This window comes from Rhodamnia argentea, chromosome 3 (genome assembly GCF_020921035.1).
Source record: "Rhodamnia argentea isolate NSW1041297 chromosome 3, ASM2092103v1, whole genome shotgun sequence".
NCBI lineage: Eukaryota > Viridiplantae > Streptophyta > Magnoliopsida > Myrtales > Myrtaceae > Rhodamnia > Rhodamnia argentea.
The window spans coordinates 6331794-6392741 of record NC_063152.1 but is presented as its reverse complement, the minus strand read 5'-3'; the positions used below and the strand labels follow the sequence as shown (position 1 = coordinate 6392741).

General features: G+C 40.7%; 3 protein-coding genes and 1 pseudogene across 4 annotated transcripts; 3 read left to right on the top strand and 1 right to left on the bottom strand.

Moving 5' to 3' along the window:
• Positions 1-690: 690 nt before the first annotated feature.
• On the top strand, positions 691-12993 carry LOC115727424 (annotated as a pseudogene).
• A 13791-nt stretch (positions 12994-26784) lies between these two features.
• Positions 26785-30079, top strand: LOC115727425 (G-type lectin S-receptor-like serine/threonine-protein kinase At1g61370). 2 transcript variants are annotated; one of them, XM_048276088.1, is made up of 7 exons: positions 26785-28217; positions 28294-28401; positions 28491-28702; positions 28774-28981; positions 29073-29310; positions 29413-29563; positions 29637-30079. In XM_048276088.1, exons 1-7 carry the CDS (start codon positions 26924-26926, stop codon positions 29937-29939), a joined length of 2514 nt encoding a protein of 837 aa, XP_048132045.1. In that variant the 5' UTR covers positions 26785-26923; the 3' UTR covers positions 29940-30079. The 2 variants fall into 2 exon arrangements, with proteins under 2 accessions (XP_048132045.1, XP_048132046.1); XM_048276089.1 differs by having other exon boundaries at positions 29413-29566; positions 29640-30079.
• A 10961-nt stretch (positions 30080-41040) lies between these two features.
• On the bottom strand, positions 41041-48183 carry LOC115727426 (G-type lectin S-receptor-like serine/threonine-protein kinase At1g61370). The gene is made up of 9 exons (XM_048276274.1): positions 46777-48183; positions 46596-46703; positions 46335-46498; positions 46041-46251; positions 45697-45934; positions 45459-45609; positions 45084-45374; positions 41459-41621; positions 41041-41324 (listed from the first exon to the last, which is right to left on the bottom strand). The coding sequence occupies exons 1-9, from the start codon at positions 48068-48070 to the stop codon at positions 41041-41043; spliced, it is 2904 nt and encodes a 967-aa protein (XP_048132231.1). The 5' UTR covers positions 48071-48183.
• Positions 48184-48689: 506 nt separating this feature from the next.
• On the top strand, positions 48690-49547 carry LOC115727427 (G-type lectin S-receptor-like serine/threonine-protein kinase SD1-13). The gene is made up of 3 exons (XM_030657646.1): positions 48690-48778; positions 48881-49031; positions 49105-49547. Exons 1-3 carry the CDS (start codon positions 48690-48692, stop codon positions 49405-49407), a joined length of 543 nt encoding a protein of 180 aa, XP_030513506.1. The 3' UTR covers positions 49408-49547.
• The last annotated feature ends 11401 nt before the right edge of the window (positions 49548-60948 follow it).

Sequence of the window (60948 nt, the reverse complement as noted above, 5' to 3'; positions counted from 1 at the left end):
TTCGAGATCTATAGTGACGCGTCTCTCAGAGGTCTAGGTTGCGTGCTAATGTAACATGGAAGGGTAGTAGCGTATGTGTCTCGCCGGTTGAGACCCCACGAGTTGAACTATCTAATGCACAACCTAGAGTTGGCTGCGGTCGTGTTTGCCCCGAAGATTTGGAGGCATTATCCGATCGGAGAAAGTTTTCAGGTGTATACCGATCATCAGAGCCTAAAGTATCTGTTTTCTCAGAAAGAGTTGAATATGAGGCAGCGTCGATGGATGGAGCTACTCAAGGATTATGATTGCGAGATATTGTATCATCCGGGTAAGGCAAATAAGGTTGCAAATGCCCCGAGTAGAAAATCAGCGATTACTCAATCATGTGTGAGTGAATGGCGTTTGCTTGAGCAGGTGAGAGACTCAGACTTTAAGTTAAAGATAAGTCGTCTGTCGAGTCTAGTGGCTACATTGAGAATTGAGCCAGAAGTGCGGACCAGAATTAAGACCCTGCAGTTGACGGATCCCACTGTTCAGAAGATTCTTCAAGAAGACTCGGCTAAACGAAGGGTCGACTTTCAAGTGGCTGAGGATGGGATACTGAAGTTTAGAGGACGTCTAGTTGTGCTAGTCGATGAAAGTCTAAGGGAGGATATCTTATCGGAGGCACATCGTAGCAGTTATAGTATCCATCCGGGTAGTACGACAATGTATCAGAATTTGAAGCAACACTACTGGTGGAACGGCATGAAAGCGGATATAGCCAAGCATGTGGCTAAGTGTTTCATCTGTCGGCGGGTCAAGGCACAACACTGTAAACTTGGAGGACTGTTGCAGCCTTTGGAGATCCCGGAATGTAAATGGGAGCATATCACGATGGACTTCGTGATGGGATTGCCAAGAAGTCAGAGAGGACATGATTCGATAGGGGTTGGAGTCGACAGATTGACGGAGTCGGCGCACTTCATTCCCGTAAGAAAAGACTTCACCTTGGACAGATATGCGGAACCGTATGTGAGGCACATCGTGAGATCGCATGGAGTACCGGTGACGATCACCTCGGGTTGTGATCCCAAGTTTACTGCCACATTTTGGAAGAGTCTGCGGACCGCTTTAGGAACGAAGCTACGATTTAGTACGGCCTATCATCCGCAGACAGATGGTGAGTCGGAAAGGACGATACAGCATGTGGAGGATATGTTGAGAACATGTATCTTGGATTTCAAAGGCAATTGGGAAGAGCATTTGCATCTAGTTGAGTTCGCCTACAATAACGGTTTTCAGCAGAGTATCAAGATGGCGCCATTTGAAGCGTTGTATTGTAGAGCGTGCCGTACGCCGGTTTGTTGGGACGAAGTAGGCGAAAGGAAAATAACCGGTCCCGAGTTAGTACAACAATCTATGGAAGCTGTCAAGGTCATCAGAGACGGACCGAGGACTGCTCGTAGTCGCCGGAAGAGCTATGCAGATAGGAGGCGTAGACCTCTGGAATTCCAAGTGGGCGATCATGTTTTTCCGAAAGTGTCGCCTATGAGAGGGACATCTCGTTTTGGCAAGAGAGGAAAGTTGAGCCCTAGATATGTTGGCCCTTTCAAGATTTTGGAGCGGATTGGAAATCTGGCATATCGTCTTGCACCGCCGCCGAGACCGGCTCAAGTACATAATGTATTCCACATGTCGATGTTAAGAAAGTATGAACCGGACCCCGCTCATGTGCTGAGTTATGAAGAAATCGAGCTAGATGAGCGAGCTGCGTACGTGGAACGTCCGGTCAGAATCATGGATAGGAAAGAGAAAGTACTCCGGAGTAAGACGATTCAGTTAGTCAAGGTGGTTTGGCAACACCATGGGACTAAAGGTGCTACATGGGAGAACGAGGAAGTTATGAAGAGTAGCTATCCGTATCTTTTTGAAGAATCGTGATCGTATTGTAATTTCGGAGACGAAATTTCATAAGGTGGGGAGAGTTGTGATGCCCGGGAAATTTGGATTGCCCAAATTCAATAAAAAGGAGAAAAATTGAATTTTAGTCAGTACAAATTTTGGATCTCAAGGATGAAAGTGACGGATTTTGGACGATTCCCGAAAAATCGTTCGATTTCGATTGGGTCTCGAAATCGTAGTCGCCGTGACTTAGGATTTTTAATCCTCGCGGCTAAACTTTTCCGAACCTAGCCCCGTGAAAATCCAAATTTTATTCACAATCGGTTGAGCCAAAAATCCGTTCGGTCCTGATTTGTCGGATTACCATTTTGCCCCACCAATAATGCATGTGAGACAAATGTTTTAATGGTGAGTGGACTGGTGGGCCCCACCTCGGTCAAATCTGCCACCCACCGACCAACTCAGCCATCTCTCTCTCTCTCTCTCTCTCTGGTCTTCTTCTTCCCTGTTCTTGCGCGAAGACCACCCCATCGAAGCTCCCTCTCCATCGTTGGCTTGTGATTCCACCGCCGAACGCCTCCGCCCCGCAGCCAGCCATCATCCGACACCACCACCACTCCACCGCTATTGCACCTTCGCCATCTGCAGTCCGACGAGCTCGAGGAAGCTCGACGTCCCGTGCTCCGTTCTGCTCACCCTCGAACTGCGCCTACTCTACTTTTACTCGGGCCGCCGCGCGACGTCACCACCCGAACCGAGACCCTCGCCATGCTACGTCGCCTTCAGAGCCATTGACCACCGTCGTGTCCCTTCGGACCGCCGCGAGCAAGCCTCACGGGTCGTTGTGCCCCGTTCTATAGCCGATCCCCTGTTGCGGAGTCTTGAAGCTGCTTTGCCGTCTCCGCCGCCCCTCCCCCGCTCGCCGACCGCCCCAACAACCACCCACACCCCTCTCTTATCCCTCAAGGCTAGTGCAAACCACTCGTCGCCGGTAGAGGCTGCGAACCACCTCGGAACAACCTGCCCCGTTCTGTCCCCGAGTCCCCTGTTTCATGCCCGATTCTGCAAGCTGCTGCTCCGCCGCCTTACGCCGCCTCCGGCCACCACTAGCACCACCTCCGGCCACCTTGCGAGCCCCCCAACCCAGGACGAACCTTTCCCCTAGCATTTGGACGCCCGAGACCACCCAAAACAGCCCCCAAAGTCACTGTTCTACTTGTTTTGCCTCTCGCCGACATCGTTCATTGCCGGCCGGCGCCCTCGAGCCTCGTACCACTCTCCCGGAGTGTCGCCGAGTCTTCGGGCCAACTTTGACCGAATTGGAAGCCTGGAGCTTAAGTGGATCGGGCCGTGAGTCGTCGTCGTCGTTGGGCCGAGCCGAGTTCATGTCGCCACCGCTCGAGTTGAGACCGCCCGAGCTAATTTTATTGTGAGTTAGCCTCTAACTTTTGGTTAGGCCACTAATTACGTTCGGAATAGATTAATTAGCTAATTAGGGTGTTTATGTAGTTTAATTACAGTTGGATTAGATAGAAACGTGGTTTAGGCTAAATGACCGTAATTAGTTAAGATTAGTCAATTAGCTAGGTTGTCCGTGGCTAATTGCTTAGTAGAATTGATTGATTTGATCGATTGAATTGACTGATCGCGAGTGAGCGATAGGTCAGAGATGAGTGCGCAATTGGAATTGAAATTGAGATTAATAATCGATCGGCTACAATTGACTAATGGGATTATTGAATTGTTGGTTGTGAGTGCCGGTTTGGCTATTGAATGTCGTGGGGGTCCGATTAGAGGTTAATCACCCCAAATTGCTTGGTTTGTCAGTCAATATAAATTACGCATTCATGTGATCACGTATAAGATAAAATTGCATGTTTTTGCACGAAAACGGCCTTAGGCGAAGTATTTGAACATGCAAGTATGAACATTCGACCTAAATCCAAGGAAAGAACTGGCTGGTTGTCGAAGTGCACGAGTGGTCATATAATGGGATAATTCTGACGATCATTGTCTTACGGTCGATCGGTCCCGACAATCATTGTCTTCCGGTTGCTGGATGCACGTCGGTCATTGTCTTACGGCTGTACGTTTGCCGGTCGCAGCTTGTGATGGGCTGAAACCTTTTTAGGATTCCTATTAGCTCCGTGCTGTGTCGACAATCATTGTCTTCCGGTTGATCGAGCGGAGTCACATGGACTATCAGACGCCGTCGCCCGAAGTAAAGGACGATGCCCGATCGCGCGGAAGAGCACCAACCGACTAGTGTGCGGGACCTACGGGTCGGATCCGGTAATAAATGGACTACGTGTGATGTCCTGTGCATGCAAGTGCTGTGATGCTTTGTAGTGGGTTGAATTGATTTGGTTGATTGACTATTGAGTCGAGTCCGCATTGCATTACGTGTGGTCCGGAGGGTAAGCTTGCATGTGGTTGAAATATCTGTTACGTTCTGATGTGATTGCTTTTTAGGGTGTTCGAGCGAATCAACGTCCTAATCGGGCTTAGGCGTTGGCTTACCGAGATTAATTTCTCACCTCGTCGTGGTTAACAATTTTCAGGCAATAATGGAGGTCGTGGACGTTGAACCAAGAAGATTGTGGTAGGATTTTTGGGAATAGACGAGGGATTAACCTTACCCGACCTCGTGTCTTTTGGAGGTCTTAGTGAGCCACCCCGAAGAATGGGGTTGTATATATTGACTGTCGCTCGAGAGGTTAAGATTCGTCTGTTTTGGCTTTTGAATGAAGTTATGTTTTGTGAATTGATTGTGTTAATTTTCCTGCTATACTATCCCGCTGTTTTGATTGTCCGGGAGATTTGCACGTTCCGCATGCGTCGAAATTTTCGTAGGTCAATAGCCTACCTGGGACGCTATCATTCATGACCCGAGGCGAGTAAGGTAGGGATGTCGCGAGCTCGAGAGTCGGGGCGTGACATGCTTGGCATATTCTTATGTTGGCACGATAGGGTGCTTGGACTGGGCTAAAGATCTGATCGATATGTAGGAGTTTTCAACAGCTGGGAAAGATGTATACATTCGGGTCGCACATGACAATACAGGTATAAGAGGTTTCACCACAACAAGTGCCATTTGAACAGTATAACATATCTCACAATTCTTTTGTCATGTCAGGCAAGTCGATACAAACAAAACTTATCATCAGCGTAACTACTGGGGTTGGCATCGTGTTCGTAGGAGCTGCTATTTTCAGTCTCTGCAAGTGGAGAGCTTGCAAAAGAGGTATGAATAATTCTCATCTAATGCTTAGCTTCACATCAAAATTACTCTAGAAACATTACCAAAATCCCTAAGGCTCTTGACTCACCGTATATATGTCACATGGAAATGCATGGAAAGATCAGCTGAAGCGAGGCCATGCATCCGAATTGACAATGTTCAGTTTAAGTAACTTCTGGCGACAAACAACTTTGATGCAATAAACAAACTTGGCCAAGGCGGGTTTGGCCCCGTTTATATGGTAAAAGCCTTCTCTAAAATGTTCGTTTAGTAAAATTTTACGCCATTATCCGAGGTCTGATGCTTCTATGAGTTCGGAAGCAGGGAAAGCTGAATGATGGAAAGGAGATAGCTGTCAAAAGACTTTCCAGTAGCTCAGGCCAAGGCATGGAGGAGTTTAAGAATGAGATCATTCTAATATCAAAGCTTCAGCATCAAAATCTGATCAGACTCATGGGTTGCTGCATTGAAGGAGAAGAAAAAAATTTAGTATATGAATACTTGTCAAACAAAAGCTTAGATTCCTTTCTCTTTGGTTGGTCTCATCTCTTCAAGTCATGCTTGAGCTGATGGAGAAAATATATATTTTTGTAGTACTTGAAGTTATGAGATCTTTTTGTTTTCTTCCTTTCTTAGATTCAAGAAGGAAAGCAGAACTGGACTGGGATATACGTTTCCAGATTGTTCGAGGGATCGCGTGTGGGCTTATGTATCTCCATCGAGATTCTTGCCTTTGAGTTATCCATCGAGATTTGAAGGCAAGCAATATTCTATTGGATGAGAAGATGAACCCAAAAATTTCGGACTTTGGGCTGGCACGGATCTTCGAAGGCACTCAAGTTTTGCTAAATACTCACAAAGTTGTTGGAACACTGTAAGCTTTCAAGCCTTGTTGCTGGAATTCAGTTCAATTAGAAACTCTACAACCTGAGTGATTAACATGACCAAATCAATTGCAGAGGATATATGTCTCCTGAGTATGCCATGGGAGGGATATTTTCTGAGAAATCCGATGTCTATAGCTTTGGAGTGTTGCTACTTGAGATTGTCACTGGCAAAAAAAGCACGACCTTATACTACTGTGGTCAGCATTTCAATCTTCTTTCCTATGTAAGTGCGAGGTATACAGTCTCAAGTGATGTTCTATAATATCTTCGGCCATTTATGCGTCCTAAGCTCTCTAATTGTTACAGGCATGGCAGTTGTGGAGTGAAGATAGAGGACTAGACCTAACAGATAAAGCGATTGTTCATGCCTGTTCGCCATCAGAAGCGATGAGATGCATTCAGGTAGGACTTCTTTGTGTGCAGAACCACACGACGGACCGACCCAGCATGTTATCCGTAGTTCTGATATTAACCGTGAATCACAAATTCCTCAGCCGAGACCGCCTACATTCACCTATAAAAGTCAAATTCCAAGTCCTGATATCAAGTCGCAGTGGGAATGCATCTTGTCCCACAAACACGGCTTAAGTACACCCCAAGTGCCATAAGTTGTGTACGACGCTCACTTTAGTGCCAAAACTTTCAAATCGATCACTTTAGTGCTAAGTTTTTGTAACTTCGATCACTTCAGTGTCAAAACTTTCAAAACGATCACTTAAGTGCCAACTTTTTTTAAAAACGATCATTTAAGTGCCAATATTTTTAAAAAATGATCACTTTAGTGTCAAATTCACTAAGCCACGTCATCTCAAATATTAATAAAAAATAGCACATGTCGAATTTTCGGCAAGCCATGTTAGCTTTGGCACTAAAGTGATCGTTTTTAAAAGAAGTTGGCACTTAAGTGATCGAAGTTACAAAAGCTTAGCATTAAAGTGATTGATTTGAAAGTTTTGACACTAAAGTGAGCGCCGTACACAACTTATGGCACTTGTAGTGTACTTAAGCCCACAAACACCATCACAAACTCTATGGTTGAAGGAAGATGGTTATCAACATTTCTTGTGGCCTTTTCCAAATTGAAGTAGCATATGCACACCATTAATTGTCTTTATTCAAGTTCATGCAAGGAGTCGTGTTCATAGTATTCAAGTGAACCTCTCAGAATCAGTTGACTTGTATTTCGGATAAGCGCGTCCAGGTTAGATGGAGTGGCGTTTTCTGTACGAGTCATAAGTCTTTTTTCCCCATGACAGGGACTTGATGGCCACCACTGGGAAGATTGCACTCAAACAATTAGTTATCTTTTGAATGATCAAAGACTAAGCAAATTCCGGGAGGTTACATTAGACTGACCAACCTTTCGAAGAACTTTTGGCCATTTCAAATTCTGAGCTTGACCTACGTTTAAAAAATGAATTCTAAAGTTGGCTGGATGGCAGGGTTTTGAACAAATCGTTATCAGCTCTAGGCCTTGGAGCCATTTCATAATCTACAATTGACTTTGAGGGCCAGGTGTTGTTTGACTGGACCCCAGGAAATCTCTAGGAAAAGCCGGAACCATAACCTAATCTTTAACTAAACAATACGGATGAATGCAGAATCCTAAGACAAAACACGGTTTCCTGGTATCCAAATCTGTTGGTGAAATATTAATCGGGAAAAATGGAATTAGATTTTGAGGCTGTCTTTTAAGGAATTATTTGCCCGGAACGATATTAATGTTTACAAGTGGAAAATCCTCCAACATACAACAACGTCTCAAGCGAGAATACTAAATAACAGTTATGGTATTTCTCTAAAAACTCTCAAAGAGGAAATAATCGAAAATAGTGGCTGTATTTTTTTAGACAAGAAAATCGAGAAGTGAGAAGTATTGAGATGGAAACGATGAACATATAACAGTGTTTAGAACAGATACAATCATTTGCTTTGAAATCGTTGCATATTGAACAGATACTATTTAAAATATAAACGGTAAATTCAGATATAAGTAATAACATTATAACATTTTTTGGGGAAAAATACACTAGAAGTGCCATAACTTTCAAAATGTTCACTTAAGTGCCATAACTTTCAAAAATCGTTTACTTGAGTGCTACATCGGAGTAACATCGTTTACTTGAGTGCTATAGTAACTTTTCCAGCATGCCACGTCAGCTTTTCGGCGTGCTACGGTAACTTTTCCTGCGTGCCATGTCAGTTTTTCGGCTACCACATCAGCTTTTCCGGTGTCCTCGTCAGCATGGCACTCAAGTGAACGATTTTTGAAAGTTATGGCACTTAAGTGAACGTTTTGAAAGTTATGGCACTCAAGTGAACGTCGTACAAAAGTTATGGCACTTCTAGTGTACTTTTCCCTATTTTTTGATCTCCCGAATGTTATAACTTCTAAAAAGGTACAACCTCTCAAAGGCTATAAGACACCTAATATCGGGCTAAAAAAAGCGCTCATATTAAAATTTATAATGATAATGATAATCGTTGATTAGTGCTAATTTTACTCTGCGAGCGTGCAAGTGCGCTAATTGTACCAAAATCGCGCATCCCCGCTCGGTATATTAGAGTCAAGTTCGCCTAACCCATGATCTTTAATTATAAGGCTAGAACCCTTCCATTTATACATCGGTCCACATACTCATTTTTTTTCTATAAGTGACAAGGCACTTTTTCTTGGACAAACTATAAAAAATCCTCTACTTTGTTTGTAAAACAGATTTACAAACAAAAAAAAAAAAAAATTACAACCGAAATATCCATAGGATTAATATACATACATAAAGGTCTCTTTCAAGTTAAATATTTATTTAATACATGTATTGAAAGTTACATGTAACTATAGCTTTAAACTTACTACTTTGATAAAAAACCAGATATGCCACATATACACTTACCTCTTATTTCAACGAGAAGTTCTATAATTTATTGAACACTATATGGCCTTGTAGTTATTCTTTTTTCATTAGCTCTCTAGAATGCAACCCTAACTTCCGTAAGGAGCGGCGCTACTAGAGCTCATATAGGTGAAGCATCTACCATATAACTAATAGACACATTACTAATTTTATTAAACTACATTAAAAATATAACTCATCCTACAAAACATAACAGATAATACTAACATCTCATATCCGTGCTAATATCGGTATCAAACAACCACTTTCTATAACTTGTTTTTAATCATTAAATCTTACAACTAGCAATATATTAGTATTGGTTGGGTTATCATTATTTCTGATTTTAGTCTAATTGTTTCAGCATATTTCTTTTGAGGTAATCTTTACCCTCACTTTTGGTAAGGCCTTTGTAAAGTGATTAGTCAGATTTTCACTTGACCTGACATAGACAATTGTTATGATACCATTTTGAATCGATTGTCTCACATTCTCACGTCTAAGACAAATATGTGTAGATTTTGGTGTTATTTTCGAAGGCATTAGTGTTTATTTGGTAAGGCCATTGAACAAATACTGTTTAAAAATATAAACAGTAAATTCAGATATAAGTAACAACACTAATAACATTTTTTGGGGAAAAATACACTATAATTGCCATAACTTGTGTACGGCGTTCATTTGAGTGTCATAACTTTCAAAACGTTCACTTAAGTGCCATAACTTTAAAAAATCATTCACTTGAGTGCTAGATCGGAGCAAAATCATTCACTTGAGTGCTACAGTAACTTTTCCGGCGTGCCACGTCGGTTTTCCGGTGTGCTACAGCAACTTTTCGGCGTGCCACGTCGGCTTTCCGCACGAGCTACAGTAACTTTTTCGGCGTGTCACGTCGGCTTTCCGGCTGCCACGTCAACATGGCACTCAAGTGAACCATTTTTGAAAGTTATGGCACTTGAGTAAACGTTTTGAAAGTTATGGCACTCAAATGAACGTCGTACAAAAGTTATGGCTCTTCTAATGTACTTTTCCCCAAATTAAAGATTGAATGAACTGCTCCACTTTTAAATGGATTAAAGCTGTAAAGCAGGGGCCCAGAATAGCCAGAACCGTTGGTATCATGAAGGAGACCAAGTTTGATAATAAGAGTTATCTATGCCTATGGCGGTTATATTCATGCCTTGCAGCCATGAAGTAATTCTGAGTTATCCAAGAAGAGAAAAGAAAACAGAAAGTGGCCAAAAGCTTGAATGACTGAAGAATTCACTTTAGAGAAGCTTTGCTCGAAAATGGAAGGCTAATGTCAGCTAGTGATCCAAAACAATGCCATGTCACCCTTAAACTGAAATAGTCAAGAGTCCAGAGTCACCCTTTTGCTAGGAACCAGCATCAGATCTGGCTTCCTTGAACATGAAACTAGTGTTATTGCATCCGCAGAAACAGATGGAATCGAAAACCTAAACTTAACTTTGATGACATTAAGGACACAAATAGATAAACTAGCACAGATGGTTCAAGCAGAACCACCCTGCAAACACCACTAGTTCACTTCAAGTGCATTATCGAATCGGAAAACACTTCTACAATCCTGTTAGGATCATCACTGGTGACTACATTTCACAATTTTTATTGAACCCTTTTGCCAAAAAGCCAGAAAAACAACGAGGATTGCTTCATTTCTATGCACCACTATAGAGAAAGCACCATCACTCAAATTCCAAGAATCAAACGAACCTCTGAAGACGTAGTCGTGCAATTCTCGACGTCCAAGAGACTTGACTCAGCGAATCATTTAGCCACATCAGAAGGCGTTCTTTCGGCCGAACTTCGTTTGTCATGGCAACCATATGGCTTTCAACATTTGAAGTCGTCGAGATCGACATGGGAGGAAACCATCGCCCATCTCTTGACTAAATTACAAAACAAAGGAGATGAATTGGGAAACGCGGGAGCGAGGGGTTCGTCCGAGTGCATGTGGATCAGTACGATCTTTGATCACGTGGACACATGATCAACGGTTCCTATTGTCTTGGATGAGCAGACCTAGATACAACTTAAGTTTTGGGAAAATGATACAAATAGTCCTTGAACTTTGCCCCAATATACAATGTGATCCTTAAACTTTTAATTTACTCAATATAGTCCATGGACTTTAGCAAAATGTGAAATGTCGTCCCAAAATTTTTAAATAGTTTCATGCGATCTCTAAACTTTCCGTGCATGTTCAATTTCATCTCTAAACTATATGAAAATATTCAGTGTTGTCCCCGAGCTTGAATTGATAGAAGGGCAATATTGAACATTTTCATATAGTCCGAGAACTAAATTGAGCATGTATCAAAAGTTCATATGCCACATTGCACATTGTGGTAAGTTTTAACGACCAAATTGAACAAATTAAAATTTTAGATACCACATTGCATATTCGGCTAAAATTCAGGGATCATTTGTGTCTTTATCTCTAAGGATTTCTCTCATCAGTGTCATGGTCTGGTCGATGCCCCTCTGTCGAAGAGGTGATTTATGTGGTCGCTCAATGGTACACATCGACTAACTCGAGCTCCCAATGTCAAGAAGCAAACGCATACTAATATATTAGCCGGTGAATATATAAACTTATGTATATTTCTGATAAAAAAATAATATAGGTATATGATTAGAGCGATTTTTTGACCTGGCCCAAATAGATCGGGGGTAAATTTTTTGGGTTCGATCGATGGCCTAGCCCTAAATCGCAAATAATTTGCGCAAATCAGTTCTGTTCAGTATGGGCTGCTTTAGGTCAAAGCCGGACTTAAAAAAAAAACACAAGAGTTCATTTATATATTGCCAAATTTCAAAATTTGGACAATTGACCAACTAATTTTTTGGGGGGTTACAAAACATGAAATCTACGTTGATGTCAAGGTGACACAAGTTTTGATTAGGGTTAGAGCTAGAAGTCCCGCCAGCACAATCAAAACAGACTTTTAAGATACGATTAGAATTTGTTCAAGGTTCATGTTGGGGTGTTCTTCACGGTACTCATCGATAAGAAGACACCGAAGTCATAGTTTAGGCCCGTACTCTATTTGTAATTTGAGCTTAAGTCCTTTAATAGTTATTGTAATATGTAATCTATTTCTCCTATAATTGAGAGTTGTAATAGAGTGGTGGAATATGCTAATTATAATCGAATCGTCCACTGGATGTGGCCCGAAATTAACTGTGAATCAGGATAAATTTGATTTCTCTTCCTCGTTTTAACTTTCTACTTTGTTGAACACTCACAAAAATTGTTGGCACACTGTAAGCTCTCTAGTCCTATTTAAACTATCACTTTATTGATCAATCTTTTCAAGCAGACAGAAATGATCGACTTACCAGAAGGAACCTCTCAGTTTATGCATGTTTCATGCCCATTGTCCTTCAATACAATGAAAGAGTACATAACTTGTTAGCTTAACTTCAGTGGCTATGTGTCTCCATAGTACGCCATGGGCAGAATATTTTCCAAGCTGTCCGATGTCTATAGCTTCAGAGTGTTGCTGCTGGAGATCGTTAGCGGGAAAAAGAACGCAGCCACATATGACCAGGGCCAACATCTCAATCTACTTTCCTACGAAGTGCCAAATTCCAACCTTAATCGCTATTATTAGTTCCCTGCAATATTTTGACAGGGTTCTCTCTTATAGGCATGGCAATTATGGAGTGAAGGCAAAGCACTGGACCTAATGGATGAAGCAATTGCTGTAAGCTCTCCACCGGAGGTATTAAATTAATGTCTCCAGCTTGAGCCGTTTACGGAATTTAACGCAATTGAAGGATATATATCGGTTTTGTTAACCGATAGGAAGGACATTCAAGTTCATGCAAGGAGTTGTGTTCATAGTATTCAAGTGAACCTCTGAGAATCAGTTGACTTGTATTTCGAATAAGCGCGTCCAGGTTAGATGGTGTGGCATTTTCTGTATGAATCACAAGTCTTTTTTCTCCGTGACAGGGACTTGATGGCCACCACTGGGAAGATTGCACTCAAACAATTAGTTATCTTTTGAATGATCAAAGTCTAAGCAACTTCGAGGGAGGTTACATTCAACTGACTAACCTTTCGAAGAACTTGTAGCGATTTCAAATTCTGAGCTTGACGTAGGTTTTGAAAATTGAATTCTAAAGTTGGAAGGATTGCAGGGTTCATAACACAACATTATCAGCTCTAGGCCTTGGAGCCATTTCATAATCTACAATTGACTTTGAGGGCCAGGTGTTGTTTGACTGGACCCCAGAAAATCTCTAGGAAAAGCCGGAACCATAACCTAATCTTTAACTAAACAACACGGATGAATGCAGAATCGTAAGACCAAACACGGTTTCTTGGTATCCAAATATGTTGGTAAAATATCAATTGGGAAAAATGGAATTAGATTTTGAGGCTGTCTTTTAAGGAATTATTTGCCCCAAAATGATACTTATGTTTACTAGTGAAAATCCTCCAAGATACAACAACGTTTCAAACGAGAATACCAAATAATAGTTATGGTATTTCTCCAAGTACTCTCAAAGGAGAAACAATTAAAAAGAGTGACTGTATTTTTTGAGACAAGAAGATCGAGAAGGAAAAAGTATTGAGGTGGAAACGACGGATTTATAACAATGTTTAGAACAGATACAATCATTTGCTCAGAAAACGTTGCATATTGAACAGATACCGTTTCAAAATATAAACGGAAATTCAGATATAAATAATAATACTAATAAAAATATTTTATATCCTGAATGTTATAACTTCTAAAAAGATACAACCTCTCAAAGGCCATAAGAGACCTAACAACTGGCTAAAAAAAGTCCTCATATTAAAATTTGTGATGATAATGATAAATGTTGATTAGTGCCGATTTTGATATGTGAGTGTGCAAGTATGCTAACAGAACCAAAATCACGCACCCCCACTTAGGTATAATAGTGTCTAGTTCGCCTAACCCATGATATTAATTATAAGGTTAGAACCCTTCCATTTATATACTGGCCCACATACTCATTTCTTTTCTATAAGTGACAAGGCACTTTTTCTTAAACAAACTATCAACAATCCTCCACTTTGTTTGTAAAATAGAGTTACAAAAATAAAAATGTAAAAAAACATACCGCCGAAATATCCATAAGATTAATATACACACATAAAGGTCTCTTTCAAATTAAATATTTATTTAATACAACTATCTGAAAATTCTATAAAAGTTACATGTAATTATAGCTTTAAACTTACTACTGTGTTAAAGAATCATATATACCGCATAGACACGTACCTCTTCTGTCAACGAGAAGTTCTATAATTTATTGAGCACTATATGGCCTTGTGGTTGTTCCTCTTTCATGAGCATTCTAGAATGTAATCCTAACTTTTTGTAAGGAGCGGCACCACTAGAGCTCATATCGGTGAAGCATCTATCATATAACTCATAGACACATTACTAATTTTATTATTCTACATTAAAAATATATCTCAGCCTACAAAACATAACAGACGATATTGACCTCTCATGTCCACCCTAATACCAGTATCAAGCAGCCACTTTCTATAACTTGTTTTCAATTATTAAATCTTACAACTAGCAATATATTACTTATCATTACTGCTGATTTTAGTCTAAGGGGGAACAAGTACACCGTGAGTGTTATAACTTGTGTACGGCGTTCACTTAAGTGCTACGTCAACTTTTCCAGCGTCTACGTCAGCTTTGTAGGCGTGTCATGTCAGCTTTCGGGCATGCCACTTCAGCTTTTCGACGTCCACGTCAAAAATGGCACTCAAGTGAACGATTTTTGAAAGTTATGACACTTAAGTGAACATTTTGAAAGTTATGATACTCAAGTGAACGCCATATAAAAGTTATGGCACCGATAGTATACTTATTCCGTCTAAGGGTTTTGATACATTTCTTTTGAGGTCATCTTTACCACCACTTTTGATAAAGCCTTTGTAAAGTGATCAGTCAGATTTTTGCTTGACCTCACATAGACAATTGTTATGATACCATCTTGAATCAATTGTCTCATATACTCATGTCCAAAAAGGATATGTGTAGATTTTGGTATTATTTTCCAAGGCATTAGTATTTATCCTATTCAAGAATGGCTTTAGTCCACTCTATACAAAAGGTTGAATGAACAGCTCCACTTTAGATGGATTTAGGCTGTAAAGCAGGGGCTTGGAATAGTCAGAACCGTCGGTATCATGAAGGAGAACTACCAAATATGTCTCATCACCAGTTGCATGATGCAGATTTGAAGTTATGGTTTTTCGTATGATTCATAGATATGATTTACCTCCTCCATATTTGACAGTAAGAGTTATCTACGCCTCTGGCAGTTATATTCTTGCCTTGTAGCCATGAAGTAATTCTCAGTTATCCAATAAGAGGAAAGAAAACAGAAAGTGGCCAAAAGCTTGAATGACCGAACAATTCACTTCAGAGAAGCTTTGCTTGAAAATGGAAGGCTAATGTCAGCTAATGATCAAAATTGAAACCATGTCACTGAAAGATTTTATGAAACCACAGCCAACTTAAGCTCTAAAAGCTTTTAGTCTGGTCTTTTTGCCTAGTACTAAGTGTGGAAATATTCATTGAGGATGCAAATTGGGGCCTGGAAAGATTTGAACTTAGGACCTCTTGCTCTGATACCATAAAAGATTTTATGGGACCACATCCAACTGCTCTAAAAGCTTAAGCTGATAGAAGACGGCGTGATTTAATATTTATATATTCCAACAGTCACCCTTAAACTGAAGTAGTCAAGAGTCCAGAGTTACCCTTTTGCTAGGAATCAGCATCAGATCTGGCTTTGTTGAACATGAAACTTGTGTTATTGCAACGGCAAAAACAGTTGGAATCGAAAACCTAAACTTAGCTTCAATGACATTACGGACACAAATAGATAAATTAGCACAGATGGTTCAAGCAGAACCACCCTGTAAGCACCATTTAGTTCACTTCAAGTGCATTATCGAAACGGAAAATACTTCTAAAATCGTGTTAGGATCATCACCGCTGACTACATTTCACAATTTTTCTTGAACCCTTTTGCCATAAAGCCAGAAAAACAACAAGGATTGCTTCATTTCGATGCACCACTGTAGAGAAAGCACCATCACTCGAATTCCAAGAATCAAACGAACCTCTGAAGACGTAGTCGTGCAATTCTCGACGTCCAAGCGACTTGACTCAGCGAATCATTTTGCCACATCGGAAGGCGTTCTTTCGGCCGAACTTCGTTTGTTGCGGCTACCATATGGCTTTCAAGATTTGAAGTCGTCGAGATCGACATGGGAGGAAACCATCGCCCATCTCTTGACCAAATTACAAACAAAAGAGATGAATTGGGAAACGCGGGAACGAGGGGTTCGTCCGAGTACATGTGGATCAATACGATCTTTGATCACGTGGACACATGATCAACAGTTCCTATCGTCTTGGATGCGTGGACCCATATACAACTAAAGTTTTGGGAAAATTATACAAATCGTCCTTGAACTTTGCCCCAATGTGCAATGTGGTCCTTAAACTTTTAATTTGCTCAATGTAGTCCCCGAACTTTAGCAGAATGTGAATGTCGTCCCTAAAATTTTAAATAGTTTGATGTGGTCCCTAAACTTTCGGTGCATGTTCAATTTCATCCCTAAAATGTATGAAATATTCAATGTTGTCCCCGAGCTTGAATTAATAGAAGGGCAATATTGAACATTTTCATATAGCCTAGGAACTAAATTGAACATGTACCTAAATTTCATATACCACATTACACATTAGGGTAAAGTTCAAGGACCAAATTGAACAAATTAAAAATTTAGATACCACATTGCAATTCGGCCAAAATTCGAGGATCATTTGTGTCACACCCCGAATCCATCAAGTATGGGGGAAATGACACAACCGTCCTTCTGCACTAAGGAAGTAGCCTCAAACCACCTAAAATCCAACTATCAAAGTCCCCATCGTATCGCTCTCGCTCTATTGGCTGCTAATCGGGAAACTTGGAAAGATTGGAGTAAAAGAGGGGTGAGCAACCATAGCTCAGTGCATAGTGCGTATATCTTCTAAGCGCATCAAGCATCCACTATGCCTATTTGCAAACTATAATGAAACTCAATAGTCCAATTCATTATATACGTACAACTTCGAATATAAGCTATTCACTTCGAGCAAATATTTGTACGCATACGATCAAAAAGTACAATGAATTACACAATAAAGAAAGCGTTCACGTGAGTAGTAAAACACTACAATACTCATTATTCTCAGATACCACAGGTCGTATACATACAATGGCAAATACATATTATATTTTCCACAAAACTACATACTTATTAGAAATTTTCAATATAGCATATGTATTAGGTCAAACACTTTTATGTTTACAACAAACTAATTCCTTCAGTAATATCAACACAAAACATCAGCGGTCTATTCCATTGACCAATCTCGTCAAAAACACGTGCCAATGGTCCATCCATTGACCAATCTCGTGCTCGAGAATCTAATTGTGGTCACACATAACACCCGTGACAAAAGGCGACCAAGATTCCCCCCTTAGCAAGGTCTCCACCTACAATGCCGGTGACTCGGCCCACAAGGATATATCCTAAAATCGGTACGCATACCCACAAACTCCTCAATGGGTTCACAGCGATATTGAGCACCAACAAACTAACAACAGTATCCTCCAAAACCACAAAGCCAAATCAAATAGATATCATCAATTGGGCTCACAAACCAAAACTCATAATCCTTCCACAAAGAAAACTCATCCGCTATAAATACTTACGATAAAGTATTTCTCAAATCATTTTGTAGAACTAGTCATATAATCTTCCGTAACCTTTTTCACAAAACGTTTCTCAAATCATCTCAGAACTCATTTCATAAACCAGTTCACAAGGCGATACACACACACACACACACATATATATTTCTTCATAATACGTTGCATAACACGTTTTCTAAATTATTCGTAAATGGCCAAGAAGTAGTAAATGATCGATCCATATTTTTATGCAATAAAAATGCTATTTCATAACTCATAACATATTTAATCCACATAGCTTTTGAAATATGAGTTTACAAACTCAAAGAAGAGATAACACTACTCACTTGGAAATACCCAAAACCAACGACCTGCAGCTAAATGAGCCATCGATCTCGTAACCCTAACAATTAAATAAGAATCAACCTCAAAACTAAGCAAAATACTATCAACAACTATGAATTGGCTAAACTCTGCTTAAATGCTGACAAAATAATTTATACGCACCAACAAATTGCACAATCAAAGCAATTATTCAATCGGTCTGCAACACGAAACCCTTAAATTCTCGCTCCGATCAAACCGTCGCCCCAAATCTACTCTCATCAAACCCACATCTCTACAAAACCATAATTCACACTTTTCATGATATCCCACAACTCAACAACTCAAAAATTGGACTTCGCAACTTGAATTTCACTAGACTTCGAAATTTGAGCCCAAACCCGAAATATTACTCCGATTAGATGAACCTAGGATGCGAGCACTTATCGTAGTTGATTAGACATGGCAACGCCCCCGTGGCATGCATGCGAAACCCATCTTCTCTTCTTCCCCTTTTTTTCTTCTTTCCTTCCTCCTCTTTCCCTTTATGTTCGCATTTTCTCTCTCTCTTTGCATTCTGTTCCCTTCTTCTCACTTTAAGAATGTGCACTTTTCTCTTTCTTTATTGACTTTTCAACAAATTTTTTTTTTTTACTTTTCTTTACTTTTCAACCGTCTCCATTTTGTTTTGAAGATGGGTCCCACCATCTCTTTGACCTAGTCAAGGAAAGCGGTTTTTACAATTTGTGTTCTAAGCCCTAAGGATTTCTCTTGTCGGTGTCATGGTCTGGTCGAAGCCCCTCTGTCGAAGATGGGATTTATATGGTCGCTCAATGGCACATGTCGACTAACTCGAGCTCCCAATGTCAAGAAGCAAACGCACACTAATATATTAGCTGATGAACATATAAACGTATATACATTTCTGACAAAAAAGTCATTGGTAAAATATGGTCGAATGGGATGAACAAAGAAATCATGCTCCGAGGTGTAATGGCACTTTCTTTAAAGAATTATTTACCCCACAACGTTGCTAATGGTTACCGGCAAAAATCCTCCAAAATACAATAGAGACTCAAGCGAGAATATTATATAGCAATTCTAATATTTCTCCGATACTCTCCAAGAAACAATAAGAAAGGAAGGCCGTATTTCTCTTCTGTTTCAAGAACGAAATTGAAAGAGAAGAAGTAAGTAAAAAATGAACAGAACACTTGAATATATAACGAGAATTGAACACACCTTTTCCCGTCCGAAATGTAGTTAATTCTCATGCAGCTCTTCGTGTTCAAAACAGTTTATTTGATCGTACCTTTTCATATTTCGAAAACAGTTTTTGTAAGAGAGATTGCAACTTTTCAAAGATCTAAAATTGCTAACTCGAACGGACGCAATTCTTCATGTCTAAATTGTCAAGTCCAAAGAATTGCAACTCTTCATTGTCTAAGAGAATATTAAAATTTGAAAGAATAATGATATAATAGAAATTAACTTTAACTCTTACATGAATAGTTACACTGTTTCGATAGAGTTCAACAGTTAATTAATATTATAATTTTGAAAATTTTAAAAAAATAATAGCTTAATAGGGCCAATTCCGAACCGCGACCGTGACCGCGCTAAGTGCTAAGTGTATCTAATAATCGCGTCAAAATCGTGCAATCACACGTACACCCGCACACGGGTATAGTGGGGATTAGCCCACTTGCTCATTTCTTTATTTTAAAAGATCATAGTGGCCTTTTAACTTACAAAAAGATCTGCACTCTTCTTTCTATCCTATGTGGAATTAGAAAAGGCAACTTTTCTTTGTTTAAAAAAAAAAAACTTCAATAATCCCCAACTTTGCTTGTAAAACAAAATCACAAAATAAAATTCCTCACAAAATTAAAATTTCTCAAAAAATACAGCCAATGTTTCCATGAGATTAACATACCTACATAAAGGTCTCTTTCGAGTTAAACCTTTATTTTGTACAAATATCTCAAAATTCTATCAAAGTTACAAGTAGCTTGGGTTTAAATTTTTTATTCTAAATAATAGAATCGGACATACCACACATATACTAATGTCTTTTTTCAGCAAGAAGTTCATAATTACTCAGCACTATTATGGCTTTTTGCTTGTTCCTGTTTCATGAGCTCTTTAGAAAGTAACCCCAACTTTAGTAAGAAGCAGCACCTCTTCTAAGCACATATAGGTGAAGTATTACCACATGCTTCTGTTACTAATAAACACGCTACTAAATCGTATTATACTTCATTAAGAGTATAACTCAGCCTCTAAAACTTAACAGACGATACTAAGTTCTCATGTATGGGCTAATGTTAGTATCAAATAATCACTTTCAAGAACTTGTTTTTACCCATTAAACCTTATAACTAGTGATGTGCTAGTATCAAGTCCGGTTACCATTACTAGTATTTTTAATCAAAGGGTTTCAGTCTCATTTCTTTTGAGGTCACCTTTACCATATCTCTTGGAAGAACCTTTGTACAGGGATCCTCCAAATTCTTGCTAGACCTCACGTAAACAATTTTTTTGGTACCTTCTTGAACAAATTGTTTCGCGTATTCATGTCTTAGACTGATTTGTCTAGACTTACCATTATAAATGCTACTATAAGGGTTTGCTAAAGTAGCTTGACTATCATAGTGAATAGAAATGGGAGGCATAGGACTAGGCCATAAGTTGATGTCTATCAACAAATTTCTTATCCATTCAGCCTCTTTTCCACTTGCTGCTAAAGCAATAAATTCAGATTCCATAGTTGAGTGAGTTATGCATGTTTGTTTCTTGCTTGCTCAAGAAACAATATATCCACCTAACGTGAAGATCCATCTAGAAGTGGAATGTTTATCTCTCACACTAGAAATCCAACTAGCATTGGTGTATCCTTCTAATACAGCCGGATAATTACTATAGAATAATCCCAAATTTTTTGTGACAGTATTCCGATGTTCTATACTTGGATTACTGGTGTATCTATGGGAAAAGTACACTAGAAGTGTCATAACTTGTGTACGGCGTTCACTTGAGTGCTATAACTTTCAAAACGTTCACTTAAGTACCATAACTTTCAAAAATAGTTCACTTGAGTGCTACGTAGGAGCAAAATCGTTCACTTGAGTGCTACAGTAACTTTTCCGCGCATGCCACGTCGGCTTTTCGGCGTGCTACGGTAACTTTCCGCGTGTGCTACAAGAACTTTTCCAGCGTGCCACATCAGATTTCAGGCTGCCACGTTAGCTTTTCCGGCTGCCACGTCAACATGTCACTCAAGTGAACGATTTTTAAAAGTAATGGCACTCAAGTGAACACCGGACAAAAGTTATGGCACTTCTAGTGTACTTTTCCCGTGTATCTACTCAACTTACACATGGAAAAAGCAATATCAAGTATAGTCCAATGCATTGCATACATTAAAGACTCTATAGCACTCGCATATTCAAGTTGTGCTACTACTCTACCATGATTATAATTCAATTTAATACTAGTATCAAACGGAGTACTCATTTCTTTGAAATCAAGATGTTCAAATTTACTTAACATCTTTTCAACGTAGTTATATTGACTCAAAGAATAACCCCCACTATGCTTTTTAACTTTAATACCTAAGATAGTATCTACTTCACCCAAATCTTTCATTTTAAAGTTTGAAGTTAGATACTTCTTGGTCTCAATGACTCCAATCATATTAGTTCCAAAGATAAGCATATCATCTATGTACAAGCGGACTAAAACTCCATAATCTTTAGTGAATTTAGAATGAATACACTTATCAGCACTATTAGCTTGAAACCATTGGACAATATGACTAAATCAAATTTCTCATGCCACTGCTTCAAGACTTGCTTAAGTCCGTAAAGAGATTTAACTAATTTACATAGTTTCCTCTCATTTCTAGGAAGAACGAAACCCTCTGATTGTTCCATGTAAATTTCCTTATTTAAATATCCATTTAAGAAAGTAGTCTTGAAATCCATTTGATGAACGCAAAGGTCATAAATGGATGCTAAAGCAAAAAGAATTTGAATAGATGTTATACGTGCTACAGGAGCATACGCATCAAAATAATCCATTCCTTCCTTTTGTCTATAACCTTTAGCTACTAATCTAGCCTTAAAAGCTTGGATAGAACCATCAAAATTGTATTTTCTCTTGAAAACCCATTTGCACCGAATTTGCTTAGATAATTTTGGTAAGTCTGCTAATACCCAAGTATTATTGGACATAATTGAGTCCATTTCATCAACTATTGCTTCTTTCCAAAAAGAAGCATTTCTAGAAGACGTAGCATCATCAAAAATTTTAGGATCGTCTTCTACATTTAATACTAATGAGTATTTATTTATCACGTTATTATCTCTGTCTCTTTCGATAAAAAAAAAAAAGAGTAATAAAGTCTAGACCAAAATCCTTCTCTTTTCTTGCTCTAGTACTTCTCCTAATTTCAATCATATATTCAGAATCATTTGTTATTGTCTTATGAGAATCTATGAGTGCTTCTATGGATGTTGAATTATTCGTATCTTGCATTTGAGCATTATTCTCAATAATTTTAGAATCCGTAGAACATTTATTCTCAAAGAATTCAACATCTCTTGATTCTACAACGACGTTTGACTCGAAGCCTATAAGCTTTACTTTTCTCAGCATATCCAATAAAGACACTTTTTATGGCTCTAGGACCAAGTTTTGTCCTTTTAGGATCAGTTACTCTATAGTATGTCAAACACCCCCACACTTTAAGATATGACAGGTTTGGTTTTCTACCTTTCCACAATTCATAAGGGTTAGTGTTATTTCTTGTGGATGGTATTCTATTATGAATGTCACATGTAGTAAGCACTGCCTCTCCCCAAAGATTAATTGGTAGCTTCTAGTTCGAGAGCATACAATTGATCATTTCTCCTAAAGACCTATTCTTTCTTTCAGCCAAACCATTTTGTTGTGGAGTACATGGTGCTGAAGTTTGATGAATAATACCATGTTCTTCACAAAAGGCTGAAAAATCATTTAGGAAATATTCTCCTCCTCTGTTTGAATGAAGAACTTTAATTTTCCTTTCTAATTGATTTTCCACTTCATCCTTATATTTCTTAAACATAGCAAATGCTTCATCCTTTGATCTTAGGAGATAGACATATAAATACCTATTGCAATCATCTAAAAAGGTAATGAAATACCTTTTACCACCACTTGTTAACATGCTATTGAATTCGCAAATGTCACTATGGACCAAATCTAGTAAATTTGTATTTCTCTTAACACTAGGAAATGATTTCTTTATTAATTTGGACTTAGTCAGATTTCATATTTATTAAATTTGCCATTAAAGTTTATCAAGTCTTACTTTTTCATGTTTTGTAAATAGCGAAAATTTAAATGCACTAATTTATTATGCCATAAATGAGAAGAATCAACAATATAAGCAGAAGACACGATATTATTATTAATACTTAGTTGATACATGCTTTCATTGGCATAACCCTTTCCCAAAACAGCCCATTCTAGATTCAAACAAAACCCAAAACACCATTTTATAAAGCAAATCAACATAAATCAGATTTCTCCTGATTTCGGGTACAAATAGTATATTAAGAAGGGAAACCTTCTTTCCGAAAGTAAAGTCTAAAATGACTGTGCCTTTGCCAACAACTTTTACAAGAGCATTATTTTCCGTCTCAACCTCTTGAAGATGCACTTCAACAATCTCTTCAAAGTGTTTGAACATTGATTGATCCTTGCATATCTGCACAATTGCACTAGAATCGACATTCGACGGTGGCAGAATTGACTTCAGAAATCATGTTTACGGAATCATGAATTTCTCAGAAATTTTCATTTTCGAAAACTTGGTTGAAACCATGGCCACGTAGTTCTCTTCAACCATGTTTGCATCTGCCTTCACTATTGAAATGTTCTTGTCCTTGAATGTGCTCTTGCGGTGGTGTCTGCACTCCTTTGCATAGTGACCCTCCTTGCCACAAACAAAGCAGCAACTATTTTTCTTCTTTTGCGGCTTCTTAAAATTCTGCCTTCTCTTGCGTTTTAAGTTCTGGTGGTTTTTGGATTGAAATCCATTTCCTTCCATAGAATTCACTTTGGTATCATAAAAAACAGATTTATCACATAAACATGACTCTTCCTCAATGCGAAGATGTTTCTAAATTTGATCCAAAGTGATGTTTTCAGATTTATGCAACATCCTTTTTACATAATCTTTCCTACTTGAAGGTAATTTTGCAATAATTGCTTCGTTTGAAAATATTCCGAAATATTTATCTTGAGAGCACAAATTTTATTGACTAGTACTTGCAGTTCGTGGACTTGCTCCAACAAGGGTTTAGTATCAACGAACTTGAAGTCAAAATACTTAGCAATCAGATATTTGTTCGTACCTTGCTCCTCCACTTTATACTTGAAGTCACGTGCATTCCATATTTCTCTAGTAGACTTCATCTCGGTGAACAAGTCATAGAGATGATCGGATAACGTGTTTAGTATATGGCCTCGATAAAGCAATTCGTCCTCTTCATGTTTCTTCCTCTCTTTGTTGACCCTCTCAACATCTTCTATACTAGGCTCTCCTCCTTCAGTGGTAGGCGCCGGATCCTTTATAGGGATCAAAGTGGGGTCGAGGATATAGGAAATTTTCAAGGCAGTAAGGAGAAACATCATCTCGTATCTCCAATGAGCGAAATTATTGCCATCAAACTAGTCCAGTTTCACCATATCCTGGTTCATAACCTTGATTGATTCTGACTCCATTGTTGAATGAACAATTCCTTAAATTTGTTGGTAAAATATGGTCGAATGGGATAAACAAAGGAATCAGACTCTAATGTGTGATAACACTTTCTTTAAGGAATTATTTGCCCCACAATGTTACTAATGGTTACCGGTAAAAATCCTCCATGATACAATAGAGTCTCAAGCGAGAATATTAGATAGCAATTCTATTATTTCTCCAAGAGTTCTCTAGGAAACAATCAGAAAGAAAGGCTATATCTCTCTTATGTTTCAAGAACAAAATTGAAAGAGAAGAAGTGAGTAAAAAATAAACAGAACACTTGAATATATAACGAGAATTGAACATACCTTTTCCCGTCCAAAAAGTAGTTAATTCTCATGCAACTCTTCATGTTCAAAATAGTTTATTCGATTGCACCTTTTCATTTTTCGAAAACAGTTTTTGTAAAAGAGATTGCAACTTTTCAAAGATCTAAAACCGCTAACTCGAATAGACGCAATTCTTCATGTCTAAACTGTCAAGTCCGAAGAATTGCTACTCTTCATTGTCATAGAGAACAATAAAATTCGAAAGAATAATAATAATAGAAATTAACTTTAACTCCTACATGAATAGTCGCACTATTTCGGTAGAGTTCAACAGTTAATTAATATTATAATTTTGAAAATAAAAAAAATAATTATTGAAAGTGCCAATTTCGACAAGCGACCGCGCTAAGTGCTAATCATGTCAAAATCACGCATCCGCACGCGGGTCTAGTCTAGTGGGGATTTGCCCACTAGCCCATTTCTTTATTTTGAAAGACTATAGTAGCCTTCTAACTAATAAAGAGATTTACACACTTACTTCTATTCTATATGGGATTAGAAAAGGCAACTTTTGCTTGCTTTTCAAACAAACTTCAACAAAAATGACATAGGTATATGCTTAGAGCAATTTTTTGACCCAACCCAAATAGATCGGGGGTAAATTTTGTGGGTTCGATCGATGGCCTAGACCTAAATCACAAATAATTTGGGCAAATCGGTTCCGTTCGGTTTGGGCCGCTTGAGATCAAAGCCCGACTTTAAAAATAAAAATAAAAAAACACGAGAGTTCATTTATTTATTGCCAAATTTCAAAACTTGGATAATTTACCAACTAATTTTTTGGGGCGTTACAAAACATGAAATCTACGTTGATGTCAAGGTGGCACAAGTTTTGATTAGGGTTAGAGCTAGAAGTCCCGCCAGCACAATCAAAACAGGCTTTCAAGATACGGTTAGAATTTGATCAAGGTTCATGTTGGGGTGTTCTTCACACTCCTCATCGATGAGAAGACACCAAGGTAGTAGTTTAGGCCCGTATTCTATTTGTAATTTGAGCTTAGGTTCTTTAATAGTTATTGTTATATATTCTCTATTTCTCTTGTAATAGAGAGTTGTAATAAAGTGGTGGAATGTGTTAATTATAGTAGAATCATTTGCTGGATGTGGCTTGAAATCAAGTGTGAACCCGGATAAACTCGATTTCTCTTTCTTGTTTTAACTTTCTACTTTGTTGTGCTTTCGTCTAATCCCAACAGTTCAATGATTGAAAATAACTCATCTAGTTATATGGCCTCAGTATACTCATCTCAAAGTTTGGTGGGATATATGGATTCAAACAATTGAAAGTTTAGGAATAATATCGCCCAATGCACGAACAATTGGAAGTAAAAAAAAAATGACAGTGCATATCGATCAAACCAGAAACAACTATTTGTATCATCATCCTCTATATCTTTTCCGGCTCGATGAAGCTTTCAGGGTTCACTTAAAAGTGATCATTAAACCGGGAAAGATACGAAAGAGTTGACCTTATAGCTGCTCGACCGAATTTACATATGGTATCTTAACCCGTGTTCTCACACTTGGACTTGGTCCGACGTCTTGGTTACCACACAAGCAATTCCAATTCGTCAAAAGGTGCATGGTTTGAGGGGCAGAGTCAAATTTGAACAGCGGCTAGGAACAACCCCATGTTGGATAGTCAATGAAGGTGTGATCTTCTGGAAAAACCATTGTGTTTCAGCCACCCTTGAGCACCAAGGCTTCTTGACTCCCAGGAAATCTTGTTCATCTACTCTTGATCTGCAGAAAGTGCAGATCAACTGACCCACCGAACTCGTTAGGCTCGTTCCGTCATCCTTATTATGCGGCTCATGATTGCTTGGTGCTCCTGCTTGGTCGTCTTCTTCCTACTTCAGGCAATTCATACGGCCAGCGGTGTGGTTTACAATATTACTACATCGGAGCCGCTCTTTCCGAACCAAACCCTCGTCTCCTCTGGCCAAATCTTTGAGCTTGGGTTCTTCACGCCGAATGGGTCAGAAAGTCAGTATGTTGGCATATGGTACAAGAACTTGACGCCTTCTAAGATTGTGTGGGTGGCCAATAGGGAATGGCCGCTCGTGTACACAGATCAGTCTGCGAAATTAACGATAGGCGGTGATGGGAATTTGAAGCTCATGGATGGACAACAGGGTATAGTTTGGTCTACCAATGTCTCTAGTCTGTCCAATTATACGTCAGCAGCTCTATTAGACAGTGGGAATTTTGTTCTGCAAGATGGAAATTATAGCGAAATATGGGGAAGCTTCGAGGATCCGACAGACACTCTTCTTCCGAGAATGAAGCTGGGAGTAAATGTCAGGACTGGAGTGAAACACTTTCTAATTTCCTGGAAAAGCGACAGTGATCCATCTCCCGGAAGTTTCTCATCTGGAATGACATCAGAGACGCCACCTCAAGCTTTCACTTGGAATGGTTCGACGCCTTACTGGAGAAGCGGGCAATGGGACAAAACGCAATTTATCGGCATACCAGACATGGACCAATCGTACTCGAGTGGATTCAATGTCGAGCAGGATATTCAGCAGGGGACCACTTACTTTTCAGTCGATAGATACAATTTCTTTGGATACATCTTCGTTTCACCTGGAGGATCTCTTATGACATCGTACTGGGATGATGGAGCTGAGGCATGGTTGACAGATTGGGCAGCACCGAACAATACTTGTGAGATGTATGGAACTTGTGGTCTTTTTGGAGTTTGTAACTCATTGAATTCGCCCATTTGCAGATGCATAGATGGGTTTGTGCCAAAGTCAAATGGAGAATGGAACAATGGAAACTGGACCGGAGGATGTGCAAGAGAGACGGAATTGAATTGCCAGAAAAACACAAGCACATCAGCTCCAACAAATGTCAAGAAAGATGCGTTCTGGCAAATGAGCCGGATGAAACTACCCGACTCTGGGGACTATTTATCAGACATTGGAGATCAAGAAGGATGTGAAAGCTGGTGCCTGAGCAATTGTTCTTGCTTGGCTTATTCTTATGTCGGCACCATTGGGTGTATGGTTTGGAGCAAAGACCTAATTGATCTTCAGGAACTTCCCACAGCTGGGGAAGATCTATTTGTTCGAGTTGCACATGTAAAAGCAGGTCAGAAATTGTTTCATTCAGATGAGTTTGAGTCGACTCTAATCGACTTTTGCATAATTCTCTTTCACCCTTTCAGGAGGATCACGACACAAAGCAGTTATCATCAGCCTGGCTACTATTGCCGGGATCATGTTCTTTGCAGTACTTGTTTTTAGTCTTTACAAATGGAGTGCTGAAAAAATGGGTACTATTTTAGAGCCATGTCAGCGTTTTTCAGAGGATTGTGCACACTGTGAAGAAAGTAAGCTAATTCTTTACCAATGATAAACACAGGAAACTTGAACAAAGATCCAAGGCTCCTTGATTTAGTAGATACACCTGAAAAATCGGCCGAACTGATACAAGGAAATGCATGGAAAGAGCAGCTGCAGCAAGATGATTCACTGGATTTGACCCTTTATAGTTTTGATAGTATACTACTTGCTACAAACAAGTTCAGCACGACAAGTAAACTCGGGCAAGGAGGGTTTGGCTCTGTTTATAAGGTAAAACCATTTTGCAGGATATTGTTAACGGAAATATTCATGGTCTAAAAGCTATGTGAATTGCAAAACAGGGGAAGCTGAATGGGAAAGAGGTAGCCATAAAAAGACTTTCCAGTACCTCGGCCCAAGGCGTTGAAGAGTTCAAAAATGAGATCATCCTTATATCGAGACTCCAACATCGAAATCTTGTTAAACTCATGGGTTACTGCATTGAAGGAGAAGAAAAGATATTGGTATACGAGTATTTGTCAAACAAAAGCTTGGACACCTTTCTTTTTGGTTGGTTTTCTTAAGTCCGGATAACTAACTTTCTGTGATGTATTTCTTGCCATAGCACTAGAATTTGAAAATTGTTTTGTTTGTCATTTAGATTCAAGAAAGAAAGCAGAACTTGACTGGGGCAAACGATTTCAAATGATTCAGGGGATCGCAAGGGGGCTTCTCTACCTCCATCGAGATTCTTGCCTAAGGGTCATACATCGAGACTTAAAAGTGAGCAATATTCTTTTGGATGAAAAGATGAACCCAAAAATTTCGGATTTTGGGCTGGCACGAATGTTTGAGGGCACTCAGGTTTTGGTGAACACCCAGAAAATTGTTGGAACACTGTAAGCTCTCTAGCCCTATTTGAATTATCAGTTTATTGAGTCAATTTTTTCAAGCAGACTGAAATGATTGGTTTAACACAACTATGCTCTCTGTTTATGCAGTGGCTATATGTCTCCTGAGTATGCCATGGGCGGGATTTTTTCGGAAAGGTCCGATGTCTATAGCTTTGGAGTGTTGCTACTGGAGATCGTTAGCGGCAAAAAGAACACAGCTCTCTATGACCAGGGCCAACATCTGAATCTCCTTTCCCTCGTAAGTCTCAAATTCCAACCTTAATCAGTATTTTAAGTTCCCTGCGATATCATGACAGTGTTCTCTCTTATAGGCGTGGCAATTATGGAGTGATGGAAAAGCATTCGACCTAACAGATGAAGCAATTCCTGTTAGCTCTCCATGGGAGCTAATAAGATGCATCCATGTTGGGCTTCTCTGTGTTCAGGATCATCCCACAAATAGACCAGACATGTCGAATGTGGTTCTGATGTTAAGTGGTGAGTCAGATCTTCCTCAGCCGAGACAGCCGATATTCACTTTCCAAGCCGAAATGCCAGATCGTTCTATTCCATCACAGGAAGAAAGCATCTGGTCTGTTAACACTGTCACTGATACATTGGTCGAAGGAAGATGACTGCTATTTTTTGTCTTCATTTTTATTTTGCTTGCTTTGGAGATGATTTTGATGCTGTTTTCTAATATATTAGTGTTTATTCAATTCAAGTATGGCTTTAGTCCGCCCTGAACAAAAGGGTGAATGAACTGCTCCACTTTTTTTACACGAATTTTAGGCTGCAAAGTAGGGGTTTGAAATATATTCTTTTTTAACAGAACATAATCAACACAGGAATTTTTCTGATTTGGAATAGCCAGAACTGTTGGTATCATTGAGAAGAACTACCAAGTAATCACCACAGAACCAGTAGTGTTATGAAGGCATGATTTTCTGGTCTTTTGAACGAAAGATTCATTACCAAAGACAGACTAGGTTCCCACATAAGAAGCATGAGCATTGGCGCAGCAAAAAGTACTTCCAGATAATTCATAGATACGATCTATCTTCTCCAGAATTGCTATTGAAGTCATCTATGCCTTGTGGAAATTAGATTGCTTTGTTACAGACATAAAATTATTCTTAGTTATCTAAGACAAGGAAACAAAAGAGAAAGTGTCAAGGAGCTTGAATAACTGAACAATTCAATTCGGATAAGCATTGCGTAAATGGAATGCTAATATCAGCTAGTGATCAAAATCGGAGCCATGTGATCCTTAAACAGAATTGGTATGAAGTCATTTAGCTTCACTGAACAAGAAGCTTGGGCTAGTGCATTAACAGAAACATATGGCCAATTTTCATCAGAAGTGACTTCGACCTCTCATGTGTTATTTGTCCTGGGTTTAGTCAACTTTGAACAACGGCCAAGAGAAGAATGCCAATGTCCCAAAACAGTTCTCTTTTTATAAGCCACCATTTGACCCACAATGAACCTGCCATGGCATAATTGAAACTGAGTGGTCAAATGCCAATGTCATCATGATCTCTTGCAATATTGGGAATGCAGTTGAACTGGGACAGGCATCATCAGCTTCCAATATAAAACGTATTTGTTCAATAACAAAGCCTTTGAAGCCATCTCCAAAAGGACTTATGACCTCACACCTGTGGCAACGCGCTTTGGTTTGCAGAAATCTTGTCTTCGTTTCAAACCTGCAGGCAAAAAGGAAAAGTGAAGAACTGGGAGCCTTTTAACATTCTCAAGGAGCCCACGCCTGAACGCACTAGGTTTCCTTTTGGTGGTCATTCACGCACTACGATTACTATGCTAGTTATGATTGGTCTCTACTCTTCCTTGGTCATCTTCTTCCCTCTTCAGGCACATCAGAGCACTGCAGTTTTTAACATCACTGCAGCCGAACCACTCTTTCACAAGCAAACTCTTGTCTCCTCCGGTCAAATCTTCAAGCTCGGCTTCTTCACCCCTAATGGATCAGCAAATCAATATGTGGGCATATGGTACAAGAGCATGACCCCAACCAAGAATGTCTGGGTCACCAACAGGGATGCACCGCTTGCCCATTCAGATTAATCTGCAAAATTAACTATGGGCAGTGACGGGAATCTGAAGCTTGTGGATGAGCAACAGAACATAATATGGTCCACCAATGTTTCTGTCCCCTCAAATAATAGCACAGCAATGCTTTAAGATGGTGGAAACTTTGTTCTACAGGACAGGAATTCTGTTGAAATATGGGCAAGCCTTTATGATCCAACCGATACTCTTCTACCAAACATGAAGATAGGACTAAACAACAGAACCGGAGAGAGACAGTACTTAGTTTGCTGGAAAAACGACAATGATCCATCTTCTGGATATTTTGTCACTGGGATTTCATTGGAGACACCGCCGCAACTTTTCACCTGGAGTTGCTCGAGCCCTTATTGGAGAAGTGGCCCATGGGATAAATCGACTTTCATCAGCATACCAGAAATGGAGTCCTCATATTTTAGCGGGTAGGATCTCCAGCAAGATCCTCAGCAGGGAACCACTTATTTCTCTGCTGATACTAATAACAACTTTTTGCTTGCTTATGGCTTCATTTCACCTGGGAGAATTATAGCATTAATAAAATGGGATTATGGATCCAAGAGTTGGTTGACAAATTGGGCAGCACCAAGCAACAGTTGCGAAGTTTATGGAACTTGCAGTCCTTTTGGCCTCTGCAACTCACTAAACTCTCCTATCTGCCGTTGTGTAAAGGGGTTTATGCCGAGATCCAAAGAAGAATGGAACAGCAGGAATTGGACCAGAGGGTGCATCAGAGAAACAGAATTGAATTGTCAGAAGAACACAAGCAGGTTGGCTTCGATGCAGGTGAAGAAAGATGTCTATGTGCAAATGAACCGGATGAAAGTGCCTGATTCTGTGGAATACTTATCAGACATTGGAGATGGAGGTGGATGCCAAAGCTGGTGCCTGAATAATTGTTCTTTCTTGGCTTATTCTTATGTCGGCACAATAGGGTGCTTGGTCTGGGCTAAAGATCTGATCGATATGCAGGAGTTTTCAACAGCCGGGCAAGATGTACACGTTTGGGTCGCACATGACAATACAGGTATGAGAGAGGTTTCCCTACAATGAGTATCACTTGAATAGTGTCACATATCTTCCAATTCTTTTCTCATGTCAGGCATGTCGATACAAACAAAACGGGAAAAGTACACTAGAAGTGCCATAACTTTTGTACGGCGTTCACTTGAGTGCCATAATTTTCAAAACGTTCACTTAAGTGCCATAGCTTTTAAAAATCGTTTACTTGAATGCCATGTTGACGTGGCAGCAGGAAAAGCTGATATGGCAGCCGAAAAAGTTATTGTAGACGTCGGAAAAGTTCCTGTAGCACGCGCGAAAAATTATTGTAGACGCCGGAAAGATGATGTGGCACGTCGGAAAGGTTACTGTAGCACTCAAGTGAACGAATTTGCTCCGACGTAGCACTCAAGTGAATGATTTTTGAAAGTTATGACACTTAAGTGAACGTTTTGAAAGTTATGGCATTCAAGTGAACGCCGTACACAAGTTATGGCACTTCTAGTGTACTTTTCCCCAAACAAAACTTATCATCAGTGTAAGTACAGTGGTTGGCATCGTGTTCGTAGGAGCTGCAATTTTTGGTCTCTGCAAGTGGAGAGCTAGCGAAAGAGGTACGAATAATTCTTATCTAATGCTTAACTTCACATTAAATGTATTCTAGAAACATTACAAAATCCGTAAGGCTCTTGATTCATGGTATATAAAAGATAAAGCAGGAGAAATGTTGCATGGAAAGATCAGCTGAAGCAAGATGATGCATCCGAATTGATGATGTTCAATTTTAGTAACTTACTTCTTGTGACAAGCAACTTTGATGCAACAAACAACTTGGCCAAGGAGGGTTTGGCCCCGTTTATAGGGTAAAAGGCTTCTCTAAAATGTTTGTTTTTTAAAATTTTATGACATTATACCAGGTCTGATACTTCTATGAGTTCGGAAACCGGGAAAGCTGAAAGATGGAAAGGAGATAGCTGTCAAAAGACTTTCCAGTAGCTCAGGCCAAGGCATGGAAGAGTTAAGAATGAGATCATTCTAATATCAAAGCTTCAGCATCGAAATCTGGACAGACTCATGGGTTGCTGCATCGAAGGAGAAGAAAAAATTTTAGGATATGAATACTTGCCAAACAAAAGCTTAGACACCTTACTTTTTGGTTGGTCTCACTCTCTTCAGGTCATGCTTGTGCTGATAAGAATGATATATATTTTAGTAGTACTTCAAGTTACTAATTCTTTTCATTTTCTTCATTGCTTAGATTCAAGAAGGAAAGCAGAACTCAACTGGGATATACTTTTCGGGATCATTCGAGGCATCGCAAGTGGGCTTCTGTCGAGATTCTTACCTTCGAGTTATCCATCGAGATTTGAAGGCAAGCAATATTCTCTTGGATGAGAAAATGAACCCAAAAATTTCAGACTTTGGGCTGGCGCGGATCTTCAAAGGCACTCAAGTTCTGCTAAATACTCACAAAGTTGTTGGAACACTGTAAGTTTTCAAGCCTTGCCACTGGAAAATCAGTTCAATAAGGAAACTCTATAACTTGAGTTATTAACATGACCAAATCAATTGCAGAGGACATATGTCTCCTGAATATGCCATTGGAGGGATATTTTCTGAGAAATCAGACGTCTATAGCTTCGGTGTGTTGCTACTTGAGATTGTCTCTGGCAAAAAGAACACGAGCTTACACTACCAAGGCCAGCATTTCAATCTTCTTTCTTATGTAAGTGCAAGGAATACATTTTCGAGTGATATTCTGTAAATCTTTTCGGCTATGTATGTGCCCTATGAGCTCTAATTCTTACAGGCATGGCAGTTGAGGAGCAAAGATACTAGACTAGACCTAACAGATGAAGCAATTGTTAATACTTGTTCGCCATCAGAAGCGATGAGATGCATTCAGGTCGGGCTTCTGTGTGTGCAGGACCACACGAATGACCGACCGACCCAACATGTTATCTGTAGTCCTGATGCTGAGCGGTGAGTCAGAACTTCCTCAGCCAAGAACGCCTACATTCACCTTCAAAAGTGAAATGCCGAGTCACGATATCAAGTTGCAGTGGGAATGCATCTTGTCCACGAACACCATCACGAATTCTGTGGTCGAAGGAAGATGATGATCAACATTTTTTCTTTATTGTTTTTTTGCACTTGTAATGTTCTGTGCCAAAAGGTCGTTACTCACTCAATTTGAGAGTCCTAAAACTTTAACACAGATCGGAATTCTGCATTGTTATTGTCACATAGATTTTGCAATATGAACGTGTACTTCATGACAGGCAACTTACAAATCTCTGACAGGAAATGGGATTCATTGAACAAAGGTAATTATTAACTCCGGCCAAAACAAAGACATAGTTACTAGCTCAGAAGTTTAAATACGTCCACAAAATTTTGGCCTCTTTCAAATTGAGTTAGCGAGGAGTCGCGTTCAGTGTTCATAAGCTCATAAGATGACAGTATTCAAGTGAAACTCTGAGAAACAGTTGACCTGTATATTTCGAATAAGCATGCCCAGGTTATTTGGTGTGGCATTTTCTGTACCTGTCATCAGTTTTTTTCCCCCTTGACAGGGACTTGATAAAAGACTAAGCAACTTCTGGAAGGTTACATGCGAATGACTAACCTTTCGAAAGACGTTCAGCTATTTCAGATTCTAAGCTTGACATAGGTTAAAAAATGAATTCTAAAGTTGGCAGGATTGCAAGGTCTTAAGAAAACATTATCATCTCTAGGCCTTGGAGCCTTTTCGTAATCTACAATTGACTTTTGAGCGCCATGTGTTGTTTGACTGTACTCCAGGATTTTTCTAGGAAAAAGCAGAACCATAATCTAGTCTTTAACTAAACAATACTGATCAATGCAGCATCCTAGGACAAAACACTTCCTCCGGCTAGCTGGATTATAAAACTTCTCTGCTAGAAGAAATCCATCCATGAGGTTACTACTCGCCACAAGGCTTGGTATCTCAATTGAAATCCTTTCCCTAGAGTCATGCATAGAGATCATGAGGTGAGCTGTGACGTCCCAGGGCGTCACTTACTTAGGACGTACTTGCCTTTAATCTGATATTACATATAATATTTGGTGTATGCGGAATACTATGTATACAAACAAATCAGGCCATCAAACTAGTGCATTCAACGGATAGACACGCCCGCCTAGAAGGTATAGCCTTATAAGGTTCACTAACTCGTGATACAAACATTCACATATAACACATAAAACAAACACACATATTACCACAATAACTGATTTCATTTATATAGATAACCAGTCAATTACATCTTCTTTAGCAAAGGACAACAGCTGGGAGTCTACAAAAGGTTACTACTCCCGATCCATAAACTCATCATCCATTGTGATGCCCTGGATTTTGAATGCTAAGACAAGACATTAAATGAAGTGGGGCCACTCTTATCTTTTTCTCTTGGTCAAAGGCGGTAGCCCTCATCCCTTCTTCTTCTTCTCTCTCTCTCACTCTCGCTCTCTCTCTGTTTTCTGTCGTTCCTCTCCCCTGCACCGACTCCATCATCTTCTTCACTCTTCTTTCAGCTTCTGCCGTGCCACACCCCTCCCCCAACGACACCGAGCACCATCCTCAGTCACCACACTATCTTACATCAGCACCACCACCATCGAACACCCATCGCCTCCGTCGCAGCAGCTCCCACAGACCCGAACATCTCTGTGCCCTGTTCTACGCCTATTGTTGCTTTGCTGGGGTTTCTGCTGCTGCAGCTACTCCGGGCACCTCCGGCCAGCTCAACCAGCCTTCGGCCACCCTCAGGCGTCTCACGAACCACCGCCACGAAGCCCCGATGCCGCTGGAGGCCCAGAACAACCCCGGCCAGCTTGCCCTGCACCAAGTCCCCTGTTTTGGCCTGCTGCAGCTTCTGTTCGCTGCTGCCCGAGCTCCCTCCGGCCACTGCGAACCACCTCCGACCATCCACTGACCTCCCTTGATGTTATCCAGCCATCACCCAGTCAAGCCGCCGCCATAGCACGCCGGAACAACCACGAACAGCCCTGCACAGTCCCGGTTCCCCTGTTTTTCCTGCATCTACTCCTCCGTTTTGTCTGTTGCTGCTGCTGCTTCTGTTTGCAGCTCACAGCCGCTACTCCGGGCACCCTCTGCCACCACCACCACCTCCTTCGACTTCTCTCAGACCTCCACCAGCCGTCCCCGTCGTCGTCTCGGCCGTTCACCGCCCCGAACAGTGAAGAACAGCCGCCTCAGCCCCTGCCCGTGCCTGCTCTGTTCTGTTCGTGAGTGCCCTGTTCGGGCCTGTTTCGTGGGCCAACGGCTGGGCAGTGGCCCTATCTGACCAGGGCCGTGTCCTGTAAAATGGGCCGAATGGGCCGGCCAAGTTGGCCGAGAGCCTAGGCCGTATGCCGGCTCCGTGGGCCAAGTTGGCCGAGTGCCCAGATCCGTGTGCCGAGACCACGGGCCAAGTGTCCGAGAATTGGAGCCCAAGTGGCCTAGTCCGTGGGCAAAGTTTCCGGGCCAAGTCTAAAGCTCATGCGAAGGGATTTTCAAGGATCGCCGCATCTAATTGACTGTGAGTCAACCTTTAATCCTTGGCTAAGTCGTTAATTACGTTTGGATTAGTTTAATTAGATTATTAGGGTATTTAGGTAGATTAATTAGAGCCGGTTTAGGCTAGAGACTCGGTTTAGGTTAAATGGCCCTAATTAATTAGGTAATTTGACTGTGGCTAGTTTGGACCGAATGATTGATTGATTGATCGGCCTTGCTTGATCACGAGCAAACAATAGGTCAAGGATGAGCGTATGATTGATTGACGATTTGGATTTAATTACGTACGATTGAATTGAATTCTTGTCATTGAATTATTTATCTACGCTCGATTATAATATATATAGATTAATTGATGAAATGCCTTGGCGGATAACTAGTCAAATTGATTGATTGGTTGGAGTTTGATCACTTGGTTTATGGATGCGAGGTCGCATGGATAACATGTGCATTTGTGTGATTACTCAAGAGTTTAGGCGTGTGAGCATATCGCGTGAGCATTTGACTAAATGCATATTATAAACTGGTTATTTGCTGAGTATGCTTGAGTGGTCACATGATGGATTATTCTTGGCAAGTTTGTACCATGCCAATCGTACAGAACCATACGACTTGTCGGATGCTCGTCGATCCGTGCCGTGCCGGTCGTACGGATCACATGGATTGTCGGATACCGATTGCGGCTTGTGATGGACCGAAGCCCCTATAGGGATTCTTGATAGTGCCGTGTTGTGCCGGTCGTACGAATCACACGGGCTATCAGATACCGTCGCCGAAAGTAAGGGACGAAACTTAGTCCCGCCGGTAGACACCGCCGGTCGTAGTGTAAAGTCACACCCGCCGTGTGCAATTGGGCTAGATGGCCGTTAATAATCGGACCACGTGTGGTATCTGTGTGTGCGATTGGCATGATATCTATGGGTTGTTATGTGTGGCATATTATGTTGAGTATTGCATACCCCGTGATTTTCAATAGGTGAGCTGCATGTGATTGGGATATTTATATATCAATATGTGATTGACTAATAGGACCCTCCGAGTGAATCAACGTCTTAGCCGGGCTTAGGCGTTGACTCACCGAGATTTATATCTCACCCCATCGTTGTTAAACTATTTTCGGGTCCTAAGTGATGGAGCTAGTAGCCCTTTGAAAAGGCGATAAGGATGAGAGTGACGTAGCCCTATTTGGAGTAGGTACGAAATTGATTCTACCCCGTCCCGAAGTATGGGACCAATTAGTGTGTCATTTCGGTTGACTCACGATGTAATTGTAAATAAAATCATATTTTTGAATTAATGCGTTTTCCTACTTGCCTATCCCTATTTTATATTTTTGTCCGGGAATATTATACGTTTCCGCATGCGTAGTTAATCTCATGGGTTGATAGCATGCCCGTGACGCTATCCTCTTAACCCGAGGGACGAGATGACGGGGATGCCACGCGCTCGAGGATCGGGGCGTGACATCCATCGATACCACCAACATAGCATGTCCTCTGCCCTTCTCCGCCATCCTTATTGGCTAGCTAAATCTAAAAAGATTACAACCAATGAGGGTCGGTTATAAGCTCAACAAGTAAAATGTCTAAAATGCCAGCTATCGGAATCGTCAATCACTGGATACATGCCAGATATCACATTCGGCATCTCCATATATAAACTTTCAGTCCATCCGACCTAGCCATATTAAGGTTATTCACAAACATAGCCACAAATAACAAGCCATAGATCAAATAATCGACCAACAAATGAAACAAAGGGTCACATAGAGGACTATCGATGCTAAACCTCATAAAACAACTCGAATTCAACCCCCTAGGCCTTCTCGGCCATCGATCCTTCACCACCCATCCGCAAATCATCACTTGTCGTACTAAATTAAACCATCAACTCAACCAATTCAGAACCAAACAAAGGCTACTCAAGCAATAGCGATTACATGCAAACCATTTATAAGTCCATCGTGCACTAATACCTCCAAAACCGAACATGTCCTCTCTTGGCCAAGCTATTCGTCACTCAATTTCAATGATCCGTCCTCCAAATTCACAAATCCGACACCAAGAGAACCTTATCTAGCTAGAATCTGTGACATGCAAACAAGTTTAGGGGTCGTTCGCGCCCACACTCCTACCTCGGGTCCTATGTGCCCGAACCATCAATACGTCGCCTTTTGCGATGATCCAACCACCAATCCAGTTCACCCAAGCCTCAAGGATATCTATTCTACTAGAATCTAAGACATGCAAACAGGATGGACAACCGATGATTGAAGAATTAGAAATTTTACTCGCCTCTTAACCTAACATGAAAACGATCCCGAACCACCGCGCTGCAAGCTCGAGCGCGACCTTCTCCTCTTTGGCACAAGCAAAACCAACAATCAAAGAAAAATTAGAGAGGGAGGTCGAGTCGGTGAGAGGAAGAGGGGGAGAGAGCTTTCGGCCAAGAGAAAGAGAGAGAGAGAGTAAGAGGGTTCTTGAGAGTTTTCATGAAGATTTCAAGCACCAACGGGAGGAGAGACAGAAATTGAGCATATTATAGTGGATGGAAGGTTGATTGCATGCTTGTCAAGTGTCCTCCATGCACAATCCCACTTGTCCTTCGGCTCACTAGGTGCAATTCCACTTGTTGCTCTAATTTCTCATATAATTAAACTTTATGAACCGAAAAAGGCACCCTCTTCCTTCTGTCAATATATTTTTGCGCCATCAACTAAAGTCCCAAAAGTACAATTTCCAATTCTTGTTCCCCACCTATCCAAGCACAAATTAACTATTCCGCTTGTAAACTTAATTTGGCAAAAAATTCAAGTCGTCACATGAGCATCATTAAACCCACGTTAAATTACACATGTTGGGCTGGCACGAATGATTGCATTATAAAACACGTATCCGATGTGGCATGGTTTGTCGGTCCATATAGGTCAGAACCATATTCATTCATAGGATATTAGAGATGGATAGCATAGATATGAGAGGTGACTTCTACACAACACTCTATAGCGCATGAGATTTTAGTATCTGCACTTTCAATTGCTGCAAGAAAAATTATCCTTGTCGTCCATCCGATGATCCTCTTTAAATCTCAATTGCATCTTTGGTTCGATAGAAAGTTGGTTGTAATGATTTTAAGTTTATCTAAGGTTAAGCAACAATTCACATTCAACCCGGGAACCGTCGGGAGCTGGCCTTGCTAGTTTGGTTGAAAGCCTAGGAACCGACCATGTTTGGTTCGGTCTTCAAATCAAGCCTTGACCTGTTTGTTTTGTCTAGGAATCAAACAGATCAAGCCGATTTTAATCAATTTTGAACAGGCTCCGATAAGGCGAGCCTATACATATTTTCTAGAAATTGCTTTGTTAACAATTTAACAACTCAAAAGGAAAAAGAAGACCAAAAAAAGCTAAAAACGAAGGGCTTACCAAGACAAAGTATGAACTCAAAATATAAATGAAAAAGGTAATTCATTTTCCATATACGAAAAACTAAAAAAAAAATGGAGGATAGGTTCCTCGTTTCACCCGGGAATTGGCCAATATGGTTCTAGGCAAGTTATAGGACGGACTAGTTCGATTTCCTGTGCTAGGTTTTTTAGGAACAGTTCCCCAATTTGGTTCCGGGTCCCGGGTTTGGAGCCAAACCACCCGGATCGTGTTTAATCCCAAGCTTATGAATAGCAACATAAAGTTTAGTTGAGAAAGAGTAACACTGCGCGGGAGAAAATGCAAAAGATGGGCCAGAAAGAAAAATAAATTTGAGTCTTTTTCATAGGGAGAATGCATAAATTGGCTTACCATACTCATAGCAAAGGCGAAGATCTGGTGAGTATACCCGACGAGCTTCTAGTATCTTGATGTATCAATAGGAATCTCATCTTTGTCATCTCCAAGTTTCTGATTTGGATCTATTGGACTTTAGGCCGGTCTACAACCACTCATTCCAGTCTCCTTAAGAAGATCAAGAACATATTTCCTTTGTGAAACTACAATTCCCTTTTTTGACCGAGCTACCTCCATTCCAAGGAAATACCTTAGAGTTCCCAAGTCCTTGATCTCAAATTCAGAAGCGAGACATTCTTTCGACTTGTTCATCTCAGCCATATCATTCCCGATGAGAATGATGTCCCACTATCAGAATTGCAACCTTCCCATCACGAGAATGCTTTACAAACATGGTATGATTAGCATGTCCTTGAACAAATCCTTGTTTCTTCATAGACTGAGAGAACTTGTCAAACCAGGCGCTCGATGACTGTTTTAGTCCATATAGTGACTTCTTCAATTTACAAACCTTCAATCCAAACCTTCCATCAAAGCCCGGGGGAAATCCATGTATACTTCTTTGTCCAAATCTCCATTCAGAAATGCATTCTTCACATCTAGTTGCTGTAGAAGCCAATCAAGGTTGGTTGCAAGTAATAGGAGCACTCTTATAGTGTCTAGTTTTGCAACTCGGGCGAAGGTCTCAAACTAATTAATGCCATAGTCCGGGTGAATCCTTTGGCAACCAAGCTTTATACCTTTCAAGGGACCCATTAGCTTTATACTTGGTTGCGAATACCCACTTGCATCCGCCATGGACTTTCCTTTAGGTAGATCCACCATATCCCACGTTCCATTTTCTTCTAGAGCCTTCGTCTCCCCAAGGATTGCTTCCTTCCACTCAGGAACTTGTAAAGCATCCTGCACATTTTTTGGAATCTCCACACAAGACAAGGTTGAGGTAAATGCACGAAAATTGGGTGAGAAGTTTTTGTAAGACACGTAAAGAGACGTAGGATGTTTGGTACAAGACCTAACTCCTTTCCGAATAACAATAGGTATGTCAAGTTCTTCAATAGACTCGTTCTTTTTTTTACTATGATCGGGTTGGACAAATTGAGTTGGAACATTGCCCGATGATTGTATGGAGTTCGGGTCATGCCCTGGTTCGGACTCATGCCACCTTGAGGGAGCAGAAGACTCATTTCTTTGAGTTTTGTCTCTTCTTGTGTAGACTTAAGCATAGGATGGGAGCTTAGTATTCTTGGTAGTAGTTTTACACCTATTATGCTCACAAGTAGGATGAGATGCCAAAACAGGTGGACCCGAATTTTTATTATTTGAAAAACATGATTCAAAATTAGGTATAAGAGTAGCGGGAACAAAATTTTCAGGAAGAGGATTTCAAGTTCTGCAAAACGAAAGGACTACGTGATAGTATTGTGCGAATCTGCACTTTCTTTCCCCTTGAAGAGAAGCTCCAAAAATAGATGTTAATTCAGAAAAGGTGACAAACATTTTTTTTTGGAAATCGTGTTAAAGCATTTATAACCTTTTTGGTTAGGTGCATAACCAAGATAACACACATTTTTTTGCTCTAGGATCGAGTTTGCCTCGATTTCTATCATGGATGTGAACAAAGGAGGTACAGCCACATAGGTTTAAGGTTAAGGCTGCAACAAGTCTAGAGGCTTGATAAGTCTTCTAAAAGATTATCGGGGATGTTTGAAACTTTAACACTCTGGAATGCATTTTATTGATAAGATATATGGACATAAGAAGAGCTTCACCCCATAGATGTGGGAACTTTAGTTGTGAAGAGTAGAGCTCCGGTTACTTCTAAAATATGCTTATTCTTCCTCTTTGCCTCCTCATTTTGTTGAGGGACAAGAACATTGATGCACAATTTCCTTTTCCCAGAAAAATTGTCCCAAAATTTTATTGAAATATTCTTTCCCATTGTTACACCTAAAAATCTGGATTTATACTTGAAATTGTGTTTGTATCATGGAGTAAATTTTTTTGAAAACAGACTCTACTTTAGATTTCTCTTTTAACAAGTCACGCAACTCACCCTTTTATGACCATCAATAAATGTAACAAATCATTTCTTTCTTAAGGGCATAGGAATTCTAGATGGATCCCAAACATCACTATGAATTAATGAGAATGTCAGCTTGTAGGTTTGAGAGGAAAAATTGATTCGATGATGTTTGGCTAATTCACAAAATTCACATTGAAATGAAAATGGACTTTTATTTGAAAACAACTTTGGGAAAAAGAACTTCAAATAAATTCGGATGACCTAGCCTATAATGCCATAACATAATATCATCATGCTTACAAATTGTAACAGAAACGGCTAACCTGAACTTGTCCACTTAAGCTTGTTCCATCTTCAAAGGAATAGAGTCCTCTCTCTAGCACGACCAATCGCACCCCCCCCAATCAATCGTTCTTCTCTCTCAAGTCCTGAAACTAGCAATGAGATAAGAAAAAATTAGCTCGACACTTTCGATAAGAGGTTATTTTACTAATGGACAGCAAGTTACAATATAACTTTGCGACATGATGAACATTATGAAGCGTGAGGGCAGGTGAGAGCTTGATGGATCCTTAACCAGCTATAGCAGAAAGTGAACCATCTACAATTGTGATTTTTTATTTTATTTCTTGCACACAGATTATAGGTGGAAAAGAGTTTTGAATAACCTGTCATATGATTGGTTGCTCTTGAATCAAGAATCCATGGCGTATTTTGGTGTGGATTTTCTATGAGGAAATTAGTAGAAAAATTATTATATTTACGGGCTAAAGAACAAGATGGATTTAAAGAAGGTTGTGGAGGTTGAAGGAGTTTGGACAGGTGCTCTAGGTGTTTCTTTGTGAATGGAACCGAATCTGACTTGATTTGCTCTTCCTCATTTATTGCTTGGAACGCACGACCATCACTACTGGTCCTTCTCTTCCAACCTTCCTTTTTCCAATTTTGCGGTTTCCCATGATTTTTCCAGTAGGTTTCTTTGGTATGCCATGGTTTCTTGCATTGTTCACAACATGGTTTCTTCGTCCTCTCTTCTTCAGAATCAAGTCCCCGAGCTACAAGTGCATAATTTTCAGATATAGAGTTCACATTGGCTTCCGAATCATGTAGCATGATTTGCCTCCGAGATTCTTCCCTTCTAACTTCAGAGAAAACCTGGCGAATGGATGTTAGAGGTTTTCGACCAAGGATTCTACTTCTTACCTCATCCAAGCTTCAATTGAGGCTTGCTGGAAATATGTATACTCTATCATTCTCTTCTCTCTTCGTTTGTCTCTTGCAATTAGCTGAATTTTCCCATGTATCATCATAGCAATGATCTAATTCCTGTCACAAGGTCACCATTTCATTGTAGTAAATAGTGACCTCATGATCTCCTTGCCTTGATTGCCATAACTTTGTCTTCAATTCAAAGATCCGGGAAGAGCTCTTCAAATCAGAATATGTTTCTCTCACATATCTTTAGTGATCGGAAGGAATAGGTTGGTTTTCCAATTGCTAACTCCATAAAATTGATCAGCCAAGCAATCACTAAGGAGTTCTCCGATCTCCAAGCCTTCCATTTTGGATCACTTTTTGCTGGTTCCTTCACCTTGCCTGTTGTCAAGTGGCCAAGCTTCCTTTTACCATCTATTGCAAGTTTCACCGATTGAGCCCATAAAATTGGCGGGTTTTCCAATTGCTGACTCCATAAATTGATCAGCCAGACAATCGCTAAGGAGTTTTCCAATCACCAAGCCTTCCATTTCGGATCACTTTTTGATGGTTCCTTCACCTTGCCTATCTAGTGGCCAAGCTTCCCTCTACCATCGATTGTTAGTTTCACCAATTGAGCTCACTCCAAATAATTTTGGCCATTCAATCGTTGAACTGTTAATAACAGGTTGGAGTTCTAGGAGAATTGCTCTCCGCTAATGCTCGATTGTCTAGAGAGATCAGTTGAATTTCTCTCTAGCACGACACTAGAATCGGCATCCCTAAAAGCTTCGGTCATTGCCGTTTTCACCATAGTAGGAAATGGATTCAAAACCTCCGCTCCGATACCATGTTGATTTCATAAAAGAAAAGTAATTTCTTTTATTTTTTATTCTCTAATTTTTATTGTAGAGAATATTACACATAAATAGAGTCTAGGACATCTAGGCTATAGAAAGGAAATAGAAGCAGAAAAGGAAAAGATTTCCTACTTTCTAATCTTGAGAATTCAGAAATAAAGGAAATAAAATAAATGAAGACAAAAAGTATCATATCCCAAGATTTTCTCCTGATTCCAAAGATTTTCTCCCATTCTTCGACAAAAAACAAAAGACAAAAAATGGTGATCATCATCTTCCATCGACCACAGAATTCGTGATGGTGGTCGTGGAGAAGATGCACTCCCGTTGTGACCTGATATCATGACTTGGAATTTTCCTTTTGAAGGTGAATGTCGGCGGTCTCGGCTGAGGAAGTTCTGATTCACCACTCAGCATCAGAACTACTGATGACATGTTGGGTCGGTCGGTGGCGTGGTCCTGCACAGAGAGAAGCCCGACCAGAATGCATCTCATCACTTCTGATGTCGAACAAGTATGAACAATTGCTTCATCTGTTAGGTCTAGTCCAGTGCCTTCGCTCCACAATTGCCATGCCTGTAAGAATTCGAGACCATAGGGTGCATAAATAGCCGAAAAGATTAATTGAAGATCACTCGAAACTGTATTCCTCGTACTTACATAGGAAAGAAGATTGAAATGATGGCCTTGGTAGTACATGCTCGTGTTCTTTTTGCCAGAGACGATCTCAAGTAGCAGCACACCGAAGCTATAGACGTCAGATTTCTCAGAAAATATCCCTCCCATGGCATATTCGGGTGACATATATCCTCTGCAGTTGCTTTGATCATGTTAATCACTCAAGGGATATAGTTTCCTTATTGAACTGATTTTTCAGCGGCAAGGATTGAAAACTTACAGTGTTCCAACAACTTTGTGAGTATTTAGCAAAACTTGGGTGCCTTCGAAGATCCGCGCCAGCCCAAAGTCCGAAATTTTTGGGTTCATTTTCTCATCCAAGAGAATATTGCTTGCCTTTAAATCTCGATGGATAACTCGAAGGTTAGACTCTCGATGGAGGTACTGAAGCCCACTTGCGATCCCTCGAATGATCCGGAATCGTATGTCCCAGTTGAGTTCTGCTTTCCTTCCTGAATCTAAGCAAGGAAGAAAGCGAAAAGAATTGGTAACTTGAGTTACTACAATGATATATGTTATTCTTATCAGCACAAGCATGACTTGAAGAGAGGGAGAGAGACCAACCAAAAAGAAAGGTATCTAAGCTTTTGTTTGACAAGTACTCATATACTAAAATTTTTTCTTCTCCTTCGATGCAGCAACCCATGAGTCTGACGAGATTTCGATGCTGAAGCTTTGATATTAGAATGATCTCATTCTTAAACTCCTCCATGCCTTGGCCTGAGCTACTGGAAAGTCTTTTGACAGCTATCTCCTTTCCATCATTCAGCTTTCCCTGTTTCCCAACTCGCAAAAGTATCAGCCCTGGGATAATATCATAAAATTTTACTAAACAAATATTTTAGACAAGGCTTTTACCTTATAAACGGGGCCAAACCCTCCTTGGCCAAGTTTGTTTGTTGCATCAAAGTTGTTTGTCACATGAAGTAAGTTACTAAAACTGAACATGGTCAATTCAGATGCATCATCTTGCTTCAGCTGATCTTTCCATGCATTTCCAAGTGACATTTCACCTGCTTTATCTTTGACATACGGTGAGTCAAGAGCCATAGGGATTCTGGTAACGATTCTAGAGTATGTTTAATGTGAAGTTAAGCGAAAGATTAGAATTATTGGTACCTCTTTTGCTAGCTCTCCACTTGCAGAGACTGAAAATAGCAGCTCCTATGGACACGATGCCAACCATGGTACTTACGCTGATGATAAGTTTTGTTTGTATTGACATGCCTGACATGAGAAAAGACTTGAAAGATACGTGATACTGTTCAAATGATACTCGTTGTAATGAAACCTCTTATACCTGTATTGTCATGTGCGACCCGAACATATACATCCTGCCCAGCTGTTGAAAACTCCTGCATATCCATCAGATCTTTAGCCCAGACCAAGCACCCTATCGTGCCGACATAAGAATAAGCCAAGCAAGAACAATTATTCAGGCACCAGCTTTGACATCCTCCTTCATCTCCAATGTCCAATAAGTATTCCGCAGAATCAGGCACTTTCATCCGGTTCATTTGCACAAAGACATCTTTCTTCACCTGCATCAAAGCCGACCTGCTTGTGTTCTTCTGACAATTCAATTCGGTTTCTCTGATGCACCCTCTGGTCCAATTCCTGCTGTTCCATTCTTCTTTGGATCTCGGCATAAACCCCTTTACACAACGGCAGATAGGAGAGTTTAGTGAGTTGCAGAAGCCAAAAGGTCCGCAAGTTCCATAAACTTCGCAACTGTTGCTTGGTGCCACCCAATTTGTCAACCAACTCTTGGATCCATAATCCCACGTTATTAAGGTTAGAACGCCTCCAGGTGAAATGAAGCCATAACCAAACAAAGAGTTGTTAGTAGCATCACTAGAGAAATAAGCAGTTCCCTGCTGAGGATCTTGCTGGAGAACGTACCCGCTGAAATATGAGGAGTCCATGTCTGGTATGCCGAGGAAAGTTGATTTATCCCATGGTCCACTTCTCCAATAAGGGCTCGAGCCATTCCAGGTGAAAAGTTGTGGCGGTGTCTCCCACGTAATCCCAGTGACAAAATATCCAGAAGATGGATAGTTGTCATTTTTCCAGGAAACTAAGTTCCGTCTCTCTCCGGTTCTGTTGTTTAGTCCTATCTCCATGTTTGGTAGAAGAGTATCAGTTGGATCATCAAAGCTTGCCCATATTTCAACAGAATTCCTGTCTTGTAGAACAAAGTTTCCACCATCTGAAAGCATTGCTGTGGTATTATTTGAGTGGACAGAAACATTGGTGGACCATACTATGTTCTGTCGCTCATCCACAAGCTTCAGATTCCCGTCGTTGCCTATTTTTAATTTTGCAGATTGATCTGAGTGGGCAAGCGGTGTATCCCTATTGGCAACCCAGACAATCTTGAATGGAGTCTTGCTCTTGTACCATATGCCCACATATTGATTTGCTGATCCATTAGGGGTGAAGAAGCCGAGCTCGAAGATTTGACCGGAGGAGACAAGAGTCTGGTTCTGGAAGAGTGGTTCGGTTGCAGTGATGTTAAAAACTGCAGTGCTCTGATGTGCCTGAAGAAGGAAGAAGATGACCAAGGAAGAGTAGAGACCAATCATAACTAGCATAGTAATCGTAATGGGTGAATGACCACCAAAAGGAAACCTAGTGCGTTCAGGCGTCGGTCCCTTGAGAATGTTACAAGGCTCCCAGTTCTTCGCTTTTCCTTTTTGCCTGCAGATTTGGAAGGAAGAAAAGATTTATGCAGTCCTGCCAACTTTAGAAGTCATTATCTTGAGTTAAGGCAAGCTTAGAATATGAAATGGCTCAAAGTCTTTCGAAAGATTAGTCAGTCCCATGCAACCTTCCAGAAGTTGCTTAGTCTTTTATCAAGTCCATGTCAAAGGGAAAATATGTTGTGACTGGTACAGAAAATGCCACACCAGCTAACGTGGGCACGATTATTCGAAATACAGGTCAACTGATTCGCAAAGGTTCACTTGAATACTAATATCTTATGAGCTTATGAACTCTGAACAAGACTTGTGACGCCTTGGAAATTCGGAATTTGTAAATTGCCCGGATTCAATAAAAAGAAGAAAATTGAATTTCAATCTGTGCAAATTTTGGATCGTAAGGACGTAAATGACGAATTTTGGACGATTCTCGAAATGTCGTTTGGTTTCGATTGGGTCTCGAAATCTCAGTCTCAGCGACTTAGGATTTTTAATCCTCTTGGATGAAAAGATGAACCCAAAAATTTCGGACTTTGGGCTGGCTCGAATGTTTGAGGGCCCTCGGATTTTGGTGAACACCCAGAAAATTGTTGGAACACTGTAAGCTCTCTAGGCCTATTTGAATTATCAGTTTATTGAGTCAATTTTTTCAAGCAGACTGAAATGATTGGTTTAACACAACGATGCTCTCTGTTTATGCAGTGGCTATATGTCTCCTGAGCATGCCATGGGCGGGATTCTTTCCGAAAGGTCCGATGTCTATAGCTTTGGAGTGTTGCTACTGGAGATCGTTAGTGGCAAAAAGAACACAGCCCTCTATGACCAGGGCCAACGTCTGAATCTCCTTTCCCTCGTAAGTCTCAAATTCCAACCTTAATCAGTATTTTAAGTTCCCTGCGATATCATGACAGTGTTCTCTCTTATAGGCGTGGCAATTATGGAGTGATGGAAAAGCATTCGACCTAACAGATGAAGCAATTGCTGTTAGCTCTCCATGGGAGGTAATAAGATGCATCCATGTTGGGCTTCTCTGTGTTCAGGACCATCCCACAAACAGACCAGACATGTCGAATGTGGTTCTGATGTTAAGTGGCGAGTCAGATCTGCCTCAGCCGAGACGGCCTATATTCACTTTCCAAGCCGAAATGCCAGATCGTTCTATTCCATTTCAGGAAGAAAGCATCTGGTCTGTTAACACTGTCACTGATACATTGGTCGAAGGAAGATGACGGCTATTTTTTTTCTTGATTTTTATTTTGCTTGCTTTGGAGATGATTTTGATGCTGTTTTCTAATATATTAGTGTTTATTCAATTCAAGTATGGCTTTAGTCCGCCCTGAACAAAAGGGTGAATGAACTGCTCCACTTTTTTTACATGAATTTTAGGCTGCAAAGTAGGGGTTTGAAATATATTCTTTTTTGACAGAACATAATCGACGCAGGAATTTTTCTGATTTGGAATAGCCAGAACTGTTGGTATCTTTGAGAAGAACTACCAAGTAATCACCACAGAACCCGTAGTGTTATGAAGGCATGATTTTCTGGTCTTTTGGACGAAAGACTCATTACCAAAGATAGACTAAGTTCCCACATAAGTAGCATGAGCATTGGCACAGCAAAAAGTACTTCCAGATAATTCATAGATACGATCTATCTTCTCCAGAATTGTTATTGAAGTTGTTGAATTGTGTCTCGAGTTTAAAATTGTTTACGGATAAGTACCGATTTGTTAAATCGGTTAATTAAAGGAAAACAAATCTCCGCATGGCGTGCAACGAAAAGGGGGCTCATGACTTGGACTTTCATGTGCTGCAAATTACTTTTGTTTTTTTTAATTAGATGAAAGGGGCGCAAATATATTTATATATTTTGTGGGCCCTACAAAGTCTAGGTTGAAAAGAAGACAAAAAAACGTGGTTTGTTTTAAAGTCTTCAACCAAGTTGCAGTCGCAAAAAAAGGAGGTAGAAGCCGCGCGCAATAGACTTTGCGAGAAGGACGGCACGAGAGAAAGAGAAGGACGACGCAGTGAAGTTCTCTTGATCGCGCGAAGGAGTCTGAACACAGAAAATTTGTGCGTGAGTTTTATGTATCCGATCAAGTTGTTTATTTGTAAACAGTTTGGGTTTGGGTATAATTTAGGTGCAGGAAACACGAGCGTATTGAGCGATTGTAAATCCGATTCTCCGATTATAGTGGATTATTCTTACTGGCTCTTCCGTGGATGTAGGTACCGATATTCGGACCGAACCACGTAATCTCTGGTGTCCTTTATTGTTCATCGTTATTTCTCCGGGCTTTTCACATTGATTTATTTGCAAGATCCGGGTTAGTTTCCGCGCGTTATATTACAACAATTGATATCAGAGCCAGGTTCGGATATTCTGGATTGTGATTTGGGGCTTTTTCTTGTCTGATTATTATCTGGATATCGTGTGATTGCAATTATGTCTAGAGTGAAAGCCGAAATTAAGAAGTTTAACGGGAGAAACAACTTTGGATTATGGAGCCTCAAGATGGAGGTGTTATTGACAACTCAAGGTTTAGCAAAAGCATTGGAGGGCAAGGCCGAAGTTGCCCAAACGATGACAGATGCTGAAAAGGATGTGGTAATGAGGAAAGCTAGAAGTTTAATCTCGTTGAATTTATCGTATGAAGTGTTAATAGAGGTAGGCGAGGAGAAGGATACCGCAGCATTGTGGGCAAAACTTCAAGCGCTTTATGTAACGAAGGGTTTGAACAATCCCTTATATATGTTGAAGAGGATGTTCCAGTTCGGATATGCTGAAGGTACGTCTATCAGAACCCATCTATATGAATTTAATAAACTTATGATGGATTGGAAGAATGTCGGTAAGACACTTGATGATGAAGAGCAGGGCATGATGTTGTTAGCTTCCCTACCAGAGTCATGGGAGCACTTTACCGATTCACTATTGCGGGGGCGTACTACGATTACCTTGGAAGAGGTAAAGTCCACCCTATTTTCTAAAGAGTGGCAGAGAAAGTTGCAAGATGACAGTCTAGCGCAAAATGTAGCGCGAGGACTAGTGATTCGGGGTAGAGAGCAACAACGGGGGTCCAGTAGCGGCAGAGGTAAAAGCATATCTAAGTTACGCCATAGAAAGTCCAAGGGACACGTGAAGTGCTTTGAGTGTCACGAAAAGGGGCATATCGGGAGAGATTGTCCAAAGTTGACAAACAGAGGTGATAAGCAGAAAGCCACAACCAGTGTGGCAAACGTTCTTGAAGAGAGCACTAGTGATGCAGAGGCTGTCTTGTGTGTGACTGCAGGTTCGTCGGGAGATAAATGGATGCTAGATTTAGGGTGTTCTTATCATATGACACCTCATAGGAACCGGTTTACTACTTACCGGACTGCGGATGGTGGTAGAGTTCCGTTGGGAAATAACGCAGCCTGCAAAGTTGTAGGGATAGGGACGGTTTGGACTCGGATGCACGATGGCGTGGTGCGCACATCGACGGACGTGAGGCATGTACCGGAGCTCAAGAAGAACCTTATTTCTCTGGGGACACTCGATGATATCAGGTGTAAGTACACCACTGAAGGTGGAGTGCTAAAGATCTCTCGAGGTGCTATGATAGTGATGAAAGGGAAGAAAGTGAGTTCTCTCTATCATCTATTGGGAGAGATCGTGACGGGAGTTGCTGCAGTTTCATCGGGTGAGTCGGATCCTGATTTAACTCATTTATGACATATGCATCTAGGGCACATGAGTGAGGCAAGTATGACGATGTTGAGTGATAGGGGGTTGTTAAAGGGTCAAAAGACAAGTAAGTTAGACTTATGTGAGCACCGCATCTTTGGGAAGCAGCGCAGGATTAATTTTGCTACAGGTATTTATTCGACCAAGCAACCGGTAGAATATATTCATTCGGACGTTTGGGGCTCGCCTCCATTTCCTTCGAAAGGAGGTGCCCGTTATATGTTGACATTTATCGACGATTATTCCAGGAAGGTATGGGTGTACTTTCTGAAGCACAAATCTGATGTGTTTGATCGGTTCAAGAAATTTAAGGCATTGATTGAGAAGCGATCGGATAAACGGATCAAGTGTCCGAGAATAGATAACGGCATGGAGTTCCGTGATAAAGCTTTTACCGAGTTCTGCGAGAGAGAAGGGATTGTGAGACACCGCATAGTGCCCAGGACACCACAACAGAATGACATGGCAGAACGGAAGAACGGAACTTTACTTGAGCGGGCTCGAAGCATGCTTTCGCATGCTGGAATAGGCAAGGAATTTTGGGCCGAAGCAGTGAACATGGCCTGTTACTTGATTAATAGATCTCCATCATCTGCTATCGAGTGGAAGACTCCGGAGGAAGTATGGTCGGAGAAACCCGTTGATTACTCCGGATTGCGAATATTCGGATGTCCCGCGTATGCTTATGCAAGTGATGGTAAGCTTGAGCCGAGGTCGAAGAAGTGCATATTTCTGGGTTATGCACATGGGGTGAAAGGCTACTAGTTGTGGTGCACCAATCCCGGATCACCCGGTTTTCTAATCAGCAGAGATGTGATCTTCGACGAGACCGCAATGCTTCAACAGAGGAGTTCTGAGACACAACCAGTAGAGCAAACATATCATGGTGTTAGTAGTGAGGTGGAGCTTCAAGTGGAGACTCCGAGAGACCTCGAGGTAACAAATGTTGAGATTGCAAATGAAGCTGCAGCTCCCGAAGACGGTGATAGTGAACAACCAGTACAGCCGCAAGATAGTATAGCCACAGACAGACAAAGAAGGCAAATTAAACCACTTGTACGTTATGGTTATACGGATATTGTGTATGCTTTAACCGTAGGTGATGATGTGGAGATAGATGAGCCTTTGTCTTAGTGGCTAGGGGCTATGAGTGAAGAGATGGAATCACTCCATCAAAATCAGACATGGGAGCTAGTTAAAGTACCTAAGAGCTAGAAAATTGTCGGAAGTAAATGGGTCTACAAATGGAAAGAGGGCATTCCCGGTGTCGAGGCAGCAAGATATAAGGCGAGGCTTGTTGCAAAGGAGTATACCCAGCGGGAAGGCATTGACTACAATGAGGTGTTTTCTCCTGTAGTAAGGCATACTTCTATTCGTGTTTTACTTGCCTTAGTTGCTGCACAGGATCTCGAGTTGGAGCAGCTTGATGTGAAAACAGTGTTTCTTCACGGTGAGTTGGAGGAGCAGATTTACATGAGGCAGCTAGAGGGATTTGCTATTCCGAGTAAGGAAGACCATGTTTGCTTGTTAAAGAAATCTTTGTATGGGCTGAAACAATCTCCTAGACAGCGGTATAAGCGGTTTGACGCTTTCATGGCTTGTCGGGACTATTCGAAAAGTCAAATGGATAGTTGTGTTTATTTTAGGAGATTGGAGGATGGGTCTTTGATATATTTGCTGTTATACGTTGATGATATGTTGATAGCAACGAAAAATATGTCCGATATTGATGAGTTGAAGAGGCAGTTAAGTGCTGAGTTTGAGATGAAAGATTTAGGTGCTGCGAAGAAAATATTGGGTATGGAGATTTTGCGTGACAGGACTGCAGGATTATTACGTCTGTCTCAAAAGAAATATATTGAGAAAATTGTCGCACATTTTAATATGCGATCAGATAAGTCTGTGAGTATTCCATTAGCGAAGCACTTTAAACTTTCGGTTAAGTTATCACCACGGATCGAGGAGGAAAAGGAACATATGTCTTGTGTTCCTTATTCTAGTGTCGTGGGTAGTATTATGTATGCTATGGTATGCACTAGGCCCGACATTTCACAAGTCGTCGGTGTAGTTAGTCGTTATATGAAGCGTCCAGGTAAAACTCATTAGGAAGCTGTAAAATGGATCCTCAGATATTTAAAGGAGACAGCAGACGTTGATATAGTATACCGGAGGGACAGTAATGGTAGTGAGACCACTAGTTTTGTAGATTCTGATCATGCGGGTGACTTGGATGAGTGCGGGTCTTTAGCATGATACTTGTTTACGCTTGCAAGTGATGCGGTTAGTTGGAAGGTGTCTTTACAGGACCACATAGCCTTGTCGTCGACTGAGGCGGAGAACATGGCACCGACCTTTATAGCAAAAGAGGCAATTTGGTTACGGGGTATGCTCTTGGACTTTGGGTTAGAACATAAAAGTGTTGATATACACTGTGATAACCAAGGTGCGATTTATCTAGCATATAATCCAGTTTATCACGAGCAGACAAAGCATATCAATCTCGGGTATCACTTCATCCGAGATGTCTTAACGAAGGGTAAAGTTGTTGTGAAAAAGATAGCTACGAGAGAGAACCCTGCAGACATGATGACTAAGACTGTTCCTTTGACGAAGCTCAAGCTTTGCTTGAGCACTATTGGCGTCTGCAGAGAGTGAGCGCCTTTGGGGGCGTTAGGAGAGCAACATGGATGATGAGCATTATTGACTTGGCTTCAAACATCGAGTCAAGGTGGATAATTGTTGAATTGTGTCTCGAGTTTAAAATTATTTACGGATAAGTACCGATTTGTTAAATCGGTTAATTAAAGGAAAACAAATCTCTGCATGGCGTGCAACGAAGATCTACTTCCTCCTCCATAATTGTTATTGGCACTACAGGACAAGAAAAGGGGCTCATGACTTGGACTTTATTGTGCTGCAGATTACTTTTGTTTTTTTTTAATTAGATGAAAAGGCCACAAATATATTTATATATTTTGTGGGCCCTACAAAGTCTAGGTTGAAAAGAAGACAAAAAAACGTGGTTTGTTTTAAAGTCTTCAACCGAGTTGCAGTGGCCAAAAAAGGAGGTAGAAGCCGCGCGCAATAGACTTTGCGAGAAGGACGACATGAGAGAAAGAGAAGGACGACGCAGTGAAGTTCTCTTGATCGCGCGAAGGAGTCTGAACACAGAAAATTTGTGCGTGAGTTTTATATATCCGATCAAGTTGTTTACTTGCAAACAGTTTGGGTTTGGGTATAATTTAGGTGCGGGAAACACGAGCGTATTGAGTGATTGTAAATCTGATTCTCCGATTATAGTGGATTATTCTTACTGGCTCTCCCGTGGATGTAGGTACCGATATTCGGACCGAACCACGTAATCTCTGGTGTCCTTTATTGTTCATTGTTATTTCTCTAGGCTTTTCGCATTGATTTATTTGCAAGATCTGGGTTAGTTTCCGCGCGTTATATTACAACAGAAGTCATCTATGCCTTGTGGAAATTAGATTGCTTTGTTACAGACATAAAATTATTCTTAGTTATCTAAGACAAGGAAACAAAAGAGAAAGTGTCGAGAAGCTTGAATAACTGAGCAATTCAATTCGGATGAGCATTGCGTGAATGGAATGCTAATATCAGCTAGTGATCAAAATCGGAGCCATTTAATCCTTAAACAGAATTGGTATGAAGTCATTTAGCTTCATTGAACAAGAAGCTTGGGCTAGTGCATTAACAGAAACATATGGCCAAGTTTCATCAGAAGTGACTTCGACCTCTCATGTGTTATTTGTCCTGGGTTTAGTCAACTTTGAACAACGGCCAAGAGAAGAATGCCAATGTCCAAAAACAGTTCTCGTTTTATAAGCCACCATTTGACCCACAATGAACCTGCTATGGCATAATCGATACTGAGTGGTCAAACGCCAATGTCATCATGATCTCTTGCAATATTGGGAATGCATTTGAACTGGGACAGGCATCATCAGCTTCCAATATAAAACGTATTTGTTCAATAACAAAGCCTTTGAAGCCATCTCCAAAAGGACTTATGACCTCACACCTGTGGCAACGCGCTTTGGTTTGCAGAAATCTTGTCTTCCTTTCAAACCTGCAGGCAAAAAGGAAAAGCGAAGAACTGGGAGCCTTTTAACATTCTCAAGGAACCGACGCCTGAACGCACTAGGTTTCCTTTTGGTGGTCATTCACGCACTACGATTACTATGCTAGTTATGATTGGTCTCTACTCTTCCTTGGTCATCTTCTTCCTTCTTCAGGCACATCAGAGCACTGCACTTTTTAACATCACTGCAGCCAAACCACTCTTTCTCAAGCAAACTCTTGTCTCCTCCGGTCAAATCTTCGAGCTCGGCTTCTTCACCCCCAATGGATCAGCAAATCAATATGTGGGCATATGGTACAAGAGCATGACTCCATTCAAGATTGTCTGGGTTGCCAATAGGGATACACTGCTTGCCCACTCAGATCAATCTGCAAAATTAAAAATAGGCAGCGACGGGAATCTGAAGCTCGTGGATGAGGGACAGAACATAGTATGGTCCACCAATGTTTCTGTCCACTCAAATAATACCACAGCAATGCTTTCAGATGGTGGAAACTTTGTTCTACAAGACAGGAATTCTGTTGAAATATGGGCAAGCTTTGATGAGAAAATGAACCCAAAAATTTCAGACTTTGGGCTGGCGCAGATCTTCAAAGGCACTCAAGTTCTGGTAAATACTCACAAAGTTGTTGGGACGCTGTAAGTTTTCAAGCCTTGCCACTGGAAAATCAGTTCAATAAGGAAACTCTATAACTTGAGTGATTAACATGACCAAATCAATTGCAGAGGACAAATGTCTCCTGAATATGCCATTGGAGGGATATTTTCTGAGAAGTCTGTCGTCTGTAGCTTGGGTGTCTTGCTACTTGAGATCGTCTCTGGCAAAAAGAACACGAGCTTACACTACCAAGGCCAGCATTTCAATCTTCTTTCTTATGTAAGTGCAAGGAATACATTTTCGAGTGATCTTCTGTAAATCTTTTCGGCTATGTATGCGCCATATGATCTCTAATTCTTACAGGCATGGCAGTTGAGGAGCAAAGATACTAGACTAGACCTAACAGATGAAGCAATTGTTCATACTTGTTCGCCATCAGAAGTGATGAGATGCATTCAGGTTGGGCTTCTGTGTGTGCAGGACCACACGACCGACCGACCCAACATGTCATCTGTAGTCCTGATGCTGAGCGGTGAGTCAGAACTTCCTCAGCCAAGAACGCCTACATTCACCTTCAAAAGTGAAATGCCGAGTCACGATATCAAGTCGCAGTGGGAATGCATCTTGTCCACGAACACCATCACGAATTCTGTGGTCAAAGGAAGATGATGATCAACATTTTTTCTTTATTGTTTTCTTGCACTTGTAATGTTCTGTGCCAAAAGGTCGGTACTCACTCAATTTGAGAGTCCTAAAACTTTAACACAGATCGGAATTCTGCATTGTTATTGTCACATAGATTTTGCAATATGAACGTGTACTTCATGACAGGCAACTTACAGATCTCTGACAGGAAATGGGATTCATTGAACAAATGTAATTATTAACTCCGGCCAAAACAAAGACATAGTTACTAGCTCAGAGGTTTAAATACGTCCACAAAATTTTGGCCTCTTTCAAATTGAGTTAGCGAGGAGTCGCGTTCAGTGTTCATAAGCTCATAAGATAACAGTATTCAAGAGAACCTCTGAGAAACAGTTGACCTGTATATTTCGAATAGGCGTGCCCAGGTTATTTGGTGTGGCATTTTCTGTACCTGTCATAAGTTTTTTCCCCCTTGACAGGGACTTGATAAAAGACTAAGAAACATCTGGAAGGTTACATGCGACTGACTAACCTTTCGAAAGACGTTCAGCTATTTCAGATTCTAAGCTTGACTTAGGTTAAAAAATGAATTCTAAAGTTGGCAGGATTGCAAGGTTTTAAGAAAACATTATCATCTCTAGGCCTTGGAGCCTTTTCGTAATCTACAATTGACTTTTGAGCGCCATGTGTTTTTTGACTGTACTGCAGGATTTTTCTTGGAAAAAGCAGAACCATAATCTAGTCTTTAACTAAACAATACTGATCAATGCAGCATCCTAAGACGAAACACTTCCTCCGGCTAGCTGGATTATAAAACTTCTCTTCTAGAAGAAATCCATCCATGAGGTTACTACTCGCCACAGGGCTTGGTATCTCAATTGGAATCCTTTCCCTAGAGTCATCCATAGAGATCACGAGGTGAGCTGTGACGTCCCAGGGTGCCACTTACTTAGTACGCACTCGTCTTTAATATGATATTACATAAAATATTTGGTGTATACGGAATATTATGTAAACAAACAAATCAGGCCATCAAACTGGTGCATTCAACGGATAGACACGCCGCCTAGAAGGTATAGCCTTATGAGGTTCACTAACCCGTGATACAAAAATTCACATATAACACATAAAACAAACACACATATTACCACAATAACTGATTTCATTTATATAGATAACCAGTCAATTACATCTTCTTTAGCAAAGGACAACAGCTGGGAGTCTACAAAAGGTTACCACTCCCGATCCATAATCTCATCATCCATCGATACCACCAACATAGCATGTCCTCTGCCCTTCTCCGCCATCCTTACTGGCTAGCTAAATCTAAAAAGATTACAACCAATGAGGGTTAGTTATAAGCTCAGCAAGTAAAATGTCTAAAATGCCAACTATCGGAATCGTCAATCACTGGATACACGCCAGATATCACATTCAGCATCTCCATATATAAACTTTCAGTCCATCCGACCTAGCCATATTAAGGTCATTCACAGACATAGCCAGAAATAACAAGCCATAGATCAAATAATCGACTAATAAATGAAACAAAGGGTCACATAGAGGACTATCGATGCTAAACCTCATCAAACAACTCGAATTCAACCCCCCTAGGCCTTCTCGGCCATCAATCCTTCACCACCCATCTGCAAATCATCACTTGTCGTACTAAATTAAACCATCAACTCAACCAACTCAGAGCCAAACAAAGGCTACTTAAGCAATAGCGATTACATGCAAACCATTTAAAAGTCCACCGTGCACTAATACCTCCAAAACCGAACATGTCCTCTCTCGGCCAAGCTATCCGTCACTCAATTTCAATGATCCGTCCTCCAAATTCACAAATCCGACACCAAGAGAACCTTATCTAGCTAGAATCTGGGACATGCAAACAAGTTTAGGGGTCGTTCGCGCCCACACTCCTACCTCGGGTCCTATGCGCCCAAACCATCAATACGTCGCCTTTTGCGATGATCCAACCACCAATCCAGTTCACCCAAGCCTCAAGGATATCTATTCTACTAGAATCTAAGACATGCAAACAGGATGGACAACCGATGATTGAAGAATTAGAAATTTTACTCGCCTCTTAACCTAACATGAAAACGATCCCGAACCACCGCGCTGCAAGCTCGAGCGCGACCTTCTCCTCTTTGGCACAAGCAAAACCAACAATCAAAGAAGAATTAGAGAGAGAGGTCGAGTCGGTGAGAGGAAGAGGGTGAGAGAGCTTTCGGCCAAGAGAAAAAGAGAGAGAGAGTAAGAGGGTTCTTGAGAGTTTTCATGAAGATTTCAAGCACCAACGGGAGGAGAGAGAGAAATTGAGCATATTGTAGTGGATGGAAGGTTGATTGCATGCTTGTCAAGTGTCCTCCATGCACAATCCCACTTGTCCTTCGGTCCACTAGGTGCAATTCCACTTGTTGCTCTAATTTCTCATATAATTAGACTTTATGAACCGAAAAAGGCACCCTCTTCCTTCCATCAATATATTTTCGCGCCATCAACTAAAGTCCCAAAAGTACAATCTCCAATTCTTGTTCCCCACCTATCCAAGCACAAATTAACTATTCCGCTTGTAAACTTAATTTGGCAAAAAATTTAGGTCGTCACATGAACATCATTAAACCCACGTCAAATTACACATGTTGGGTTGGCACGGATGATTACTGTCACGACTCGAACCCCGGGGACTCGAAACATTCCCTCTATCCGGCCACGCATACGTACGGTTCTCCAGGATCCAAAGGCCAACAAAATTTACACTTGCGGAAGCAACAACAATCTCCGTACAGAAAACCAACTTACCATTATGATAACTTGGGATGGTAAAAACAAACTTATGTACATATATACATAGTTGTTACAAACTCTCTTAAAATTAAGGTTTTAGATGCCACTGTACAAGCCCGTGACCACTACAACAAAAAGACTACGTGGTTGAAGCCCACTACATAACCAAAAGAAAACGCTACAAAAGTCGAGAGGTCAACCATCCTAATCCTCGTCTTGGCTAACGGGCACTATCTCGTCTATAGCTGTCGGCTCGTCCTCGTCCAACTCTAAAGGCTGCTCCGCATCCGAAGGCTCCACGACTTCCCCATCCGCTTCTGGAGCCACGACCTCCGAGCCGGGCTCCACGTCATCGGGACCAGCGTCCGGGTGTACCACTATGCCATCTAGAGGTGGAGTACTAGTAGGGCCTCATTCCCAAACACCGTCATAGGGAATATTAAAACCAGTCAGCGGACCCACTGTCAAGTCCCCATGACGATAAGTCCAAGCCACATACGTGTGGGTCTTCCAAAAGAGCTCTCCGGTGTCCACCCAAATCGTAGTCACATGCCTATAATACACCTTGTCTTCTCCCACCGGATACTCGGTAACTACTGTATCCATGTCTCGTGGGATCCCAAACCTCTAGGGCGGATCATTCATTGCTGAGGCGAAGGGTCCGAAAAAGAGAGCCCACGACGGGGTGAGATAAAATCTCGGTAAGAAACCCCCCAACCCTAGGTTAGGACTCTAGTGGCTCCAGACACAACTTAGGTGTGCAATTCTCCATAAATCCTCCTTTACTAAAAAATTCAACAAATAAATTCCCAAATATTCCATTTTTCCTCAAAAAATTGCCACACCTTTACAAATATTCCATGTTACCCCCATATTGATATTTCACGTCTCAAACTGGAATAA

Excerpts from the sequence above, each read along its gene's own strand:
- LOC115727426 (XM_048276274.1), bottom strand. The coding sequence starts at position 48,070 with ATGCTAGTTATGATTGGTCTCTACTCTTCCTTGGTCATCTTCTTCCTT. Across the intron at positions 45,935-46,040 it reads CTTAGATACCTTTCTTTTTG|ATTCAGGAAGGAAAGCAGAA; the intron begins GTTGGTCTCTCT and ends TTCCTTGCTTAG. Across the intron at positions 45,375-45,458 it reads ATTTCAATCTTCTTTCCTAT|GCATGGCAATTGTGGAGCGA; the intron begins GTAAGTACGAGG and ends GAATTCTTACAG.
- LOC115727427 (XM_030657646.1), top strand. The coding sequence starts at position 48,690 with ATGAACCCAAAAATTTCGGACTTTGGGCTGGCTCGAATGTTTGAGGGC. Across the intron at positions 48,779-48,880 it reads CAGAAAATTGTTGGAACACT|TGGCTATATGTCTCCTGAGC; the intron begins GTAAGCTCTCTA and ends CTGTTTATGCAG. Across the intron at positions 49,032-49,104 it reads GTCTGAATCTCCTTTCCCTC|GCGTGGCAATTATGGAGTGA; the intron begins GTAAGTCTCAAA and ends TCTCTCTTATAG.
- LOC115727425 (XM_048276088.1), top strand. The coding sequence starts at position 26,924 with ATGCGGCTCATGATTGCTTGGTGCTCCTGCTTGGTCGTCTTCTTCCTA. Across the intron at positions 28,703-28,773 it reads GGTTTGGCTCTGTTTATAAG|GGGAAGCTGAATGGGAAAGA; the intron begins GTAAAACCATTT and ends ATTGCAAAACAG. Across the intron at positions 28,982-29,072 it reads CTTGGACACCTTTCTTTTTG|ATTCAAGAAAGAAAGCAGAA; the intron begins GTTGGTTTTCTT and ends TTTGTCATTTAG.